The sequence below is a fragment of the Coenobita brevimanus genome, chromosome 91 (genome assembly GCF_032717465.1).
Source record: "Coenobita brevimanus isolate Jiangsu-jjx chromosome 91, ASM3271746v2, whole genome shotgun sequence".
Taxonomy (NCBI): domain Eukaryota; kingdom Metazoa; phylum Arthropoda; class Malacostraca; order Decapoda; family Coenobitidae; genus Coenobita; species Coenobita brevimanus.
In genome coordinates this window covers 16,155,952-16,228,040 of record NC_137044.1, presented here as the reverse complement: position 1 = coordinate 16,228,040, position 72,089 = coordinate 16,155,952, and the positions used below count along the sequence as shown (strand labels likewise).

Sequence of the window (72,089 nt, the reverse complement as noted above, 5' to 3'; positions counted from 1 at the left end):
TAACACCATACCCAGCCCCGCCTCACACAAACCCTGCCTTGCCTCAAACCACACCCTGCCCTGTCTCACACCACACCCTGCCCTGCCTCACACCACACCCTGCCCCACCTCACACCATACCCTGCTCCGCCTCACACTTCGCACCCTACCGCACCCTGCCCTGCCTCACTCCAGAACCTCGCCTGCCTCACACCTCACACCACACCACCCCCTACCCTGCCTCACACCTCACCACACCACACCCTGCACCATCTCATACCTCACACTACACCCTGCCCCGCCACACGCTTCACCCAGCCCCACTTCACATCACACCCTGCCCCTCCTCACACCTCACACCGCACCCTGCCACGCCTCACAACACACCCTGCCAAGCCTCACACTTCACACTGCCCTGCCCACACCACACCCTGCCCTACCTCCCCCTGCCTCACACCACACCCTTCCCCACCTCTCACCACACCCAGCCCTGGCTCACACAAAACCCTGCCCAGCCTCACACCTCACTTCGCATCCTGCCACGCCTCACACCACACCCTGTCCCACCTGACACCACGCCATGCCCCACCTCACACCACATGCTGCCCGGCTGCACACCTCACACCATACCACACCCTGCTCCGCCTCACACCATACCCCGCCCTGCCTCACACCACAGCCTGCCCCATCTCAAACAACACCTTGCTCTGCCTCACACGTCACACAACACCCTGTCCTACCTCACATCACACCTTGCCCCACCTCACACCACATCCTGCTCAGCCTCACACTACACCCTGCTCTGCCTCAAACCACACCCTGCCCCTCCTCACACCACACACTGCCCTGTCTCACACAACACAATGCCCCACCTCACATCTAACACCACACCCAGTCCCGCCTCACACCACACCCTGCCCCTACTCACACCACACCCTGCTTCATCTCGCTCCGCACTCTGCCCTGCCTCACACAACACTCTGCTACACCTCACACTTCACACCACACTCTGCACCGCCTCATACCTCACTCCACACCCTGCCTTGCCTCAAACCACACCCTGCCCTGCCTCACACCACACCCTGCCCCACCTCACACAACACCCTGCCCCACCTCACACCACACCCTGCCCCACTTCACACCACACCCAGCTACGCCTCACACCTCACACCACACCCAGCTACGCCTCACACCTCACACCACACCCAGCTACGCCTCACACCTCACACCACACCGCACCCTGCCCTGCCTCACACCTCACCTGGCCCTGCCTCACACCAAAACCTGGCCTGCCTCACACCTCACACCTCACCACACCCTGACCCGTCTCGCACCACAACATGCCCTGCCTCACACCACAACCTGCTCTGCCTTACAATTTCACAACATCACACCCTGCCCTGCCTCACACCTCACACCACACCACATCCTGCCCTGTCTCGCAACTCGCACCACACGACACCCTGCCCTGCTTCACACCATAACCTGCCCTACCTCACTTCTCACCCTACCCCGCATGACACTACACCCTGCTACACCTCAGACAACACCCTGCCCCGCCTAACACCTGACACTGCCCAGCATAACACCACGCCCTGCCCTGCCTCACACCACACCCTGCCTTGCCTCACACCTCACACCACACCCTGCCTTACCTCACACCTCACACCACACCCTGCCCTGCCTCACACAAAACCCTGCCCCACCTCACACCACTCCTACCACTCCTGACACCTCACCCTGCCCCGCCTCACACCACACCCTGCCACGCCTCACACCTCACACCACAACACACCCTGTCCCACGTCACACCAAACCCTGTGCCACCTCACACCACACCCTGTCCTGCATCACACAACACCCTGCCCTGCTCACACAACACCCTGCCCCACCTCACACCACACCCTGCACCACCTTACACCTCACACCACACCCTGCGCAGCCTCCCACCACTCCCTGCCCTGCCTCAACTCACACCCTGCCCCGCCTCACACCACACCCTGCCACGCCTCACACCTCATACCACAACACATCCTGTCCCACGTCACACCAAACCCTGTGCCACCTCACACCACACCCTGTCCTGCATCACACAACACCCTGCCCTGCTCACACAACACCCTGCCCCCACCTCACACCACACCCTGCACCACCTTACACCTCACACCACACCCTGCCCTGCCTCAACCCACACCCTACCCTGCCTCACACCACACCCTGCCCCACCTCATCCCACACCCTGCCCTGCCTCACACAACAACCTGGCCCGCCTCACACCTCACACTACACCACACCCTGCCCCGCCGCACACCTCACACCACAGCACACCCTGCCCTACCTGAAACCTCACAGCACTCCACACCCTGCCCTGCCTCACACCACACCCTGCCCTGCAATACATTTCACACCACACCACACCCTGCAATACACCTCACACCACACCACACCCTGCTCTGCCTCACACCTCACACCACACCACACCCTGCCCTGCCTCACACCTCACGCTGCCCTGCTTCACACCACACCCTGCCCCACCGCTCACTTCAGCCAGCCCCACTTCACATCACACCCTGTCCCACGTCACACCTCACACCACACCCTGCCATGCTCACACCACAGCCTGCCCAGCCTCACACCTCACACTGCCCTCCCTAACACCACACCCTGCCCTGCCTCACGCCACACCCTGTCTTGCCCCACACCACACCCTGCCCTGCCTCACACCTCACACCACACCCTGCCCCACCTCACACCACACCCAGTCCTACCTCACACAAAACCCTGCCCTGCCTCACACCTTACTCCACACCCTGCCACGCCTCACACCACACTCTGCCCTGCCTCACAGCTCACACCACACCACACCCTGTCCGACGTAACACCACACCCTGAGGCAGGGCAGGGTTTTGTGTGAGGTATGACTGGGTGTGGTTTGAGGTGCCCCACCTCACACCATACCCTGCCCCACCTCACACCACACGCTGCCCAGCTTGACACCTTACACCACACAACACCCTGCCCCGCCTCACAGCATCCCCTACCCTGCCTCACACCACACCCTGCCCCATCTCACTCGAACACCCTACTCTGCCTCACACCTCATACAACACCCTGTCCCACCTCACACCACACCCTGCCCCGCCGCACACCTCACACTACAGCACACCCTGCCCCGCCTGGAACCCCACACCACACCTCACCCTTCCCTGCCTCACACCTCATCCTGCCATGCCTCACACCACACGCTGCCCTGCAATCAACTTCACACCACACCACACCACACCCTACAATAGCCTCACAACACACCACACCCTGCTCTGCCTCACACCTTACACCATACCACACCCTGCCCTGCCTCACATCTCACCCTGTCCTGCATCACACCACACCCTGACCCACCGCTCACTTCACCCAGCCCCACTTCACATCACATCCTGCCCCCCGTCACACTTCACACCACACCCTGCCAACCCTCACACCACTCCCTATCCACCCTCACACCTCGCACTGCCCCGCCTAACATGACACCCTGCGCTGCCTTACACCACACCCTGCCTTGCCTCACACCACACACTGCCCTGCCTCACACCACACACTGCCCTGCCTCACACCACACCCTACCATCCCTCACACCTCACACCACACCTTGCCCCACCTCACACGACACCCAGCCCTGCCTTACACAAAACCCTGCCCAACCTCACATCTCACTCCACACCCTGCCACGCCTCACACCACACCCTTCCCTACCTCACAGCTCAAACCACACCACACCCTGTCCCACGTCACATCACACCCTGCCCCACCTCACACCACACGCTGCCCAGCTGCATACCTCACACCACATCACACGCTGCCCCACCTCACACCATGCCCTGTCATGCCTCACACCACACCCTGCCCCATCTCACACGAACACCCCACTCTGCCTCACACCTCATACACCACCCAGTCCCACCTCACACCACACTCTGCCCCACCTCACACCACATCCTGCCCAGCCTCACACCACACCCTTCCCTGCCTCACACCACACCCTGCCCTGCCTCACACCACACCCTGCCTCACTCACACAACATCCTATCCTGCCTCACACCACACCCTGTCCTGCCTCACACCTCACCCTGCCCTGCCTCCCACCTCACACCGCACCACACTCTGCCCTGCCTCACACCTCACCCTGCCCGACTTTACGCCACTGCCTGGCCCACCTAACACCTAACACACCACACCCTGCCCCGCTTCACACCTCACCCCATACCACACCCTGCCCTGCCTCACACCACACCCTGCCCTGCCTCACACCTCACCCTGCCCAGCTTCACACCACACCCTGCCCCGCCACACGCTTCACCCAGCCCCACTTCACATCACACACTGCCCCGCCTCATACCGCACCCTGCCACGCCTCATAACACACCCTGCCAAGCCTCACACTTCACACTGCCCTGCCTACACCACACCCTGCCCTACCTCACACCACACCCTCCCCTGCCTCACACCACACCCTTCCCCACCTCTCACCACACCCAGCCCTGGCTCACACAAAACCCTGCCCAGCCTCACACCTCACTCCGCATCCTGCCACGCCTCACACCACACCCTGTCCCACCTGACACCACGCCATGCCCCAACTCACACCACACCACACCCTGCTCCGCCTCACACCATACCCCGCCCTGCCTCACACCACAGCCTGCCCCATCTTAAACAACACCCTGCTCTGCCTCACACGTCACACAACACCCTGTCCTACCTCACATCACACCTTGCCCCACCTCACACCACATCCTGCTCAGCCTCACACTACACCCTGCCCTGCCTCAAACCACACCCTGCCCCTCCTCACACCACACACTGCCCTGCCTCACACCACACCCTGCCCCACCTCCCACCACACCCTGCCCCACCTCACACAGCACCCTACCCTGCCTCACACTCCACCCTGCCCTGCCTCACACCTCACCCTGCCCCACCTGGCCCTACTGACACCTCATACCACACCACACCCTGCTTTGCCTCACATCACACCCTGCCCTACCTCACACCTCAAACCACACCTCACCCTGGCCCACCTCACACCTCACACTACACCACACCCTGCCCCACCTCACACCATACCCTGCTCCACCTCACACAACACCCTGCCCCGCCTGACACCTCACACCACACCACACCCTGCTATGCCTCACACCTCACCCTCCCCTTCTTCACACCACACCCTGCAACACCTCACCCAACCCTGCTTCACACCACACCCTGCCCTGCCTCTCACCTCACACAACACCCTGCCCCGCCTCACGCCACACCCTGCACTGCCTCACACAAAACCTTGCCCCTCCTCACACCTCACACCACACTCAGCCACACATCACACAACACCACACCACACCCTGTCCCACATCACACCTCACAATGCCCTCTCTAACACCACACTCTTCCATGCCTCACATCACACCCTGCCCTGCCTCACATCACACCCTGCCCCGCCTCACACCACACCCTGCCCTGCCTCACACCTCACACCACACCTTGCCACGCCTCACACCACACGCTGCCCTGCCTGACACAAAACCCTCCCCCACCTCACATCAAATGCTGCCCGGCTGCACACCTCACACCACACCACACCCTGCTCCGCCTCACATCATACCCCGCCCTGCCTCACACCACAGCCTGCCCCATCTTAAACAACACCCTGCTCTGCCTCACACGTCACACAACACCCTGTCCTACCTCACATCACACCTTGCCCCACCTCACACCACATCCTGCTCAGCCTCACACTACACCCTGCCCTGCCTCAAACCACACCCTGCCCCTCCTCACACCACACACTGCCCTGCCTCACACCACACCCTGCCCCACCTCCCACCACACCCTGCCCCACCTCACACCTCACACAGCACCCTACCCTGCCTCACACTCCACCCTGCCCTGCCACACACCTCACCCTGCCCCACCTGGCCCTACTAACACCTCATACCACACCACACCCTGCTTTGCCTCACATCACACCCTGCCCTACCTCACACCTCAAACCACACCTCACCCTGGCCCACCTCACACTACACCACACCCTGCCCCACCTCACACCATACCCTGCTCCACCTCACACAACACCCTGCCCCGCCTGACACCTCACACCACACCACACCCTGCTATGCCTCACACCTCACCCTCTCCTGCTTCACACCTCACCCTCCCCTGCTTCACACCACACCCTGCAACACCTCACCCAACCCTGCTTCACACCACACCCTGCCCTGCCTCTCACCTCACACAACACCCTGCCCCGCCTCACGCCACACCCTGCACTGCCTCACACAAAACCTTGCCCCTCCTCATACCTCACACCACACTCAGCCACACCTCACACAATACCACACCACACCCTGTCCCACATCACACCTCACAATGCCCTCTCTAACACCACACTCTTCCATGCCTCACATCACACCCTGCCCCGCCTCACACCACACCCTGCCCTGCCTCACACCTCACACCACACCTTGCCACGCCTCACACCACACGCTGCCCTGCCTGACACAAAACCCTGCCCCACCTCACACCACACCCTGCCCTGCCTCACACCTCACACCACACCACACCCTGCCCTGATTCACACCATACCCTGCCCCGCCTCACACCACACCCTGCCCCGCCTCACACCACACCCTGCCCCACTTCACACCATTCTTTGTCCTGCCTCACACCACACCCTGCTCCACCTCACACAACACCCTGATCTGCCTTACACCTCATACCACACCCTACCACGCCTCACACCAAACCCTGTCCCACCTCACATTACATCTTGCCTTGCCTCACACCTCACACCACATCACACCCTGCCCCGCCTCACTCCACACCCTGCCTTGCCTCACACCTCACACCACACGCTGCCCTGCCTCACATCACACCTCTCCCTGTTTCATACCACACCTTGTCCCGCCTCACGGCTCACACCACACCCTGCATCACCTCACACCACACTCAGTCTCACCTCGTACCACACCCTGCCCTGCCTCACACCACACCCTGCCCCACCTCACACCTCACACCACACTCTGCCCCGTCTCACACCTCACACCACACCCTGCCCCTCCTCACAACTCACACCACACCCTGCCCCACCTTGCACCTCACACCACACCCTGCCCCTCCTCACACCTCACACCACACCCTGCCCCACCTTGCACCTCACACCACACCCTGCCCTACCTCACACCACACCCTGCCTCGTCTCACACCTCACACCACACCCTGCCCCGCCTCACACCTCACCCTGCCCCACCTCACACTTCACACCACACCCTGCCCCGTCTCACACCTCCCCCTCCCCCACCTCACACCATACACCACACCCTGCCCCGCCTCATACCTGACACCACACCCTGCCCCACCTCACGCCATACACCACACCATGGCCCGCCTCGCACTTCACACCACACCCTGCCCTGACTCACACCACACCATGCCCCTCCTCACACCTCACACCACACTCTGCCCCACCTCACACCTCACTTAGCCCCATCTCACACCTCACACCACACCCTGCCCCTCCTCACACCTCACCCTGCTCCACCTCACACTGCCCTACCTCACACCACACCTTGCACCACCTCACACCACACCCTGCCCTGCTTCACACCACACCCTACCCCACCGAACACCTCCTACCCCATCTCGTACCTCACCCTGCCCCAATTCACACCTCTTTCTACATAACCTCACACCTCACCCAGCCCCCACTTTAAGCCTCATACTAAACTAGCCTCACTTCACAGTTCACCCTGTCCCACCATACACCTCTCCTTGTTCCTTGTCACTCCTCACCTGGCCTTGTATCACCCCTTTCATCCCTCCCGACCACACGTTCACCCAACCTCACACCTAATATTCCCAACCCCACACACCTCACTCTCCTTACACATCACCGTTAGACATCCACATTACACCTCATCCACCACCCACCTTACACCCCATCTACCTCTAACATGAACCACCTCCACCACACATCTCACCCACCACACACCTCACTCCCACACACCGCACTCCCACACATTGCACTCCCACACTGCAGTCCCATACACTGCACTCCCACACACCGCACTCCCGTATACTGCACTCCCACATACTGCACTCCCACACACTGCACTCCCACACGCCGCACTCCCACACGTCGCACTCCCACACACAGCACTCCCACACACCACACTCCCGGACACCGCTCTCACACACCACTCTCCCACACACCGCACTGCCATATATCACACTCCCACATACTGCACTCCCACACACCACACACACACACACACACTGCACCCCCAACACACCACGCACCCATACACCCCCACCCCCCATACCCCCCACCAGCCAACCCCCACCCATCCCCCTCCACCCACCACCCCCAACCCCCTACCCCGACACACCGGACCCCCCACACACCACACCCCCACACACCACACAGGACACCCACCACGCACCACACACCGCACCCCTCGCACACCACACAGCACCCCCCCCACACACGGCACCCCCACAGACTATACACCACACACCACACAGCATACCCCTTACACCACACACCGCACAACCCACACACCACACACCGCACCACCCACACACTACACACAGCACCCCCTACACACCACACCTCACCCCTTACACACCACACACTTCACCCCCTACACACCACGCAGCACCCCCCCCCACACACCACACACCGCACCCCCACACACCACACACCTCACTCCCCACGCACCACATACCACACTTCCCACACACCATACACCGCACGCACGCTGCACACACTACACACTGCATTCCCCACACACCACAAACCGTACTCCACACACACCACACACTGCACGCCCCACACACCGCACGCCTCACCCACCACACACACCACACACCACACCCACCACACGTCTCACCTACCACACACCGCACTCCATACACACCACTTCCATCACACACCTCACTGCACTGCCTCCCCTCACTGCCCTCACTAACCACATCACAATCTCGCTAACTAAACACTTCATCTCTCACCTCGCCTCATTATCCCATTCTCAGTTGGCTATCCATGGCCAGGTATTCCCACACACTGCACCAAACTTAATGTCAGACACAGATTTTCCTTCTTGGCCAACACCGCTCAAGCATATGTAAGATTTCCTGTTCCGGTCATTATCTTGTACTTCCTCCCAAGACCCCTCTCTCTCTCTCTCTCTCTCTCTCTCTCTCTCTATCCATTTGTAACGAGATTATTAAAAAAAATTTGATAGTCACAAGGAAGTGGTATGGAATATTATGTATTCCCATAGTATTGTCTGAGTTTCAACAACAGATTAACACCGTGTTGGTAGGAAGAGGTGCAAAGGAGAGGATATAGAGCCACGGGAAATGGACAAAAAATCTGTATCGGTCAAGGTGAAAGGAAGGTGATTTTCTTACCACGAAGTCCTATGGAATGAATATAAAGGTGTAGTATTTGAGGCAACAATGAGTCTCCTTGGTTACTATTTTGAATGAGAATAATGAAGTAGTTATGAATCTCCTTGGTTTCTAATCATACATACATACATATATATATATATATATATATATATATATATATATATATGTGGTGTTTAATTATATATGGCCCTAACATTTCAAATGTCTAGAAAACCAGAGAGAATGGATCGAGAATGGAGGGTGAGAGAAGGGGCTGAAAGGGGAGGAGGATGTTGGAGGAGAGGCAGGAAGGAGGGGCGGATGGAGGGGGAGGGAGGAGGTAAAGGAGGAAGGGAGGGAAGAGGGGATGGGGGAAGCGTGCTTTTCATGGAGGAGGAAGAGGTTGAGGGAAGGAGGATGATAAGGTGGAAAGTCAAGGAAGGAAAGGAGGAAAAGGAAGAAAGGAGAGAGAGAGAGGAGGAGGAAAAGGGGTGTGAAGGGAGAGAGGAGGAGGAAAAGGGGTGTGAAGGGAGGGAGGAGGTAGCACCAGACAAATTGGTGGAGTGGGGAGGAGTCCTAGTGGGAAGTGGGAGGGAGGGAGGAGGAGGAAAGAATGTGGGAGCTGGTGAAATTGGCTGGCTTTTGGTTTTGGTCATTCTGGCATGAACTGTGGACTGGTGAAGGGCCTACGATTTTGGTAATTTATTTTTCCCTCATCATTCCATTAGTTGCTTTTATGATGATATTGGTTTTTGTTTGCATTGTGACCACCCCTGAGTATTTCTAAAGCTTACTCAGATAATTGAAATCGTAAGAAAGTAGGGTAAAAGCTATGTATGGACTTTGGTGCATGTGCGTGTGTGTGTGTGTGTGTAAATTAGGGTGTATGTCTGTGGAGCTTGTGGGTGTTGAATTTTGTTTTATATATATATATATATATATATATATATATATATATATATATATATATATATATATATATATATATATATATATATATATATATATATATATATATATATATATATATATATGGAGTTTTTAATGTCATGGCTTACATGTGGATTTTCTTTTTCAGGGGTGCGGGTTGGTGGAGGGCAGCCAGACAGTAAAGAAAATGTCATGGAGGTTAATTTGTGGGCACTCCTTCCAGCATCAAGGCATTTAGCTGTAGAGGGCTGCCACAGCTACCACAACCACAACCATCACTTTGGAGGGGACATTTAATTGGATACTAATTTAATTTCTATGCCAAAGCATTTTCATTTTTTTTTTTTTGTTACATCCACATGGCTTTTCTGGAGAGGAAAAAATCATGTATAACAGTTTCTCCTATGACAAGAATCCCTAGCCTCATTTCGGTTACTTTATGGCCAAATGCAGTTAGGATGGAAAGATAATTTTGACTAGTAACCAAGGAAGCTCAAGACCAAGGTCTTCTTATAGATCTGTAACCGCTTTTCAGTTAGTTTATGGCCAGGCCTGTCAGGTTGGAATGGTAATTTTTCCTTGAAACCAAGGAGACTCATTCTTTAATTAGGCTAAAATTCAATGCAAAAGCTATGTAAAGATCCCTGACTCTTTGTCAGCTATTTGATGGCCAAGCCTAGTTAGACTGGGAGGGTAATTTTGACTAGAAACCAAGGAGGCTCATTCATGACTCACAACCAGCTCTTCATAAGGATCCTTAGTCCCTTTTCAGTTGTTTCATGGTCAAGCATAATCAGACTGTGAGGATAACTTTGGCTAGAAACCAAGGAAACTCTTTGCATAACTAAAAAATGACATTACCATACCAGTGATTTACTCAAACCTGGCCTAAAATATCACTTTCCATTTTTATAGCTTAGCTGGAACAAGAGATTAACAGATACTAGTCGTGAAGAAGTGCTATGGATAGGATGTAGAGTTGTAGTATTGTCTTTGTCAATGAACTACATGAAGTAAGCTGCCAAAGAAAAATTAGGCCAGGTTAGGGTAAACGGACTCATTTGAAAAATGTCTTCCTTCAAACTAAGCAACCATAATCTTCTTGAACTTTGCCTAAACTGCCCACTGTCTTGAAGGGAGTTGTAAGATAAAGTTATTAAACTTTCATTTCAACCCCTTCATACACGATGACGCATTTGTCGTCATATGGGTGTGGCTGCGACTATATTCATTGATACTTTTGGTGTCATTAAAGCAAAGAAACTTTCATCAGTGGAAAAGTTTTTGGCTGATCGGCGTCATTTTTGGAAGCGTCATAGCTTCCCTGCTCCTTGTCAAAAGTAATGAGTTGGCAACTGTGGGCCCCGATACCAGCAAGAGAGCGGATAGGTTATTCAGTACCAAATGAGCTGTGATTGGGGAAGGTACTGCGTGGCTCTGTCCCTTTAAATTTCCACTCTTACTCCCATCCGGGCCATACAACACATTTCACTGTACCAGTAGTGCTTGTGTATAGTGTTTGGGCACTGTTGTGATTAGATTTGATGTTTGCAATAGGATATTTGGTGTTTGTGAAGCAATCCTGGTCGTAATCAACCATTGGCCCAAAGAAAATTATGCAACTGTTTCTAATCAACTACACTGCCTCTACCCTGCACCAAATGTGAGTATTCAGCTATAATAATAGTGACAGTGAATCATGTGAATATAGTGTGCATATCTAGTGTACAAAGAATTGGTGAAATACGTGCAGTAGCTTAGAGGAAGGCAGGAAACTGTCCTACAGTCACAACACGACATGGGTGCTCCGTAGTTTTTTGCATTTTTCTCGAAAACTATGAGGCCTAGGATCATTGCTGTGGACTCGAATGAAAGCTAATTAAATTCTGGATAGGGTGATAAAATAAAAACATGACAGAGGCGTGAAACGTTTTTCACTAGAGCTCCTTGAATAAAAAAAAAAAAAAAAAAAAAAAAAAGTCTGTTGGAAATGGGTTTTACTTTTTCACTTATTACTCGAACACCATACCTTGTATCAAACTGGGACCTCCGGCATTCGAAAGCTAATAAAATTCCCTTTCCAATGATGTATAACATGTAGAGATTGAGTAGTAAACATTCGACTTATGATGTTGGGAAGTGAAATGTATGCTCTTGAATGTTTATTCACACGACTGTAACATATGTATAGCGTGTTTTTTTTTTTTTTTTTTTTTTTTGGTTATCGTGTAGAACAAACATCGACGAATAGGAGTATGTGGGTTTTGTGGCAAAAGAAATATGTTTGGTTGGTGAAAACAAGCTGAGAATACACATCTTTGGAGCACACAGCAGGCGGGGGGGGGGGGGGAGAAAAGCAGGTGCGTCATGTCCCACAAAACTTATTAACTTATCTGCGCGTGAAGGGGTTAAGTTGATCTAAAAGTGGCAGCTCCCAATCTTTAAAACCTTAGTTGCAACAAAACCCCGGTGATGCTGTGCTCCTCACTCTGACTTGATCTAAAATTTGTCCCGGGATCTTGAGTTGTGTTTTAAACAATAGATGAATACTAGAATATGTTGCTGGTCATGAAGACGTGCTGTGGAAAGGATAACCATATTGCATTATCTTGTTTTGCTACTGAACTTTGTGAAATAGGCTGCATAAGGCAAAAATCTAAGGCATATAGAAGGCAGAAGCAGTAGTGTTATCTACTGTATAATTGTCTACTCTAAATGGAAATAATTTGTACTGTATTTCTACAATCATTGTAGTGGTGTTCCTGTAGTGGCCCTTGGATCGTGTGGTTGTGAACAGCATCGAGATAGCATGGTTCCAGAGAGAGGGCAGCCTAATTACGGTTGAAGAGGAGCGATGGGAGACTCCCTGGAGAACTCAAGTAGCAGAGGGGCTTGGCTGCCTGGAAGAGGTGTATAAATCTGTTCAGATGAGTATAGTACTGTCTGTCTGTGTCTGGTTAGGTAACTATGGAAGGTTGAACTGACCAAGGAGGCTCATTCCTACATTACAGTATAAACAAGGATGAAATGGAGGGATAGAGTTGTGAGAGATTTATAGAAGGAGGAAAGAGTTGTGAGTTGGAGAGATGGAGTGCAGAGAGAGAGATGGAACAGGGGGATGAGAGTTGGAGGAATGGAGTGGAGAGAGAAAGAGGGGTGAGGGGGAAGAGAGTTGGAGGGAGGGCAGCCAAATGGCAGAGGACAGGGCAAGGTGGGGGCAATCTGTGTGTAGCTGCTTTCTGTCTATTGGATTAAGGTGTCTGGTGATACAAAAGATAGATAGCTGGATTACTAAATTTCAAGCAATCACACGACATTGATTTGGGAGTGTTAGTTCTGTCCAGCGAAAACAAACTTACAGTTACCAAGAAGACTCATTCCTAACTCCATAACTATAACGTTAACGAAATTGTGTCAGTATAGTACTAAAGGAGTAGGAGTGGGCCAATTCCATCAGATGAAGAACAGACTACAGTACAGCTAAGTGGTGAGATCATTATTCTCACAGTTAAGAAATTGAATGAGATATTTTATCCTTAAACTGGTGTAGATTTATGTGCTTTTGTAGTTTAATATAGCTTAATGGCAGAATGACATTGGCTTCCCTGCACGCCTTTGCCATTTTGCTTCTTTCAGTAGCCTAATTGTTCATAAGTCATTTAGATACTGATTTTAAAATTAAACAGAATGTACAGTAGACTATGCAAAAAATATCAGAGAAGTCTTGTGACTGAAACCTTGAGCCATAACAGTTTTATCCAGTATGAGTGAAGGCAGAGGTAAAGTATGATATCTACCGTATGTGGGTGCAGTCATAGAATTTAATGCGGTCCATTTCACTGCGTATGTGGAGAGGATGGAGGATGACAACTGGGTGCAGAAGGTGAAAGGTGTGAACACCGAGGGTGGAGTTGAGAGGAAGGGGTAAGTTGAGCTGGTTTGGGAATGTAGAGAGGATGACAGCTGGGTGCAGAGGATGATAGATAAGAACATTAAGGATAGAGTTAAACGGAAGGGGTAGACTGAGATGGTTTGGAAGGATGGGATTTGGATGTATTAGTGTTGTGATTGAGAAGCGGTAGATTGAGATGGTTTGGGCATGTGAAGAGGATGGAGGATGACAACTGGGTGCACAGTGCGAGAGGTGTTACTATTGAGTGTAGAGTTGTGAGTGGGAAACTGAAAAAGACCGGGGATAAAGTCAGTGTGGCCTCAAGGACAAATAGAGAAACTGCTAGAGACCAAACAGCAAGGAGAGCTGCCAATAGTTGATCAAGACAGATGCATGCAAGCATTTGGGAGCCTTTATAAATGGACGAAGGAAGGAAGTATTGATTAGTTCCTTTTCTGAGCCCTTAGGTGGGTAAAGAGGTTGAGATGTAAATTTAAGTGCTTCCTCTATTGTGTTTTCCCTATCCGTGTTTTCTGCAACCTGCCTCACCCCATCATTAGGTGGAAAAGATCAAGATGAAAATGAAGATTGTTCCTAGACAGCTCGCTTTTTACATTAGCTGAACTTGAATAGGGAAGTATCATAATCGTGTAAAGGAATAGATGCATTGGTTATTAGGCAAATTTTGGTGTGCATATTTTATCAGTGAGAAAAACTTCTTTACTAGAGCCCTTAACTCAGTTGTGGGTTCATTTATCTGCACGTGAATCTGGAAGACTTCAGGCTGAAATTACCCTTCTATAGTCCACCATTTTCCTTTTCAGTAATACGTATAGAATATTAACTGATAATCCTTGAAATGGATGGATTAGATACAGCCTTCAGTTACGTCCTTCAGCATAAAATTTAGTGTTGAGGTTGCACTGTCATTGTAGTTAAAGGGTTAATGAGTTCTAAAATGTATTTGCATTTCAGGGCAGTTGGAGGGGAGGGGCAGCATCACAGCAGAGGAGGCCACTCCTGCTATAACCACCACCTTTGATGTGGGGGAGCAACACAGCTGGATACTAAACAGGTGAGGGCTCTTAAATTTGTTCTACCTACTGAATTATCTACATGCCAGTCTGTTGAAATAGTCACTGATGGCCGTAGTGATCAACTTGTATAGTTTTGAAATCTTAGTTTTGATACCAGCTTTTGCTAATTGCCAGTTGGCTGCAAAACTTTACCTCAATAGATGTTAGTCAAAATGCACAAAAACCTGTGCTTAAGTAGCTGAGGAAGCTAAGATTGCAAGAATCTTGCAGAATGTTAAAAACTCACAAGTGGAATTATCTGCAGTAGGTGTGTGGCGTGCAGCAATTAAATTGGTATGCTAACAACCATATCCCTGGAAATGACTGTCACCCCTTGTGCCTTATTTCGTCCTTAAATTTTCCAAATAGTTTTGATAAGCTTTGGAGACTTGGAACAGAAGTCAGATATAGCCATTATTGCCCCTTCACTAAGAAAATACCCCAAAGCTGGATAAAATTATTGGGTGTTGGCAGGAGTAAGTTCAAACAAGTGACAGGAAGCTCTCTAACCTCTTCTATAGTGATTTATTCTAGGGGTTAGACTAGTCAGCTTGAGACCCCTGCATTTAAGAGGAAGCTCCCTAACTACTATTCCTTATCTATTTGTTGTAGGGACAGCAGTGTTGATAGTAAAGACTTGTCTTTTATGCAAATTTGTGCTTTTCTAGTTTCCATTGGTACACTTTACATGTTTTCAGATTATATTCATTTTTTACCTTTTGAACTGGAAGATATTGCCATCATTAACCCTCAACACTTTTTCTTAAGTGATTTATTATGCCGATTATACCTTCACTGTCCTATTCTCTCAGACACCAGAGCCATCGGTCCTTCCAGAATTGTAAGTTGCCTGGTGGTGGCAAGAATAAGACCACAAATAAATCACTTAGAGGTGCTAGGGCAGCTGCCTCAGTAACACGAGCCCATCTGAGCCATAAGTCCTCCCTACGTTCTAATATTACCTGTTGATTGCAAGAATAAATCCAAAAATAAATCACTAGGGAAGAGATGCTAGGGGAGTTAAGAAATTGGAAGTAAAACTGTCTGAAATCATCCCTGTGGTTGTTTTTCCTTCTGCCTGTGACTTTTTCCTTCTTTCTGTTAATTTTTCTTCTCCATGGCTGTTTTCCTTTTGCTTGTGATTTTTTTTTTTCATCTTCCTGTGACTTTTTTTTTCCTGCTTGTTACCGTTTTACCTTCTGCCTGTGACTTTTTCTTTCTGAATGTGGCTCTTTTTCCTTCTGCCTGTGACTGTTTTTCTTTCTGCCTGTGACTGTTTTGCCCTCTACCTGTGGCTGTTTTTCCATTTGCCTGTGGCTGTTTTTCTCTCTGCCTGTGACTGTTTTTCTTTCTGCCTGTGACTGTTTTTCCCTCTACCCGTGGCTGTTTTTCCCTCTACCCGTGGCTGTTTTTCCCTCTACCCGTGGCTGTTTTTCCATCTACCTGTGGCTGTTTTTCCCTTATCCGTGTCTGTTTTTCCCTCTTCCTGTGGCTGTTTTTCCCTCTGCCTGTGGCTGTTTTTCCCTCTGCCTGTGGCTGTTTTTCCCTCTACCCGTGGCTATTTTACCATCTGCCAGTGTCTGTTTCCTTTTACCCGTGACTGTTTCCTCTTGCAAGTAACTGTAAAGAATGATTTCCTTGTGCCAGTAACTGTGAATAAGTTTCCTTTTGCCAGTAACTGTGAATAAGTTTCCTTTTGCCAGTAACTGTAAATAAGTTTCCTTTTGCCAGTAACTGTGAATAACTGTTTCCTTTTGTCAGTAACTGTGAATAAGTTTCCTTTTGCCAGTAACTGTGAATAACTGTTTCCTTTTGCCAGTAACTGTGAATAACTGTTTCCTTTTGCCAGTAACTGTGAATAACTTTCCTTTTGCCAGTAACTGTGAATAACTGTTTCCTTTTGCCAGTAACTGTGAATAACTTTCCTTTTGCCAGTAATTGTGAATAACTGTTTCCTTCCGCCAGTGACGTTCCCTGGGGAGGGGTATGAATATTTCCTCAGTATCTCTCCTTGTCCTAAGAGGCGACTAAAAGAGGCCTGAAATACTTATCCAACATCCCTCCTTGTCCTAATAGGAGACTAAAAAGGGCCTGTCTCTAATCTTTCTCACCTTACTGTGCTTTTCTCTTCTGTCCCATCTCTCTTCTTGATATTTCCATTTTTCTTCAGGCCTTCATTTTCCTGCTGCTACTATCAGGTTAGACATTTGGTTTTATGACATGGATAGTTTAAGGACCTCCCACTGACACACTCACCCGCCACTCCTCCCTGTGCATTGTTAAACCATTTCATCACTAAAACCAGTTCAAAGCCAGTCACAGTGCCAAGTAGCCCATTTATGACTTGGTTCTAGTTCATTATTCCTTCCTTCCTACTGCCCATGACAATCGTTAATGCAGCATCCAGGCATGTTTCAGTGAATGGATCTTGACTTTGTTAAATTTTGTTTGGAATGATTGTTCAAAACCGTTCCAACTTTATTTTTCATGTAATCCTAATATAAAAATATAGTACTCTGTTGGACTACTTCGACAGATGTTTAGAGAGAAAACACACTGGAAGTATGATTTATTATCTTTAGGTGTAATATTGTTTACAGTTTTTGCCTTAAAAATTATGCCATCATCATTATTATTGTTTAGTGAGTTAAGGTGGTCCCACTCGCAGATGTTACGAGTTTAAGTGGGTGTGTTTGCAGGGTTTCGTGTGAGGCAGGGCAGCGTGTGGTGTAAGGTGAGGTAGGGTGTGGTGTGAGGTGTGAGGCAGGGCGGGGTGTGATGTGAGGCAGGGAATAGTGTGCTGTTAGACAGGGCAGTGTGAGGTGGGACAGGGTGTGGTGTCGTGTGAGGTGTGAGCGTGGAAGAGTGTGGTGTCAGGTGTGAGGTGGGGCAAGGTGTCAGGCAGGGCAGGGTGTGGTGTGAGACGGAGCAGGGTTTTGTGTGAGGCAGGGCAGCGTGTGGTGTAAGGTGGGGTAGGGTGTGGTGTGAGGTGTGAGGCAAGGCAGGGTGTGATGTGAGGCAGGGAATAGTGTGCTGTTAGGCAGGGCAGTGTGAGGTGGGACAGGGTGTGGTGTGGTGTGAGGTGTGAGCGTGGATGGGTGTGGTGTCAGGTGCGAGGTGGGGCAAGGTTTTGTCAGGCAGGGCAGGGTGTGGTGTCAGGTGTGAGCCAGGGCAGGGTGTGGTGTGAGGCAGGGCAGGGTGTTGTGTGAGGTGGAGCAGGGTGTGGTGTGATGCAGGGTAGGGTATGGTGTGAGGCAGGGCAGGGTGTGGAGTGGTGGACGTGCGAGGCAGGGCAGGATGTGGTTTGAGGTGGAGCAGGGCTTTGTGTGAGGCAGGGCAGTGTGTGGTGTGAGGAGGGGCAGGATGTGGTGTGAGGTGTGATGCAGGGCAGGGTGTGGTGTCAGGCAGGGCAGGGTGTGGTGTGAGGAAGGGAAGAGTATGGTGTTAGGCAGGGCAGTGTGAGGTGTGGAGTGGGACAGGGTGTGGTGTTGTGTGAGGTGTGAGCCGTGGCAGGGTGTGGTGTGAGGTGTGAGGCAGGGCAGGGTGTGGTTTGAGGGGGGGCAGGGTGTGGTGTGAGGCAGGGCTGGGTGTGGTGTGAGATGTGAGGCAGGGCTTAGTGTGGCGTGAGGTGTGAGGTAGGGCAGGGTGTGTGTGAGGCAGGGCAGGGTGTGGTGTCAGGCGGGAGAGTGTAATGTGTGAGGTGGGGCAGGGTGTAGTGTGAGGGATGAGGCAGGGCAGGATGTAGCGTGAAGTAGGGCAGAGTGATATGTGAGGCATGGAAGGGTGTGGTGTGGTGTAAGGTGTGAGGGGGGGGCAGGGTGTTGTGTGGTTTGAGGTGTGAGGCTGGGCGGGCTGTGGTGTGAAGGGCGAAGCGGGGCTGGGTGTGGTCAGGTGTGAGGTGGGCCAGGCTGTGGCGTGAGGTGGGGCAGGGTGAGGCGTGAGGCAGGGTAGGGTGTGGTGTGAGGTGGGGCAGGGTGTGGTATGACTAGGGTAGAGTGTTGTGTGAGGTATGAAGTGAGGCCGGGCGTGGTGTGAGACAGGGCAGGGTGTGGTTTGAGGCTGGACAGGGTGTGGTGTGGGGCGGGACAGGGTGTTGTGTGAGGTGTGAGGCGGAGCAGGGTGTTGTGTGAGATGGGGCAGGGTGTGGTGTGAGGCGAGGCAGGGTATGATGTGAGATGTGGCAGTGTGATGTGGTGTGAGGTGTGCAGCTGGGCAGGGTGTGGTGTGAGGCGGGGCAGGGTGTGGTTTGACGTGGGATAGGGCGTGGTGTGGTGTGAGGTATGCCATTTTGACAAATAATACAGTATCGCGCAGTCGTTTAGTGATATGAGAGTAATTACTGAAACTGGCATATGTCAAGTGAGTTGGGTGCGCTTTCTATGTGCGAAAATATTTTGTACTGATCTTTATGATGCATTAATGCAAACCCAGGCTGCACGGTTGCACAGTGTTTAGCAGTGCATGTTAACAAAGCCCTCTTCATCCTTTGTTGTATGCCATGTTTACTTGTATGGCTCTGCATGGCTTTAACTGGGCAGAGCAATGCAAGACATGGTATATAGCAAAGTGATGAGCAGCATATGCTCTTGGAAGCATCCTCGGGAAGGGCATGGAACCTCCCTCCCTATCTCGATAAATGGGCCACGAAAATTCGGACTGAGAACCCTCACCGTTTGGGTTACCAGTCCGTATTTCTCTGGCCCATTTATCGAGATAGTTTATTTTTCAACTTCCGGACTCTTGTGTATATAGACTGTGGAAATAAAAGCAATGTCATGTTACAATGTCTTTACACTTTTTTTTTTTTTTTTTTACATGTTTTCTGTACATATCGTCACCCTCATAAAGAAACTGCCTAAGTCATTTTTCGGCGATTTCTAGATTTTTGCCTAAATAATTTCTTCATCACGTGGCACACCTACTGATATAGCTGCCTTTGCCAGGTCTAGGGTGTGAGTGGTCTAAAATGCGCCTCAAATTTCTGCCTAAGTCATTGAAAGTCAAGACAATGAGACAGTTTTTTTTTCGATTTCCCGAAAAAAAAAAAAAATGACTTAGGCAGTTGCTGTATGAGGGTGACGATATATATTCAAATGTGGACTTCGAAAAAAAATAAAAGAAAATAATGTCAAGACATATATGAATTGTGAGAAGGAGAGATCACTTCGTACTATTTATATATGTCTTGGTATTACGTTCTTTGATATTTTTTCAAAGTCCACATTTTGTACACGTAGTATGAGAGATCACGTCGTGTCCAATACAAGTCTGAAAAGCATGGTGATGGTGAGGAAATAAAAGAAAGTTTTGCGAAAGATTCTCCAGATATGGAGAAAAGAATAACAGTAATGTATAGTCTGTTACTCCTCACCAGAAGATACCAATTATAGTAGCAGTGACAACAAGCAGAAGGATAGAATGGAGACGGTAATTTTGCCAGAGGGGGTTGCTTCCTAGTTCCTTTGTCTCTGCCCTGTATTGCTCCAATGACCATAATATAATCCTGTCTTCCCGCACACCTCCTGGCACTACAAGACTTCCCACAATTAAGACCAGGGTAGTGAAACCTACGAGGACTGGTGGTATGTAGAGAAACTGGATATGGATAGAGTGGTAGATCTCATTTTCCAGGAAAAGAGCAGCCCCTGTCAGTGTTCCAAGAAGTAGAGCAAGTAAAGCAGCATGTGGCTTAGCACCAGGCCAGAGGAACCCAATAATATAGACAGCCAGAACTGGTGGTACCGTGTAAGAGAAAATTTTCTGGAAGTATTGAAAGAGTGAGGGAAAGCGTTGTATTTGAGGTGCCCATGCCACTGCCAGCACCATAACTACCACTGTGACTCCTTGACCCACCAACTTCAGTCATGCTGAACTGAGGTCTGGCCAAAATCGTCGAACCCAGTCCATGGTGACCACTGTGGCTGCTGCATTGAGAGAGGAGTCAAGTGCAGACGTGAGTGCTGCTAGGAACCCAGCCAATACTAGTCCAAGGAGACCAGGTGGCAGAAGGTCAAACATGAGTGTAGGATAGACCAGGTCAGGACGGGTCAGGTCAGGGTATAATAGCCATGCAGCCAGACCTGGGACCACCATGATAAACAAAACAAATAATTTTAGTGCTCCAGCAAACAGCGCACCTCACTGACCCTCCCTCACACTCCCTGCACTGAGCATACGCTGTGCTATGAACTGGTTAGTAGCAAAGAAGAAGAGGCCAAGTATGAAGACTCCCAGTAAACCAGGCCAGGGCATGATGGGATCACTGACGGGTCTGATGAGTGACATATAGCCTTGAGGTTGTGCAGCCACCATGACGTGCCATCCTCCTGCCCGGTTCACTGCAGCCACAGTCATAATGATGGATCCCCCCAGCAGCAGCACTGCCTGTATGGCATCGGTGACCATAACAGCAGCCAGGCCCCCCGTCACGGTGTAGAGTCCCGCCACAACTGCCAGTGCCACCGTGATGTGCCACAGCTCCCACCCTGGCACCAGTATCTGCAGCAGTAGTGCACCAGCATAGTGTGTGCCAGCATTTTCAACCACCACATTTAACAGCAACGTCAGCGCTGAGTAGTAGTACCGTGCACAGGGGCTGAAAACACACCCATCATACAAACATTAGTAATAGCTAAGCCGGATTGTGTTGTATGGCTTATTTCAGTCTGTATATCTGTATTATTTTTTATATGTTACATATTCTAGTATAATAATCTTACTTCAATCAGTTTTTGTTAGCTCAGGCCTGATTCTTGTTGTCTAAGGAAGCTTAGTAACACCTCTTTTTCATCAGTATATTTTTGCACATGGGATGTTACTGTTTACTTTTAAGGTATTTTTGCAGTCTGTGCTGATAAAAAAAGGGATAGAAATAACATATAAGAGAATAATGTGGTATATAAAAAAAAGAAATAGTTAAAGAAAGAGATTACAAAGCCTCTTAAGCTGATGAGAATATAACCCTCAGAATCACAAGCCAAACCATATTATACTATGAGCATCATAGCAAATTTTGACTTTACATCCACTGAAGATTTCAAACCTTCAGCTCACCAAATTATTTAGTAATTCAGACTGAGTGTTACTGTAATACAGGGCGATCTGTATATTGCACTTCCTAATTTTGTGTATTGTGGGGACAGCTAAGGCTTCTTGTGTGAAGAGCGAGTACATTTTGGTTGCTGCTTGAAATTGGTGATCAGCCGTTCAATCAAGGGATGTATAAAAGGAGACACTGTACACTCACAGAAGATTATATGAAATGATGCAGAGTGGACACTGGTAAAGCTGACTGAGCCATCCTTGCAATACTGTACGATGTCTGAGAACTGTGTTGCGTACTTAATTACACCCACTCTTGAAAAGTGTGTGTGTGTGTGTGTGTTCTTACCTAATTGTATCTTAACAGGACTAAGTCAAGCTCGTACTGTTCCGTGTATTAAATCACTTTTATCATTCATAGCCTTAAATTTATGAATTGTTTTGACAAATACTGTTTCATTCGGTAGTGCATTCCACGGATCAGTTGCCCTATTTGGGAACCTGAATTTCCTTACGTCTTTATCACCTCTCTTTTCATGCAGTTCTTTGCAGTGTCCTCTTCCTGATGCTTCCCCATTGGTTATATACTCATTTATGTCTATTTTCTCTTTCCTTGAGACACATTTATATGGCATAATCATGTCTCCTCTTTTCCTTCTCCCTTGTAGTGTCGGCAGATTCACTTTTTCTAGTCTTTCTTTCGTACCTTAGATCCCTTAAGCTTGGTAGCCATCTGGTAGCAGCTCTTTGAACTTTTTCAATCTTATCTATGTTTTTTGAGATGAGGATTCCAGACTAACGATGCATACTCCATGGTTGGTCTGATGAATGATGTTATTATCTTTCTCAACATGTCTTCATTTATGTATGTGAATGCTATTCTCATGTTTGCAAGCAGTGTATACATGTTCTGTACCTTCTCACTGATGTGGTCAGCCGGAGATAGACTGTTACTGATAATCACACCTAGGTCCTTCTCTCTTTCTGATATGTGTAGAGTTTTACTCCCTAACTTATAATCCCAATCAGGTCTTTTTCCACTTTTACCAAACTTGATTACATGACACTTGTCCACACTGAATTCCATTTGCCATGTATTACTCTATTCATGAGATTTAATTCTTTTTGTAGGTCCCTACAAGAGTATTCTTCTTTGTATTTTTGCATCATCAGCAAACGTATTTAGATAGCTTCCATTTCCACTGTTACTACTATGTCATTTATATTCGCTAAATACATAACTGGCGCCAGCACTGAGCCCTGTGGAACTCAGCTAGTCACTTCCCTCCATGATGAGTTCATTTCCCTTTTTCTGTGAAAATCTTGCATCCAACAGTACAGTTTGCCTCGGATTCCTCCTTGATGATAGAGTTTCCATAAAAATCTTTGGTGCGGTACTCTGTCAAATGCATTCTTGATATCTGGATAGATACTGTCCACCCATCCTTCTCTTTTCTGTAATGTTTCTTCAACTCTGTCATAGTAGTTTAACCCGCCCCATCCCGACGTTTTTGGACTTTTTTTTTTTTTTTTTTTTTTTTTTTTGCTCAAACATCTGCTTTTGGTGAGAAACATCGAAAATTCATAAAGAAATCGCTCACCTGAGGTTTAAAATACCCGATTTAAGTGCGAGTACTTCTTTACCTGACTGGGTTTTCTAACAGGCTGGCACCAAAGAAAACGAGTTCTATGGGAGGGTAACTATTTTATCCACTCATAAACAGTATTTATTTACTTGGTACGAATTTATATGTAGTACAAGAGTATATGGGTTTTCAAACAGTAATATAGGCATTATAAGCATTGTTTCACTCACTAACTCATCACCATTCATGACCTTTTTTTTCCCACATTACCTGATCATCATTTCTGACTTTTTCTTCCTCTAATGCTATGTAAACTATGTCCTCTACATTGTCATCGATTGGGGAATCACCCTGGCCCTGAATGTCTTTATTGGCAAGGGCACTGGTAACAGGTGAATTGCCGAGACAATGGCGTGCAGGGGGGGGGGGAAAGAGGTTATGCGGTGTAAGGCATTGTTCCTGCTTTTCATCTTGTAGAGGAATAGAGGAAGGTGTCCCGTGTGTACATGCCAAAAATCACTCGCGAAATCACTCGCGAAAATTGAAAATTGTGCAAATTAGGGACCTTGCAATGTTGCCGCGTTAATTCACGTCGCCGAGACGGCACGGGTTAATAGATTACTAACACATGATTTTCCCTTTCTATAACAAAACTGTCTTTCTGTTATCATATGGTGTTCTAGATGGTTTACCCAAACTTTTCTTATCAGCTTTTCCAAAACATTCCTTACAAACTGGTTGGTTAGTGATACTGGTCGGTAGTTGAGTAGATTTAGTCTATTCCTTTTCTTGAATAAGGGAACAATGTTTTCTTCCAAATATTTGGTAGTTTACCTTGACCCAAGGATTCCTTGAATATTAAAGATAATGGTCTACTTAACTCCTTTGCACATTCATGTAGCATCCAACATGCAACTTCGTCAGGACCAATTGCTTTTCCTTTGTCTAATTTACTTAACTCCTCCTGTATTTCTTTATCTGATATTTGTATACAGTAGAACCTCGGTCCTCGAACACAATCCGTTCTGGAAGGCTGTTCCAGGACCGAATTGGTCGAGGACCGAACTAATTTTCCCCATAAAAAATAATGTAAATCATTTTAATCCGTTCCAAGACCCCAGATGCTTACCTATTTAAGTACCAGTGCTTTCCTTTACGAGGTGACTGTATATTTCTCTTGCCTTTTCACAAATTATATACTCACTAACACTGTCTCCTGCTAACTGTTTCTCATTGATGAAGATAAGCAATAATTTTTCCACTTCTTCAATTATTTTCCGCACTACTTTCCTCTTTTCATTACCAGTAGCCATACTGGATGAACTTGCTTTCTTTGGAGCCATTATTAGGGGCTAATACTGCACTGAATCAAGAAAAATGTGAAGCACAGCAGGATAACCACGTTGACGAACAACAAAGGTGGACGTGTGACTGTCGGTCGCCCAGCTTCCCTTTGTTTGGCAATGTTCAGGTTGGTCGAGGTCCGATATTTTGGTCAACCTCTGGAGCAAAAATTTCTTGAATTTTTTGGTCGAGGTCCGATTTATTCGACATGTGAGACGTTCGAGGACTGAGGTTCCACTGTATCTGGTAATATGTGTGGGCATGCATGTTCCATATCATCCCTCTCAAAATTATTTTCTTCTGTAAAAACTGATTGGAAATTCTTGTTTAGTGCTTCACATATATCTTTTTCTTGTGTATAGATGATCCCTTCATCCGTAATGGATTGTATTTTATCATTTACTTTGGTTTTGCTTCGGATGTAGCTGTAAAATAGCTTCGGTTGATCAGTTTTGGCACCAACCCTGTTCCTGGTTCATATTAATGATCTCTTATCTGTCACCCACAATCCCATCCACTCATATACAGATGACTCAGCACTACATAGTTCAATGACACTCAGACACCCATTTACAAAGTCTAATATCTCTACCTAGAGCCATCTCCATAAATCAAGACCTATCGACGATCAGTGAATGGGGACAAAACAACCTTCTCATTTAATGCTTGTAAAGCTAAATATATACAATTTACTAACTGACAGATATTGCCAGATCCGTATATTACCTTCAGTGCTACTAACATTCCCATCTCCAAAAGTATTGAAATTCTCGGCATCTTACTTAACAATGCCCCCAGCTGGACCTCTCATGTTAGATCACTTGCTAAAACTGCCTCAAAGAAACTTGGATTATTGTACAGAGTCCGTAACTTCTTCACTGACGAGCAGTTAGCTATAATTTATAAGAGTTATGTGCACTCTCATCTTGAATATTGCTCATCCTTGTGGAATGGATGTGGAGAGGTTGCATTAAAACAACTAGAGAAAATTCAGAACAAAGCTGTTAGAACTATTAACAACCCTGCCATAACAAATGAACTACCTGCCCTACAAGTAAGAAGGAATGTTGCCTCCCTTGCATTATTTAAGATATTTTTATGGCAAATGCTCAGACGAAGTTGCGTCCATGGTGCCACCTCTCCATGCCTTCCCTCATGTTACACGGGCATCTGGGAGCGTTTATGACTGGAATGTCACCCAGCCATATTGCAGAACTTCTGCCTATCAGAATTCTTTCGTTCTCCAAACTGCATCTCTCTCTGGAACTCGCTTCCCCAGAGTTGTTTCCCTCCAAACTTCAGCCTACAGCTGTTAAGTCTAACTGTTACAGATATTTTATGAACAGAGGACACCATTAATCTTGTGTATGGATTTTTTTTTTTTCTCAATTGTTTTTCCTTCCTCTGTTCTGTTATTTAATAAAAAAATTACTTTTATGATGTCTTCCCCAAACTGTCTTAGGGCTTCTCTCTCTATTCTTGTATAAACGTTTCTTATCTGTTTATAGTTGTTGCATGCCCTCTCACTATTGTGTCTTCTGTATCTATTCCACAACGTCTCTTTTTTTCTTTTGATTTTTTACATTCTTTATCAAATCATTTATTTTCATTTCTGCTTCTTTGTGTTGAGGGATGTGATTCTGGAATCCTGTTTCATAAAGTTCACATAATTTTCTGTATATAACATTTAAATCTTGTCCTCCAAGCTCTTTTTCCCAATCTGTTTCAAAGAAGTATTTCTTTAGGTCATGATAGTTGCCCTTTTTGTAGTTTAGACTCTTTTTGTAACTTTCATTGCTGTTAACTATGTCATATGGAATCCTGAAATTGCAATTAAATACTGCATGGTCGCTTTTACTGAATGGAGGGTGATAAATTATATTGTCAATATTTTCTTTCCTAGTAAATATAAGATCTAGTACTGATGGTACATCAGGTCCTCTTTTTTTGGTGCTTTCCTTTCCGTGTTGTGTTAGGAAAAACTCCTGCACAAGATGCAGGAGCTTTAGGTCCCAACAACTTTCATGGCTTTTTATATCTAGAGTATTCAAATTTATATTTGTATTGAAATCTCCACTGAACATAATTCTTTCAGATTTTTCCTCCATTCTGTGTAGTAATGCTCTTAAACTCTGACTTGTACTCTCTGCCAGGTCTTCATATTCGTCTCTTTTCCAAGTGTTTGATCTGGGTGGCATGTATAAATTTGCCACAATCAATTTCCCTTCAGATGTAATCATCTCTACTGCAATTAGTTCTACTTGTGAGGGTATATCTAGTTCTATTTCTTTGACTTGTAGATTTTTTTTTTATATTATAATTCCTCCTCCTTTTTTTTGAGTTCCTATATCTTTTCAATATTTAGGTTTAGGGTATCGTTTGATATCCTTGATGTTAATTTTGTTTCAGTTAGGCAAACAATATGTGGTTCTTTTCCCTGATATAATCATTCATCTCTAATGATTTAGATACCATTCCATCTACATTTGAGTACATCAACCTAATCATCTTCGTTACATACTTGTCATGACTTGGGTCTACTACCTTCCCCTTTTTTATTCTCTCCTGGTTATGTACCACTTTCGTACCTGCAATCCAATTACTTTGTAGAAAAATGTATTCTTCTCCTCCTCTGATCTTCCCTCGTTCTTTGTTCTTCCTCCTCCCTCTTCTCTTTTAGTAATCCCAGTTCTCTTGAGTTAGGCATCTCTTTATCCATACATTTTTTAATTCTTCATTTTCCATAAGTTTATTTGCATTTTTTAGTATCTGCTCCACAGTGTTTACACTCTGGAAGGTTACTTGCAGTGGCCTTGGCTTATTTCTCTCATATTTCCCTGCCTTTTGTATTCCTTTATGGCTTTATTATAGATTTCTTCTGATATTTCCTTCAATGTGCTCATTACATTTGCCATCTCCTTTTTGTCTCTCGAGATCTTGTTTTTTATTTCTTCCTCGTCTATACCAGTGATTACTAAAGATTGTTGATATCTGCTGAGTCTTTGACCAATTTTGGATTGTCCTGGATTATTTTTTTCACTTCTTTTTATAATGCTCTTTTCTTTGACTATTGTTTCTAAGTCTTTCTTTACTTTCACCATTTCAGGATACGTAGTTTCCACATCATTTTTGTTGCTTTGCAACGCTTCATTTACCTGGGTTATCTTCTGAATATCACAGCTCTGATCTATCAGACTGCAGACTGCTTGCTTGCCTAATTTTCTCTGTATCATTTCCAGACTCTTCCTTAACACTCTCATGGTTGACAACTGTGCTTGCCATTTCACTAATCTTCCGTCTAAGTGAAACCACATCAACTGACAGCTCATCTATTGTCGTGTCTTTCTTGTTTACTTCCTTTACTAATTTGTCATTTACCTCCTTCTGCATGTGCAATTGCTTCTTAAACTCATCCATTTCACTCTGAAATGCCTTCTCCAATCTGTTTACCTGTTCTGCCTGTTTATTGATCATCTCCATTTCAACCAGTTCCTGGTAGAAATCATCATCCTGTATTCTACCTTTTTTCCTTTTCTTAACTCCTTCCAAATTTGCTTTACTAAAGATGGGTTTCATCTTGTGGTACTAAGAGAAAGATTCTACTTACAAGTATGCATTCCTTGGTGCACTCCCAGACAAACACTAATCAGCTGATAAGCTTGCTCGGCACAATCCTGCATTACTTTGCTTTATTTTGTTATCTGAACAACACTTTTACCTAAACTTCCTCTTTTACATTAGCACACCCTTTTGTTTACCCTAGTACAGAGCTTGACTCACATAAAGATACTATTTAGGCATGGCCAGTTGTGGCCCAGGTTGGTCAAGCGCGGAACGATGTGTCGTCCGTCTTCTCTCTTTGATGCCTCAAGTGTGTGTGTGTGTGTGTACCTAGTTGTGATATACAGGAAATGAGCTACACTCGTGGGGTCCCATCTCTGTTTCTCAGTAAGTCAAATTTTGCTTTGAACTTGTTTAAGTTTTTAGACTGGACTATCTCTCTGCCCAGGCCATTCCACAGGTCTATGCATCTATAAGAAAAACTATACTTCTTGATATCCTTCAAACAGCTTGGCGTTTTTAGTTTTCATTGTGTCCTCTTGTTACTTTCCCATCCCATACAAACAGATCTTCTCTGTCACTTTTTTTTACTCCCATCCTGGCCCTGAACGCTGCAATCATGTTACCCCTCTCTCTCCTTTCATCTAAGGAAGGCAGGTCTAGTTTTTCCAACCTTTACCTGTACGACAGACCTGCCAGGATAGTGTCCATCTTGGTTGCTGATCTTTGTATTCTTTCAATCTTTTTTATATCTTTCACGTGGGAACCACACTACTGCCGCATATTCCAACCTGGGGCGGATCACAGCCACTATCAATTTTTTCATCATCTCCTCATCCTGGTAATGATAGACTATTCTTAAGTTAGTCAAGGGATGATATGTCTCTCTGTCTTGTTAATGGGGTTGTGTTTTTCATGTGACATATTATCCTGGACCAGCACTACCAAGTCCTTCTCGTCTCGCTTTTGTGAATGTTCCATTACCCATCAAACAATTTAGTGATGGTCTCTTGGTACTTTTACCTATTTCCACTATTTTACTTTTTTTTTTAAATTTGAATTTCATTTCCTACATTCGGCTCCAATCATGAATCCTATCCAGGTCCTCCTGTAGCATTTTACAGTCTTCCTCAACTACTACTCTCCTCATGGTCTTCGCATCGTCAGCAAAGAGATTTGCGTAACTGTTCATTCCATCTACCATATTGTTTACCTAAATCAGGAACATCACAGGTGCTCACACAGAGCCCTGTGGGACTCGACTTGTTACTTCCCTCCATCCAGACATCCTGTCTTTTATTACTATCCTCATTTGTCTGTCTCTCAAGAAGTCTCTCATCCACTCAAGAGGTTCCCCTTCTGTCCTCCTGTGTGTTCCAATTTCCACATCAGTCGCTTCTGGGGTACCTTGTTAAAGGCTTTCTCTAAATCTAAATACACACAATCCACCCAACTATCTCTCTCCTGTTGCACGTCTATCGCCCTTGAGTAGAAGCTCAACAAGTTGGAAACACACCACCTTCCACTTCTGAATCCAAACCGACTTTCTGCCAAAACGTCCATCTCCTCCAGATATTTTATTCATCTATCTTTCAGGATTTTCTCGCACAGTTTTGCAACCACGCTGGTCAGGGACACTGGCCTTTAATTCAGGGGTACTGCCTTGTTCCCTCCCTTATAAATTAGTACCAAATTGGCCCTCTTCCATTCCCGAGTCACTTTGCCTTCTTCCAGAGAACACACAATTAAACTGTGAATCTAATCCATCATTTGTTCTCTGCATTCTTTTAGTATCCAATTAGAGATCCCGTCTGGTCCTGGGGCCTTCCTCACATCTCTAGTTTCCAGTAATTTGTATAATTCTTGCACTTCGGTCTTTACATATTTTAACACTGCATTTCTAGTCACTCCCTCCTCCTCCACAAAATCACTTTCTCTAGTGAAGACAGATTGGAAGCATTTATTCATTATTTCAGCTTGCATAACCGCATCTTTATAGACATTTCCTTCTACTTTCAGCTTAATGATTTCTTCCTTTTGTTTCAATTTGTCATCAACAACCAGTAAAACATTTTAGGTTCTTCCTTACCTTTTTCGAAGTTTCCTTCTTCCTCTTTAATTATCCTTGAATAATCATTTCTAGTTCTTTTATATTCTTCCTTAGTTCTACCATTACTTCTCTTTCTCCACTTGTTCCATGCCTTATCCCTTTCTTTTTTTTGCTATCATACACCTTTTGTTGAACTAGTCATTTCTCCAGTTCTCTTTCTCACTAACTTTTGGCACATACTTTTCCACACCCATATTATAAATCAACAAAAATCTCCCACATCTTCTGTATCTCTCGTGTTTCCCAGAATTCTCCCCAATCCGCTTCTTTGAAAAATTTTCTCAGTCCTGCAAAGTTTGCTTTCTCAAAGTTGTATTTTCCATGCCTGTATAGTTCATCTCTTGTCTCCCCAATTCCTTATATCGTCTGGAGCTCTATCACTACATGATCACTTTTTCCTATAGGATACGGTACATATTTCAGAGATTCAGTTGCATCAGGTTCTTTGATTGCCAGAAACATGTCAAAGGATTATCATCAGTAATGTAGAAATTATCACAGCAAAAAACTTTTTCTTTTCAGGACATAAACAATCATTGTAAATAGTACCCCCTGGGGGTAGGGGGGTTTTCAAGAATACTCCCCCAGTATCCCTGCTTGTCGTAAAAGGTGACTAAAAGGGTTGGCGGAGGGTTAGTGCCCCTCCCCGGAAAACAACTAACTAAAAAAACAAACAAGAAGCCTCGGACAAGGACTGACCAAACGGTGACGACCCAGGACCGGACAAAGGACTTGGTAATGAGTACATGGAATGTAAGAGGAGCGAATGATGAGGTGAAAGAGAGAGAGATTGTCCAGGTGCTTGAGGATGCGAAAGTGGATGTATGTGGAATAACTGAAACAAAATGGAGAGGAGAAAGTGTGAGAGAATGGGAGTATGGATGGGGTATATGTGCAGGAGTAGATGAGAATGAGAGGGCAAAGGAAGGAGTGTGTATAGTTGTGAGTAAAAGATGGAAGAAGAGCATAAGACAGTATGGATCAGTTGGGTCAAGGATTGTGTGGGTAAAGTTGAAAGTTGGAATACAATTGTGGGCGATTATGTGTGTGTATGCGCCAACGCAAGATCATGCTAGAAGAGTGAGAGAAGAGTTCTGGACAAATGTGGAAGTGTGCATGGAAAAGTTTGGAAGGAATGAGAGAGTGTTTTTGATTGGTGATATGAATGGTAAAGTTGGTAATGTGAAGGTGGATGGAACAGTTGGTGAGTGGGGTGTGCCTGCTGAGATAGATGAGAATGGGAGTGCGTTAGTGGACATTTGTGCTGGGAGGGGGTTGGTGATAGCCAATACCCTCTTCAGGCATAAAATGATCCACAGGTATACATGGCGAGTGATGAGAAGGGTGGGTGGTGAACTGAATGAAAGGAAGGCAATGATTGATTATGTGTGTGTGGATGAAAGGATGCGAAGATGTGTAAAGGATGCAAGAGTATATAGAGGTTGGGGGAGTGGACTTTCTGACCACTACTTGGTGGTGGGCAGAATTAGGATGCAAGTAAGATGGAGGAATAGAAGAAGGGAAAGACGAGAGGAAGGAGTAGTTGCAAGGAGAGTGGAAAGGTTACAAGAGGATGAGAAAAAGGCAGAGTATAAGAGAGAAGTGGAGGAATGATTGGGCAAATATGAATTGGAGCAGATGGGAGACGTGGAAGTTATGTGTAAGATATTTACAGAAGAAATATGAGCAGCATGTGATGTGGTGTGTGGAAAGAAGAGAAGACGGAGGGGGGTGCAAGGAACAGCGTGGTGGACTGAAGAGGTGAAACAGGCTGTGGCACAAAAGAAGAAAGCATACAATGAATGGATGAGAAATAGGGGCGTGGAAGAAGTTGAGAGGCGGAAGAGAGAGTTATATGTGGAAAGGAAGAGAGAGGTGAAAAGATTAGTAAGAGAGAGTAAGAAGAGAGTGGATGAGGAATTTGGAAGGAATTTGAGTGTAAAGTGGAGGGACTGTAAGAAAATGTTCTGGAGAGAAGTGAAAAGAGTAAGACAGGGTGGAAGTGAAGTTAGCAGGGGAGTGAAAGATAAAAATGGTAGATTACTAGTGGAGAAGGGAGAAAAAGTGAGCAGATGGAGAGAACACTTTAAGGAATTGTTGAATGTAGAGGATGGAAGTAATGCGAGTATAAGTGGCTGGGGAATGGCTGGGAGAAGGAGGGAGGTGAGAAGACAGGAAGAAATCAGTAGGATAGAAGTTGTGGAAGCAATGAAGAAAGTTAAATCGGGGAAAGCCCCAGGAATTGATGGAGTGTGTGGTGAAATGCTGAAGCATGGGGGAGAGATAGTAGTAGAATGGATGTGGAAGATGTGCAGATTGGCCTGGGAGGAAGGTAGAGTCCCGGAGGATTGGAAGTCAGGTATAATTATTCCCTTGTACAAAGGAAAAGGGGAAAAAGAAGTGTGTGGTAATCATAGGGGCATTTGTCTTCTTAGTATAATAGGAAAAGTGTATGGTAGGATACTTATAGACAGAGTTAGAGAAAGAACAGAGAAATTAGTTGGAGAAGAACAGGGAGGCTTTAGGAAGGGAAGAGGTTGTGTAGATCAGATATTCATTCTTAGATCTCTAGTGGAAAAGTTTCTAGAGAAGGGAAAGAAGTTGTATGCGGCTTTCATGGATTTGGAGAAAGCATATGACAGGGTGGATAGACAAGGATTTTGGGAAGTGTTAAGAATATATGGAGTAGATGGGAAGTTGTTGAATGCTGTGAAGAGTATGTACGATGGTGCGAAGGCTGCAGTGCGTGTGGATGGTGAACTGAGTGAATTTTTCTCTTTGAAAGTTGGTTTGAAACAGGGATGTGTCATGTCTCCATGGTTGTTCAATCTGTACATGGATGGGGTAATAAAAGAGGTACAAGGTAGGGTAGTGGATGTTGGAGTGGCCCTGGTGAGAGAGGATAGTGTTTGGAAACTCCCTGTACTGTTGTTTGCAGATGATACTGTGTTGTTGAGTGAAGACGAAGGGGAGCTGCAAGGCTTGGTGGATGAGTTTGAGAGAGTGTGTATGAAACGGAACCTAAAGGTGAATGTAGGGAAGAGTAAAGTGATGGTCTTTGAGAGAGGTGAAGTTAGTGAATGTACAGCGAGGTTGGATGGTGAGGAATTGGAAAATGTGAGTACGTTTAAGTATTTGGGTAGTGTGATGAGTAAGGATGGAGGTTTGGAGGGTGAAGTGCTTGAAAGGGTACAGCAGGGAAGAAAGGTTGCTGGTTCCTTGAAAGCAGTGATAAGAAACAGGGAAGTGAGCATGGAAGTGAAAAAGTTACTACATGACAGTATTGTGTTACCAACTCTAACGTATGGAAGTGAAGCTTGGACATTGTTGGAAGGACACAAGTCAAGAGTGAGAGCAGTGGAAATGAGTTATTTAAGAGGAGCCTGTGGAGTCACGTGGAGAGACAGGCTGACGAATGAGGATATAAAGGAGCGTTGTGGTGTGGATGTGGATGTGATAGGAAGCGTTATGAGGAACACACTGAGGTGGTTTGGCCATGTGGAGAGGATGGAGGGTGAAAGACTGACGAAGAGAGTGTATGTGAGTGAGGTGGAGGGGGGAAGAGGGAGGGGGAGGCCGAGGATGAGATGGGGGGATGGGGTGGAGAGGTATATGAGAGAGGGGGGTGTGAGTTGGGAGCAGGGCAGTGAAATGGCGGGGGACAGGGCGACTTGGAGGCGATTTGTTTGTGGCCACCCCAAACGGGATTGAGGCATCTGGCAATAGATAGATAGATAGATAATTTTTTTAAAATCGAGCGCACCATATTAGCTTATTAACTTTATGTGAGTATTTTGTTTAATCGAGCGCTTCATATCAGCATAAAAACTCCTTCATATGAGTACTTGTTTTTTAATCGAGCACTTCATGGCAGCATAAAAGCTCTAGCGTATGAGTATTTTTAATAGAGGGCATCATATCAACATAAACGCTATCTGTGAGTATTTTTTTTTAATCGAGCACTTCATATCAGCATAAAAACTCCTGTATATACGTATAGGTATTTCTTTTAATTGAGCGCTTTATATCAGCATAAAAACTGCGCATGAGTACTGTATTTTTTTTTTTTTCCTATTGAGTGCCTTGTATGAGCAGGAAGACTAGTACTAATGGGTACTTTTTCATATCAAGCACCACATTTGCACAGGAAAACTCTGAACATATGTATACTGTATTTCTTTGTACTGGGGACTTTGTGTAAGTGGAATAGCTTATGTATGGGTATTTTTTTCATACTGGGTATGTCATGTGAACAGGAAAATAATTAGAAATCGGTATTTTTTCACATCGAACATCTTGCATGCACAGGAAAGCTTTTGCATGTGGATATTTGTTTGTATGGAGCACTTCGTATAAGTGGGAAAGCACCTGTGCATGGGCATTTTTTCATATTGAGCACCTCATATTAGCAGAAAGACTTTTACATATGGGTATTTTTTCATATTAAGACCTTGTATAAATAGAAAGACTTTTACGTATGGGTAGTTTTTCATATCAAGCACCTCGTATAAGTAGAACAACTCTTACGTATGGGTATTATTTCACATCGAGGTCTTGTATTGCCGGAAGACTCTTATGTATGGGTACTTTTTCATATCCAGTGCCTCATATCAACAGGAAAACCATTACATACAGGTATTTCTTTGTATTGAGCACTGCCGATAAGAGGGAAAGCTTACATACAGACATATTTCATATCGACCACATTGTATAAGCAGGAAGACTCGTCCACGTGGGTATTTTTTTTTCTTTGAGTGCTGATACAAGGCACTCAGTGGAAAAAAAAAAAAACATATGTAAGAGTCATCCTGCTTAAATGAAGTGGCCACTCCTTATGGGATTAGGGTGTCTGACGATAGATAGATAGATAGATAGATAGCCTCGTGTCAACAGGAAGGCTACAGGCAGACCCTGAGATACGATATGCCTAGATGCGATTCACCCGCATAGCGATGGGGGTAGAAATACCATCCTACCCCACTGAACGATGGCCAAACCCCGGTATGACAATTTTTTTTTTTTTTTTTTTTTTTTTTTTTTTTTTTTTTTAGATTGATTTATAAACTGCTTTTAGACGTAGAATAATGTGTTTTAGTCACAGGTGGAGTGAACAGTGTCATTTTGGGGTACAGTTTACTAAGTTTGATTTTTTGCAGACATATTTAATGAATTTCAGATTTTCTTTTTGGGTTTAGGTGAGGTCTATCTACCTATCTATCTATTACCAGACGCCTCAATCCCATTCGGGGTGGCCACAAACAAATCGCCTCCACGTTGCCCTGTCCCCTGCCATTTCACTGCCCTGCTCCCAACTCACACCCCATGTTTTTAGGCTTAGTTAGCTTGTTTTAAAGCTATTTAGGGTTAAGGTTAGCTAGAAACTTGTTTTTGGACTCATTTGAGTGGGTTTAGGACTTGGTTGGGTGGAAACCCAAGGCACCAAAATGCATCCCTGTACTGTACTTTACATGTTAAATCTACCCTAAGTTGCAATATGCCACCTAGTGATGGGTTTTTACTTAAACAATTACATCATTAAACCGGGGTTTGCCTGTACTACATATGGATAATTTTTAAACAGGGCACATCTTATAAGTGGGCAGCTCTTATGTATGGGTGAAGCCAACAGGTCTGTACGTTGGCAGCTCTTATGTGTGGGTGAAGCCAACAGGTCTGTAAGTGGGCAGCTCTTATGTATGGGTATTTTTACCTGTGGTGAAGCTGACAGGTCTGTATATCTGGGGATCTTTTTCATATTTCGTCTTCTGGAATATCTGCTTTTGGAGAGCTCAGAGCAAAATTCTTATGAAATACAAAGTTGTTCAGGTTGAAATTTTGAATTGATTTTATCATGTCAGCTGTTCCGTTGGCTTACATATCAACTGACTGTTATGTGACTTTCTGTCTGGATTATAAAGAGTCATTTTAGTGACTTATGAAATGCAGAGTTCCTTGGCTTGAAATTTTGAGTTGAATTGGCATGTTAGCTGTTGCATCTGATTATTTAGCAGTTTTCAGTTTTGTCCATAAGAAGGCCTTTTAATAAAACAGTTTCACATTCTACGAGTTTCAAAGAAACTTTTTAAATTGGCTGCAGTAGTTTTGCTGCAGGTCTATGAAGATAGTTTCTTCTTATTTCATATTGAGCACCTCGCATAGAGAGGAGGAGTTGCATATGGGTAGTTTTTCATATCCACTACCTCATCAGCAGGAAAAACTCTCTCTCTCTCTCTCTGAATCTATCTATAGCAAATCTAACAACAGTATAACCAATGGGTAAGTTTTCATATCCACTACCTCATCAGCAGGAAAACCTCTCTCTCTCTCTGAATCTATCTATAGCATATCTAACAACAGTATAACCAGACGCCATAATCCCATAAGGGGTGGCCATTTGTCTTTTGAGTTAGTTGTTTTTCCATATGTATATTTTTGTGAATGGAAGGCCTTGTGTAAGAAGGCAAACCAGCCTATAGATATTTTTCCACAAAGCAGATTATATAACCTGGATAATATATCTAACTATCTATTGCCATACTCCATAATCCCATACGGGATGGCCACAAACAAATCGTCTCCACGTCACCCTGTCCCCCGCCATTTCCCTGCCCTGCTCCAAATTCACACCCCCCTCTCTCATAATACCTCTCCACTCCATGCCTTCATCTCATCTTTGGCCTCCCCCTCCCTGATGTATGAAAATATCTTAGCAGGGGGAAGTCCACATATCATTTTTTTCAGAATGGCTTGGGCTCCAGATACTCTGTTCTAGTGAAGTTTTATTGTATGTAGAATTGTTTTAAAAAAAGGAAATATTGGGTAGGGAAATGTGGTGGTGGTGGTGGTGATGATGATGGTAGGGGGTGGTGGTGGTGGTGGTGGTGATGGTAGGGGGTGGTGGTGGTGGCGATGATGGTAGGGGGTGGTGGTGGTGGTGATGATGGTAGGGGGTGGTGGTGATGGTAGGGGGTGGTGGTGGTGATGATGGTAGGGGGTGGTGGTGGTGGTGGTGGTGGTGTTGATACATGGTGGTTGTGATGATGGTAGGTGGTGGTGGTGAGGTGGTGATGATAGTTGGTGGTTGTGATGATGGTAGTGGTGGTTTGTGGTAGTAATTATGGTGGTGGTTATCCTGTGTGAAATCAATCATTATCATTGGTATAACTCTCATCATCATCATCATCCTATAGATAATGTGTGTGTGTGTGTGTGTGTGTGTGTGTGTGTGTTCTTACCTAATTGTATCTTTCCAGGAATGAGTCAAGCTCGTACTGTCCCGTGTTTTAAACCATATTTATCGTACATATCCTTAAATTTGTGAATTGTTTTGGCACAGTATTTCATTTGGCAGTGCATTCTGCTGATCAATTGCTGTATTTGGGAAACTAAATTTCCTTACGTCTTTATCACTTCACTATGGAGTTTTTTTTGCAGTGTCCTCTTGCTGATGCATCCCCATAGGTTAAGTAATCCTTTATGTCTGTTTTCTCCTTCCCTGATACGCATTTATATAGCATAATCATGTCACCTCTTTTGCTTCTCTCATGTAGTGTTGGTAGATTCAGTTTTTTTAGTCTTACTTTGTAGCTTAGATCCCTTCAGCTTGGTACCCATCTTGTAGCAGCCCTTTGAACTTTTTCGATCTTGTCTATGTGTTTTTTGAGATGAGGACTCCAGACTACTGATGCATATTCCAGGGTTGGTCTGATGAATGATGTTATTATCTTTCTTTGCATGTCTTGATTTATGTATGTGAATGCTGTTCTCATATTTGCAAGCAGTGTATACATGTTCCTTACCTTCTCACTGATGTGGTCAGCCAGAGATAGTCTGTTATTGATAATCACACCTAGGTCCTTCTCTCTTTCTGATGTGTGTAGGGTTTTATTTCCTAACTTATAATCCCAATCAGGTCTTTTTCCACTTTTACCAAACTTGATTACATGACACTTGTCCACATTGAATTCCTTTTGCCATGTATTACTCCATTTATGAAGTTTATTTAATTCTTCTTATAGCTCTTTATAAGAGTCTGTGTAAGTAATTCTCCTTTGTATTTTTGCATCATCTGCAACATATTTAGATAGCTTTAATTTCCAGTGTTACTCTCTGTATCATTTATATACACTAAAAACATGATTGGTGCCAGCCCTGAGCCCTGTGGAACTCCACTAGTCACTTCTCTTCCATGATGAGTAATTTCCCCTTAGTACTGTTCTCATTTCTCTTTTTATGAGAAAATCTTGCATCCAAAAATACAGTTTGCCTCGAATTCCTCCTTGATGGTACAGTGTCCATAAAAGTCTTTGGTGTGGTACTGTGTCAAATGCTTTCATGAAATCTAAATAGATACTGTCCACTCATCCTTCTCTTTCCTGTAATGTGTCTGTTACTCTGTCATAGTAGCTCAACAGATTAGTAACACATGATTTTCCTTTTCTGAAACCAAACTGTCTTTCTGTTATGATATTGTGTTCTTGTAGATGATTTACCCAGGCTTTTCTAATACCTTGCTTACAACACTGGTTAGTGTTACTGGTCAGTGGTTGAGTGGATTTTGTCTATTCCCTTTCATGAATAAGGGAACAATGTTTGCTTTCTTCCAAATATCAGGTAGTTTACCTTGTCTCAAGGATTTCTTGAAAATTAAAGATAATGGTTTACTTAACTCCTTTGCACATTCATGTATCACCCAACATGAAATTTCATCAGGACCATTTGCTTTTCCTTTGTCTAATTTACTTAACTCCTCCTGTATTACTTTTTCTGATATTTGTATATCTGGTAGTGTGTGTGGGCATGCATGTTCCACATAGTCCCTGTAAAAATTTTTTTTTCTTTAAAAACTGATTGGAAATTCTTTAGTGCTTCACAAATATTCTTCTCTTGTGTATAGGTGATTTCCTTGTCCGTAATGGATTGTATTTTATTTTTTACTTTGTGTGTGTGTGTGTGTCTAATGAGAGAGGAGGGGGAGGAAAGGGGGGGGATGGAGGGGAGAGAGGAGGTAAGGAGGGATGGAGGGGAGAGAGGAGGTAAGGGGGGATGGAGGAAAAGTGTTTTTCAAGGAGGAGGAAGAGGGAATGAAGACTGATGACAAGAGATGGAGAGAGAAGGAGGAGAGAGGAAGGAAAGAAAAAAAGAAAAAGGAAGGAGAGAGAGAGGTAGAGGAAAGATGGGTCGGGAACTAGTGGGGGTGGAGGGATTGGGGGGATGTAAGGAGGGAGAGGGACAGGAGGAAGAGTGCTTTTCAGGGAGGAGGAAGAGGTGGAAGGAAGAAGGAGGACAAAGGAGAGAGAGAGAGAGAGTGTTGGAGGAAAGAGGGGGGGAGAACTAGTGGGGGTGGAGGGAAGGGAGGATGTCAGGAGGGAGGAGAATTGGAGGTAGAGTGCTTTTCAGGGAGGAGGAAGAGGTGGAAGGAAAAAGGAAGACAAGGAGAAGGAAGGAAGGAGAGAGAGAGAGAGAGGTGGAGGAAAGAGAGGCTGTGAAGGAAGGGAGGAGGTGGTGGAGGGAAGGAGGAGGTGGCAGAGGGGGGGAGGAAACTAGTGGGGGAGAGGGAGGGAGGGAAGGAATGTGGGGGTAGGTGGAATGTGCCGGCTTTTGGTCAGTCAGGCTCCAGCAATTACAGGGGAAGGGTCTGCAATTTTGGTAAGATATTTTTCCTTTCTCTTTCCAATAAGTATTTTTTCCCTCCAGTAATTACCTTTCTCTCTCTATTAATTGCTTCTGTGGTGATATTGATTTTAATTTGTATTGTAAACAGGCCTGAGTGTTTCTAAAGCCTACTCAGATGACTGAAAGGGTAAGAAAGTAACATAACAGAGCTGGGTGTGAACTCTGGGTTGGGGTGTATGTATGTGGAGCTTGGGTTGTGTGTGTGTATTTTTTTTTTGTGTGTGTGTGTGTAGATTTTGGGTGTGTATGTATGTGTGTAGATTGGGGTGTTTGTGTGGAGTTTGGATTGTGTATGTGTGTGGATTTGGGTGTGTGTGTGTAGGGTTTGGGTGTGTGTGTAGATTGAGGGTGTATGTGGAGATTTTGTGTGTGTGTGTGTGGATTTGGGGGTGACTGTGTGGAGTTTGGGGTGTCTGCGTATGTGGAATTGTGGTTTAGTTTGTGTATGGATATTTTGATTTTTTATTGAGATTTTCTTGTGATGGCTTATAAGGAAATTCTTTTTCAGGGGTGTGAGTTGGGGAGAAGGCAGCCTAATAGTGAAGAAGAAGAAAAAAGACCTGGATGTTCAGTAATTGGCCATGTAGCTGTAGAGAGACTGCTACCACAACCACAACTACTGCAACCACAACTATCCCTACCACAACTACCACAACCTTCTTTGGGGGACATTTAATTGGATACTTACTAGGTGAATATGCCAGAACCTTCTGTTTTATCTATCTATCGCCAGATGCCTCAATCCCGTTTGGGGTGGCCACAAACAAATCACCTCCACGTCACCCTGTCCCCCACCATTTCACTGCCCTGATCCCAACTCACACCCCCCTCTCTCATATACCTCTCATCCTCGGCCTCCCCCCCTGCACCGCACTCACATACAGTACACTCTCTTCGTCAGTCTCTCACCCTCCATCCTCTCCACATGGCCAAACCACCTCAGTGTATTCCTCATAACGCTTCCTATCACATCCACATCCACACCACAACGTTCCTTTATATCCTCATTCGTCAGCCTGTCTCTCCATGTGACTCCAAAGGCTCCTCTTAAATAACTCATTTCCACTGCTCTCACTCTTGACTTGTGTCCTTCCAACAACGTCCAAGCTTCACTTCCATACGTTAGAGTTGGTATCACAATACTGTCATGTAGTAACTTTTTCACTTGCATGCTCACTTCCCTGTTTCTTCACTGCTTTCAAAGAACCAGCAACCTTTCTTCCCTGCTGTACCCTTTCAAGCACTTCACCCTCCAAACCTCCATCCTTACTTATCACACTACCCATGTACTTAAATGTACTCACATTTTCCAGTTCCTCACCATCCAACCTAGCTGTACATTCACTGACTTCACCTCTCTCAAAGACCATCATTTACTCTTCCCTACATTCACCTTTAGATTCCGTTTCTTACACACACTCCCAAACTCATCCACCAAGCCTTACAGCTCCCCTTCGTCTTCACTTAACAACACAGTATCATCTGCAAACAACAGTACAGGGAGTTTCCAAACACTATCCTCTCTCACCAGGGCCACTCCAACATCCACTACCCTACCTTGTATCTCTTTTATTACCCCATCCATGTACAGATTGAACAACCATGGAGACATGACACATCCCTGTTTCAACCCAGCCTTCAAAGAGAAAAATTCACTTAGTTCACCTTCCACACGCACTGCAGCCTTAGCACCATCATACATACTCTTCACAGCATTCAACAACTTCCCATCTACTCCATATATTCTTAATACTTTCCACAATCCTTGTCTATCCACCGTCATAAGCTTTCTCCAAATCCATGAAAGCTGCATACAACTTCTTTCCCTTCTCTAGAAACTTTTCCACTAAAGATCTAAGAATGAATATCTGATCTACACAACTTCTTCCCTTCCTAAAGCCTCCCTGTTTTTCTCCAACTAATTCCTCTGTTCTTTCTCTAACTCTGTCAATAAGTATCCTACCATACACTTTTCCTATTATACTGTACTAAGAAGACAAATGCCCGTATGATTACCATACACTTCTTTTTTCCCTTTTCCTTTGTACAAGGGAATAATTATACCTGACTTCCAATCCTCCGAGACTCTACCTTCCTCCCAGGCCAATCTGCACATCTTCCACATCCATTCTACCACTATCTCTCCCCCATGCTTCAGCATTTCACCACACACTCCATCAATTCCTGGGGCTTTCCCCAATTTAACTTTCTTCATTGCTTCCACAACTTCTATCCTACTGATTTCTTCCTGTCTTCTCACCCTCCTTCTCCCAGCCATTCCCCAGCCACTTACTGTCATTACTTCCATCCTCTATGTTCATCAGTTCCTTAAAGTGTTCTCTCTATCTGCTCACTTTTTCTCCCTTCTCCACTAGTAATCTACCATGTTCATCTTTCACTCCCCTGCTAACTTCACTTCCACCCTGTCTTCCTCTCTTCACCTCTTTCCAGAACATTTTCTTACTGTCCCTCCACTTTACACTCAAATTCCTTCCAAATTCCTCATCCACTCTCTTCTTACTCTCTTACTACTTTTCACCTCTCTCTTTCTATATATAACTCTCTCTTCCGCCTCTCAACTTCTTCCACACCCCTATTTCTCATCCATTCATTGTATGCTTTCTTCTTTTGTGCCACAGCCTGTCTCACCTCTTCAGTCCACCACGGTGTTCCTTGTACCCCCCCCCTCAGTCTTCTCTTATTATTATTATTGTTATTTTAAGCATACTACTTCCACGTGGCTTTTGTGGAGGGGTTAGGTATATCTTTCCCAGCTAATTTCTAAAAATAATTTGAGTTTTTAGTGACAGATTCCCAGCCTTCACAGTTTATGGCCAAGTTTAGCCTGATTGGGAGGGTAATTTTGACTAGTAACCAAGGAGACATTCCATACTCATGACCAGGGCTCTCTGTAAGATCTCTAACCCCTTTTCTGTTAATGACCAGGTGTAGTCAGATTGGAAAAGTAATTTTGACAAGTAACCAAGGAGACTCTTGACCAAGGCTCTTAATAGATCTCTGACCCTTTATTCAGTTACTTCTTGGCCAAGTGTAGTCAGATTGGAAAGGTAATTTTGACTAGTAACCAAGGAGACTCATTCCCTAAGACTCAAATTTCATGCAACAACTTTTCAAAGATCCCAAACTCCATTTTAGTTAATGCCAGGTGTAGTCAGACTGATGCTTTTGATGTGTATTTTGACTAGTAACCAAGGAGACTCATTCCCTAACCAAGGCTCTGATTCCATGCAGCAACTATTCAGAGATCTCTAAGTCCTTTTCAGTCAGTGGTTGGCCAGGTGTAGCTAGATTGGAAAGATAATTTTGACTAGTAACCAAGGAGACTCATGACCAAAGCCCTATGTAATGATCCCTAGCCTGATTTCAGTTACTTTATGGACAAGTGTAGTCAGATTGGGAAGGTAATTTTGACTAGTAACCAAGGAGACTCACAACCAAAGCCCTACGTAGTGATCCTTAGCCTAACTTCAGTTACTTTTTGGCCAAGTGTAGGCAGATAGGAATGGTAATTTTGACTAACCAGGGAGACTCATTCCCTGACTAAGGCTAGTATTCCATACAGGAACTATGTAAAGATCTCTCACCCCTTTTCAATAACCTGATGGCAAGTAGTAGTCAGATTGATGGTAATTTTGACTAGTAACCAAGGAGACTCATTCCTTACTCATGACCAAGGAGGCTCTTCATAATTTTCAGTTTATGGCAAAGCAGTCAGATGGGGGGGGGGGTAATTCTGGCTATTAACCAAGGAGACTTATTCTTTACTCATGACCAAGGCTTTGTAAAGATCCCTAGCCCCTTTTCAGTTAATTGATGGGCAGGTGTAGTCAGATTAGGAGGGCAGTTTTGACTAATAACCAAGGAGACTCACAATAGCTTTGCCCAGGTGTTCATTCCTTTGTAAATTATTTCACATAGCGTATTGGCAGGAAAAAAGCAATGGTATGGCTGTACAGTCATCCCATAGCACTTCTTTGTGACCAGCATCATGTTCTAGTGTTTATCTGATTACAATTCAGCATTCAGAATGGAGAGATGGCAATTTTAGGCCAAGGTAAAGTAAAAGCAAGCTAGTAACGAAGGAGACTCATAGCACTTGTTCATGACTAACATCAAATTTTAGTTGTAAATTGGAATAGTAACCAAGGAGACTTATTCTTGACTCAAAACCACAGCTCGTCAGATGCAACCACATCTTCGTATTTTTTGTGGGAGTGACCAGTCAGATTTTAGTAGTTGTGAATTGGAATAGTAACCAAGGAGACTCATTCCTAACTCATAACTACAGCTCGTCAGATGCATACACATCTTCGTATTTTTTTGCAGGAGTGACTGATCCAGAAGTGGCTATAGGTATAAAAACAGCTGTCCACTTTGAATACTTGGCTGTAACAAAATTTTATTAGAATATGATGCTATGCCCTTCTTTTTTTGGTTTAAAATATCATAGCATCATGAATTTTGAATTGTAACTGTAGATGAGTAGAATGTTGCTAGTCATAAAGAAGTGCTGTGGAAAGGGTACTCTATAGCATTACCTTGTTCTGCCACTGAACTGTGTAAGATTGACTGTATAAGGCAAAATATAGGCCAAGTAGAAGGTAGAAGAAGTAGTGCTATTTACTATATAATTGTCTACTCTAAATGTGAATAATTTGTATTATGTTCCTACAATCATTGCAGTGGTGTTCCTGTGGTGGCCTTGGGTTTGTGTGGGTGTAAGTGAAGTACAAGAAAACAGGGTTCCAGAGAGATGGCAGTGTGATGGCAGTTCAAGAGGAGTGAAGGGAGACTGCCTGGAGAACTCAGAGTAGCAGAGGGGCCACGACTGCTTGGAGAAATTGAAATCTGTTGTGATGGGTATAGTACTGTCTCCTGTCTCTCCTGTCTGTTTTTCCTGTCTCTTCTCTGTCCCTCTTGTCTTTGTCTCTCTTGTCTTTTTCTCTCTCTCATGTCACTGTCTCATGTCTGTCTCTCTTGTCTGTCTGTCTCTTATCTGTCTCTTTTATGTCTTTCTCTTGTCTGCCTCTCCTGTCACTCCTGTTTGTCTGTTAGTGGTTACATGATAGGGGTCCAGTTGAAATAAGAACTGAGTATATTGAAAGCAAGAAGCACATAAAGAGACTAGTGAAGAGGAAAAAGAAGGAGGTAAATGAAGATCTGGGAAGAAAAATGAATGCGAACTACTCTGAAAATAGGAAGTTATTCTGGAAAAAGGTGCGGAAATGTAGAAGTGAAAGCGGAAAGAAATGTGATGGTGTGAAGGATGCAGTTGGTAGGTTACTAACCCACAGAGTTGATGTAAGGACCAGATGGAAAGAATATTTTGAAAGCCTGATGAACGGGAATAGAGAGAGCAGAGCGGCTGTAAACATGATTGGTTTTGGGGGTGCGCAGAGAAGGAATGCAGAGCCAGGAGGCGTGACACTCGCATAGGTGAAAAGTGCTGTGAAACGGCTGAAAAATGGGAAAGCAGCTGGGGTTGATGAGGTGTATGCAGAGATGATTAAGTGTAGTGGAGACAGTGGAATGAAGTGCTTGTTGGAGATATGTAAGAAGGCATGGATGAGTGAAACTGTGCCTGCAGAGTGAAAAAAGGCAGTGATTGTACCCCTGTACAAAAATATAGGTGAGCAAAGTGAGTGCAAGAATTATCGTGGCATAAATTTATTGAGTGTGGTAGGGAAGGTATATGGAAGAATTATTATAGAAAAAGTAAGAGAGATATCAGAAGTCCTAGTGAGTGATGAACAGGGTGGTTTTAGGAGTGGCAGGGGATGTGTGGATCAAGTGTTTGCAGTGAAACATGTAGCAGAGAAGACTTGTGAGAAGGACCATAAGGTGTTTATGGCATTCATGGATCTGGAAAAAGCATATGACGAAGTAGACAGAGAGGGATTGTGGAAAGTTTTGCACATGTATGGTGTAGATGGTAAGCTGTTAGGTGCTGTCAAGAGTTTTTGTGATGGTAGCGAAGCATGTGTAAGGGTTAATGGGCATCTAAGTGAGTGGTTCATGATTGGTGTGGGAGTGCGACAAGGTTGTGTGACGTCCCCATGGTTGTTCAATATATATATATGGATGGGGTGATGAGAGAAGTAAAAACACATGTAATGGAGAGCAGGATGGCGTTGGTAATGAATGGTGATAGGTAGAATATCTCAAATTTGTTGTATGCTGATGACGCAGTACTGCTTACAAGTACCAGACAAGAACTAGGTAGGCTAGTGCAGAGTTTTGCTGATGTCTGTGAGCGTCGTGCCTTGAGAGTAAATGTAGAGAACAGTAAAGTGATGGTTTTTGAGAGAGAAGGTGACTCCCAGTGTGATGTCACAGAGAATGGAGAGAGACTGGAATTGGTGAGAGAGTTCAAATACTTGGGTACAATGATAGAAAAAAGAGGAAAATGTGCAAAAGAAGTTGAAAGTAGAGTGACACAAGGAAGAAAAGTGGCTGGTGTAATGAAGGCCTTGATAAGAAACAGAGGCTTGAGTGTTGCAGCTGGACGAGGCTTACATGAGGGACTGTTAGTGCCAACTCTAACATATGGATGTGAGACTGGTGTGGCATGAAAATGACAAGTCAAGAGTAAAAGCAGTGGAGATGGGACTGTTGAGGAATGTATGGTATGTGGAGTACAAAGGGTCGATAGGATACAAAATAATGTGATTCATGAAAGGTGTGGAGTGAGGAAGTCGGTGGACACCAGAATCGAAGAGAGTGTTCTGAGATGGTATGGTCAAGTGGAAAGAATGGATAACAACAGAGTGGTGGAAAAAGTATACCTGAGCGAATTTGAAGGAGGGAAGAGGCGCGATAGGCCAAGGAGAAGGTGGAGAGATATGGTGGATGAGTGTGTGAGGAAGAGAGGTTTGGAAGTCGGTGGGGCTAGGGAACTGACAAGAGATCAAGCTGGCTGGATGAATTTTGTGAGGAGAAGTGCATGATCAGGGATTTTGGCACCCCTTGTGAGCATGGCAGCGTCCAGATTGACTCAGTCGGATACGTTTGTGTGAAGCTGCAGAATGTGGTGAATTTTTTTGGCTATCTGGCGGAGCCAGGATTCCGGGGGCTTGAATGGGGAGTGAATGGAAGTGTGGCCTATTTGGATTGGGCAAGTTTGTGCTGTCTGGACATTGCTACTCCTCACCCTGCCCTTGGGTGGGAAAGGAGGTCCAGATGATGATGATGATGATGTAAAATCTGCTTCCAAGGAAGAAGGAACCAAAGGCCAGGAGCCCACAAACCATTCCCTCCAAGAAAAAAAAAAAAAAAAGAAGAAGAAAAAAAAAAAACATGACAACAGAGAGGCAAATTCAAGATCCATTCACTTCAAGATGCCTGGACACACTGAGTTTGAAAGACCAGAAATTTTAGGCAGCACGAAATACCAGGAATCTAAAGGTGAATGTAGGGAGGAGTAAAGTTATGGGCATTGAGAGAGGTAAAGTCAATGAATGTACAGTGAGGTTGGATGAGGAGGAAATGGAAAATGTGAGTACGTTTAAGTACTTGGGTAGTGTGATGAGTAAGGATGGAAGTTTGGAGGGTGAAGTGCTTGAAAGGGTACAACAAGGAAGAAGGGTCGCTGGTTCCTTGAATGCAGTGATAAGAAACAGGGAAGTGAGCATGGAAGTGAAAAAGTTATTACATGACAGTATTGTGATGCCAACTTTAATGTATGGAAGTGAAGCTTGGACGCTGTTAGAGGGACAGAAGTCAAAAGTGAGAGCAGTGGAAATGAGGTATTTGAGAGGAGCCTGTGGAGTCACAAATGAGGATGTGAAGAAGCGTTGTGGTGTAGATGTGGATGTGATAGGAAGCATTAGGAGAAACACACTGAGGTGGTTTGGCCATGTGGAGAGGATGGAGAGTGAGAGACTGACAAGGAGAGTGTATGTGAGTGAGGTGGAGGGGGAGAGAGGGAGGGAAAGGCCAAGGATGAGATGGAGGGATGGAGTGGAGAGGTGTATGAGAGAGGGGTGTGTGAACTGGGAGCAGGGCAGTGAAATGGCGGGGGACAGGGTGATGTGGAGGCAATTTGTTTGTGGCCACCCCATATGGGATTAAGGCGTCTGACAATAGATGGATAGGTAGGAAATACCAACAAAGGAAGACAGTTCTACAGTTGACCTGTTGCATACATAAAGGATTGGGAGTAAAGGTTAACTCTTGCGTTAGAGAGCTGCACAGAAGAGGGATGATGTGCTGCTAGATGGGTCCTAAGTGCCCCCTGTAGTGGCGGAGGGATGAACGCAGACAGTTCAGAGGAGCAGTGGCCATTGAAGTAGTATTAGAAAAGAGACATGGATGCATCAGTGGGGTGCAGACACAGAGGTTGAAGGGAGCCAGTAAGAAGAGGAGGGTTAATGAGACAAAAAGCATCTGACTCCACCTTGATGAGAAATACTGAATGTGGGGAGCCTCCCCACACGAGAGATGTACTCTACACAGGTGAATAAAACCTGTGTATAAAGCCAACAACTGTGCAGGGGTAAAGAAGGAATGGAGTTGGCTTAGCACACCTAATCTCTTGGAAGCAGATTTTACAAGAAAGGTAATATGATCTTTCCAAGATAAATCCTGAGAGAATGAAACCCAGGTATGTTTAAAGATGATGCAGGATTGAGCTGGATACTATTAAAAATCAGAGGATACTCCTTCAAAACATTTTGTTGGGCTCAAAGATATAAGAACTGAGTTTTTGATGCATTAAAAACAACAAAAATGTTTTTTACCCAATCACAGATAGAGGCAAGGTCAGACATTAGGTGTCCCATAGCCTCATCCCTTGTTTGTTGAAGTAACTGCCGAGGTGGACGCTGCCGTTTCATTTGTCGTTTCATTTTTAAAGGCTCCAACATGCTTGCATGTGTCGGCCTTTGGTCACCTAATGGTGGCTTTCCACACTGCACGGTCCATGTGCAGCCTCCCTGTTCAGTCTCTTAACCCTGAGGTCACACTTAATGACCTCGTCCCATGTCTTTCTCGGTCTACCCTTCATAACCCCACCCCCAATATTAACACTTCTCACCTTCCTCACCAAATTATTATCCCCCATCCTCTCCACATGTCCAAACCATCTCAATCTACCTCTCCTCATCACAACACCAATACACACCAGCCCCATCCTACCTCTCAACACTTCCATCGTAAACCCAGCCCCCCTGGACCTTGCACGCAGAAACGCACTACTATTCTATCTATCTATTACCAGAAGCCGTTCGGGGTGGCCACAAACAAATCGCCTCCATGTCACCCTGTCCCCCGCCATTTCACTACCCCGCTCCCAACTCACCCCCCGCCCTCTCTCTTATACCTCTCCACCCCATTCCTCCATCTCATCCTTGGCCTCCCCCTCCCTCTTCCCCCATCCACCTCACTCACATACAATCTCTTCGTCAGTCTTTCACCCTCCATCCTCTCCACATGACCAAACTACCTCAGTGTATTCCTCCTAACGCTTCCTATCACATTCACATCCACCCCACAACGTTCCTTTATATTCTCATTTCTCAGCCTGTCTCTCCATGTGACTCCACAGGCTCCTCTTAAATAACTCATTTCCACTGCTCTCACTCCAGACTTGTGTCCTTCCAGCAACATCCAAGCTTCACTTCCATATGTTAGAGATGGTATCACAATACTGTCATGTAGTAACTTTTTCACTTCCATGCTCACTTCCCTGCATCTTATCGCTGCTTTCAAGGAACCAGCAGCCTTTCTTCCCTGCTGTACCCTTTCAAGCACTTCACCCTCCAAACCTCCATCCTTACTCATTACACTACTCAGGTACTTAAACGTACTGTACTCACATTTTCCAATTCCTCACCATCCAACCTCGCTGTACATTCACTGACTTCACCTCTCTCAAAGACCATCACTTTACTCTTCCCTACATTCACCTTTAGATTCCGTTTCTTTACACACTCTCCCAAACTCATCCACCAAGCCTTGCAACTCTCCTTCGTCTTCACTCAACAACACAGTATCATCTGCAAACAGGAGTACAGGGAGTTTCCAAACACTACCCTCTCTCACCAGGGCCATTCCAACATCCACTACCCTACCTTGTATCTCTTTTATTACCCCATCCATGTACAGATTGAACAACCATGGAGACATGACACATCCCTGTTTCAACCCAACCTTCAAAGAGAAAAATTCACTTAGTTCATCATCCACACGCACTGCAGCCTTAGCACCATCATACATACTCTTCACAGCATTCAACAACTTCCCATCAACTCCATATATTCTTAATACTTTCCACAATCCTTATCTATCCACCCTGCCATATGCTTTCTCCAAATCCATGAAAGCTGCATACAACTTCTTTCCTTTCTCTAAAAACTTTTCCACTAAAGATCTAAGAATGAATATCTGATCTACACAACCTCTTCCCTTCCTAAAGCCTCCCTGTTTTTCTCCAACTAATTCCTCTGTTCTTTCTCTAACTCTGTCAATAAGTAGCCTACCATACACTTTTCCTATTATACTAAGAGGACAGATGCCCCTATGACTACCACACACTTCTTTTTCCCCTTTTCCTTTGTACAAGGGAATAATTATACCTGACTTCCAATCCTCCGGGACTCTACCTTCCTCCCAGGCCAATCTGCACATTTTCCACATCCATTCTACTACTATATCTCCCCCATACTTCAGCATTTCACCACACCACACCACACCACTACACATCCACCTAATCATTGTCATTTCTGTACGTCTGAGCCGGCGAATATCCTCCTCTTTTACTGCCCAGGTTTCACTACCATACAACATTACACTCCTAACACATGCTGCATACAAAGACCCCTTAGCTGGTAAGGAGAGCCCTCTCAATGTCAGAAGAGGCAAGAGCTCCCTGAACTTCTTCCAACCACTTCTCACCCTAGCCACAGAGCTAGCTCCAGCCCCACTCCAGCACACAACATGTCTCCCAAATAACAAAACTCTTCCACACACTCAAGAGATTCACCAGCAAGTTCAATCCTTTCACGCCTGACAATCTCCACCTGCTCTCCCCGACACACTGTACACATAAAATCGGCATTATCTCGCAGTCTACCTCTGATACCACTACAACTCTTATGCGCCCATTTATCACAACAGCACATGGCCAATCTCCCTCGTCTTTGACAGTACCGCCACCAACTCTAGATATCATCACTTTTGTTTAATCTGCATTTACCCTTAAGCCCTTGTGCCCCAAACCATCTCTCCACTTCCTAAACCTTTCTTCCGCCTCCCTTTTGTTCTCTGCAATCAACACCAAATCATCAGCATACAACATCTCCCACGGAAGTCCGTTTCTAATGTCACATGAGAGGGCTTCAAGTACTGTACCATGATAAACAACATGGGACTCAAAACTGTGGGAAGCGAATGGAAAGGTGACGAGTGGAGTCATCAGCATATGAGTGGATAGGGTTAGTTTTAGAGCTTAGAAGGTCACTGATGAATAGAAGGAAGAGAGTTGGAACACCACTACTGATAACTCTAGAAGAACAGTGACTGTCTACAACAGCAGCTATACAACGACTAGAAAGGAAGCAGGAGATGAAGGTACAGACAGGAAAGAAACATTAAGAGGACAGTTTGGAAATAAAAGATTTATGCCAGACACAACTGAAAGCCTTTGAGATGTCAAGTGCAATTGCAAAGCTTTCACAAAAAGTCCTGAAAGAAGGATGACCAGGATTCTGAAATGTATGTGAGAAGATCAGCAGTGAAGCATCAGTGGTGGAACCCAAACTGACGATCCGAAAGAAGGTTGTGATTGGAAGGGTGCTTTTAAATTACTTTGTTAAGAATAGACTCAAAAACTTTTGAAATGCAGGTCATCAAAGCAACTGGGTTCCATAATACATGGACACTGTACAGGTAAGTAATTATCATACGTTTAGATTAAAAGACACTGTACAAACTGTATGGTATACCCATTTGATTCAGTAACTGAGGGATGAGTAAATGCAATCCATACCTAAGTTATCAGTCTCCTTTCATATAATATACAGAGTACTGCACTGCATTAGGGCAGGCTCTACCAGATTTTCACCACAACTGGGGCTCAATAAATATCAGAGACACTGAAAACTACTTATCGTCATATATGTCTGGGAAATATTAGTTTGTGCCAAAAGTAGGTCAGCAGATTTATTACCATCCACAATGAAGTCAAGCTAATGTTCACCACTTTCAACTTCAATTGTAAGTTAACCCTCCTCAGGTAGACCTACAGTTTTGCTTACAACTTAGGCACCTGGGTCTGTCAGACCCTGCTTTCAAAAAATGCTGTAGTGTCACACATGTTTTATATAATGAATTCCAGAATATCCTACAATGTATTACCACAGGTTTTATCAGTTACAAAACTATGTTAATAAGTTTTGATTCACTGAACTCCACATATTCTTTAAAAAATTATGAAAAAAAAAAAATGCCAAACTAATTTTTTTTTTTCCCAGTCACCATACGCAAAATCAAAGAACACCATGGGCCTTGCACTTGTGTCACAACTTGAGGGATGGAGGAACTTCATTATGGGCATTGTGGATCCCACACAACATAAAATCAACTTGCAAACTCATAGTAAAAAATTCTCCCCCCTCCTCAGGTACAATTGGGTCTCACAGACCCGACATGCAATTTGCTGTTTCGTCGTTTCATTTTTGAAGGCTTCAACATGCTTGCATGCATCAGCCTTGGTCACCTAATGGTGGCTCTCCATGCTGCACAAGCCATGGTATATTGGAAAAACAGAGAGAGAGACAAAAGTAACCCCCTACACCCTGCATGGGCACAAAAAGTTAGGAAGCTGCTGAGAAGGGCAGGGATCCCAGACATTTATAAGTTACTGAACTATACCATCGAAAAAACTGCCCGGCTCTGTCAGACCCAGGTGTAGCTGAGGAGGGTTAAATAGGAGTGTGATAGAATGATGCAATGCAATGGATACATGACATGCAATCCTTAGAGAGAGAGAGAGAGAGAGAGGATATACAGTGTTCATATTTTGGGGGGAGGTGGCAACGTTGGGTCTGGTTAGTACTTGGATGGGTGACTGCCTGGGAACACCAGATGCTGTTGGCTCGTTCTCCCTACGTGTGAGGTGGGGTTGGTGGAGGATTAGTGCCCCTCCCTGTAAAACAATTAACTCTAAGCCCTTGGCCACCCCGTTTGGGATACATGGCGTCTGGCAATGAATGAATGAATGATTCAAATCCGTATATGATTTGATTTCAACATCCTCCTTAACTCCAAGATATGCTGCTACATCCTTCACAGTTTGAACACCCTTTCTGTAAATGCTAGTTACCTCAGCTGACTCCTTAACTCGGTGCAATATATGATTTGGTCTTCTAAAGATGATATCTTTCTCATCCTGTTAATACTCATTAAGCTGTTTCCACACTGCTGCTTTAAATCCCTCACTTTCATTGCAATCTGTTTTTTCCTCCAGCTCTTCTACCCTGAACTTCCTTGCTGCCATTTCCTGTTCTACTTGTTTCATTTTTCCCCCTAGTTCCTTTAGGAAATTCTTCGCCTTGAATAGATCTGGGATATCTCCTGAACATGTGTTGCAACTGTATGTCCTACTTGAACTTGCAAAATATTTCAACACTTCTGGAGTCATAGCTATCTTGACACATTTCATGGGGCCATCAGGAACAAGCATCACACATGATCCAGTTAAAAATGTCATTCCCTGGCTTTATTAAACACTAAGTTATTTTTCCCAACTGCAAAGTTCTGGTCCTCTTCAATGATATTCCTATAACACTGCAGTAGCTACCAGTACTTGTTATTTGGCTGAACCCTGAGTTTGATCTTTTGGTGTCTTTGGTGTACAGTACATACTGGCAGTTTTGCTAGCCCTCCATCCTGGGAGACTGACCACTTTCATTATACATATTTGTCTTAGGCGGCTTAACTGACTGTGGTAACTACCTGCTCTGTCATTTATGACCCAGCTCCTCTGTCATTTTATAACTGGTAAGCTAAACTGTTGTGGAAGTGCTGATATGACAGAAGTTTCAAAACACCTTTGTGAGTTTAAATTTTCAAATGGAATATTTACTATAAATACCGTACTTAATATTTATAATATTTGTGAGTGTTACCAGGCATTCATTCAGGAAAGATAGTATGTGAGATATACTGTATACACTTGGTTCTTGGTGCTGTGTTCCAAACTGTGCACATAACAGAGTAGCAATAGGTGGACTTCCTTGTGACTAGAATAGGGCAAAAATTACACAACTTATTAAAAAAGGAATAAAAAATTACCCTCTTATTTACCTGCCAGAGTCACTGATCACTGTGGTTTCCAAAATAATGGAAAGTGTAATACACCAAGAGCTCATAAAGTACCTAGATAAAAATAACCTCTTAAAAGACTCACAACATGGACTAATGAACGATGGAAGTTGTCTCAAAAACATGTAATGTTATTTAGTTGATGTGTTAAATGCTGTAGACAGTCAAGGCTGTGTTAATGTGAATTACTTGGACTGCAACATGGCATTGAACATGGTTCCTCACCACAAGCTGATACTTGATTGGTAACTTAGAGGCCTAGGGAATAGGGTAAAGTCTTGGAGTTGAGCAAGCATTTCTTGTTTGACAAGTTCCACAGGAAAGTGTGAGATGTAAAGTTTAAGACTGACTGTCAGTCCACAGTGGTGTGCGTCAGGGGTCGGTACTGGGTCCAGACTCTTTGCAGATGATGCAAAGATCTATCGAGTCACCAACACCCAGGTGGATATCGAAGTGCTGCATAAGAGACATGAAGAGACTGGAAGAGTGGAACTGGAAATTGCTGCTTAACTTTAATAAAGTGCAGGGGAATGCACTTCAAGAGCAAAAACTTGGAGGCATAGTAGTTACCAGCTGAGGGGACATTACAAAAACCTAGTCTGGAGAAAGACCTTGGCATAATGGCATCTTCTGACTTAAAATCTTCGACATATGTTGTAAAAGTTGCAACCCAAAAGTCAACATGGGGTAATCAAACAATTATTCTTTTTCCAGAACAAAGTAGTTGTATTGCTTCTTTCTTTGTTCCCCATTTACCCAATTCTGGACTACGGAGTGCAGTGCTGGTCTCCAGATCTGATTCACGACATTTACTTAATGGAAATGATGCATTGGAGGGCTACAATTTTAATCACAGATTGATCACAACTATCACATGAGGAGTGATGCAAGAAACTAGGACTGCAAACTTTGAATGACAAAAGGAAGAGGTGGGGGATATGACAGAAACTTACAGGTATAAACTACTCCAAGGATATGAAGGCATTCCCTACTCCCTACTACTCCAAAGTGCAGCAACCAGTTAACAATACATGTATCCATGCTGTCTAAACCAGCTCACTGGAGGACAACAGTGAAAGGAAACTGGTTTCCAAATCAGGCAATAAATGACTGGAATGGACTCCTAGAGAGTGTAGGAACAGCACCCATAACTGGCACTTTCAACTTTTCAAGTTCAGAGTACAGTATACAGTATAGGCAAATAAGTGTTTGATACTTGCTGGTGGGACATTACAAGAAGAGTTACCATATTTTCTTATTCCCCAATACAGTAAATATTACTAGGTACCATAAACATTATAAACTGCCAACTGCCCAAAGGAAATTTCAGTATACCACCGACATTCAAAAGTATAGTACAAATTGACCAAACTGTCATGACAATATTGATTTCTGTCTCTGTCGGTTTCTGCAATTCAGAAATATTACCGCTATCAGCATCAAGTCCATACGAATGATTCTTCTGCAGTCCCCACCCTAGTATCAATTATTAGGTTAATCAATAAATATTTGGTAACTAATTTGTCAAGGGTAGCAAACCTGGCACACAAAAATAATGAGCCACCATAGACAATTCAGCAGCTACAGTAGTGGACAAAACTCAGTAATCTATCAGAAGACAGGGGACCTATCCAACTATCTACTTTCAGACACCTTAATCCCATAAGGGGTGGCCACAAACAAATCACCTCCATGTTGCCCTATCCAATGCCATTTCACTGTCATGTTCCCGGCTCACCCCCCCCTCCCATATACCTCTCCACTCCATCCCTCCATCTCATCCTTGACCTCCCCCTCCCTCTACCTCACTCACATTCTCCTATTCAGTCTCTCACTCTCCATCCTCTCCACATGGCCAAACCAACTCAATGTGCTTCTCCTAAAGCTTCTTATCGCATCCAAATCCACACCACAAAACTCCTTCACTTCCTCATTTGTCAATCTGTCTCTCCGTGTGGCTCCATATCCTCCTCTCAAATGACTCATTTCCACTCATTTCACTCTTGACTTCTGTCCCTCGACGATTTCCAAGCTTTCCTTCCATACGTTAGAGTTGGTATCACAATACAGTCATGCAGCGACTTTTATACTTCCATGCTCATTACCCTGTTCCTTATCACTGCTTTCAAAGAACCAGCAACCTTGCTTCCTTGTTGTACCCTTTCAAGCACTTCAACCTCTAAACTTCCATCCTTACTCATCACACTACCCATGTACCGTAATTAAATGCACTCACATTTTCCACTTCCTCCTCATCCAACCTCATTGTGCATTCAGTGATTTCATTTCTCTTGAAGACCATAACTTTACTCTTCCCTACATTCACCTTTCAATTCAGTTTCCTACATACTCTACCGAACTCATTCACCAAGCCCTGCAACTTCCTTTTGTCTTCACTTAGCAACTCAGTATCATCTGCAAACAACAATACAGGAAGTTTCCACATACCGGTACTGCCCTCTCTCATTTGGGCAGGGGACCACTTCTTAAAAAAAAAAAAAAAAAAAAAAAACTACCTCTGAACTGATTCAATGACAATGTAAAGTGCATATTCAAATATGAAGAGAATTCACCAATAAGCAAGAAAAAAGTAATTATACCAGTACAAAGGATTGGCTAGGTTAGGATACACCGAGTTATGGTAGGTTAGCATAAACTGGTTTAGGTTAGGATAAATAAGGTTGGGATGTTACCAAAATTTAGTTAGGTCTGGATAAACATGGACTGATAAGAGTAACTTTATTTAAAAGTGGTATTCTAAGATGTATGTCTGCCTTAGTGCAACACACAATGGTGTCTGTCTGTCCTCTAGGTTGTTACAGATTGTATACAAATACTGCTTTTAATATGTGTTTTTCCACTTTCAAAAGAAAAAAAAAAAAAAATTACAAACGCACTCAGAAAATAATAAAAGAATACCATGAAGAGCTAAGGTAAAAAAATAAAAAAAAAAAGCAAACTAAAGTGGTTTGCCTTCTTATACAGAGAGAGAGAGGAGTAACTGAAGTTACTGTAGCCAGTTTATTTCATCTGAAGAGACTGGACTATCCTCAAAACATGGAAACTGTCCTGCTGCAGGGGTAAACACACGCTTTATTTTAAGCAGCGGAAGCATCTTATCACATCAGTTTTTCTTCCTGATACTCTTATATTTTTCTGATCATTCTTGGGGTGGTAAATAAACACTTGTTAAATTTGTTTCCCCTGCTGTTTTTAGCTATGTTTGCTGACAACTCTTGTTTGATTTATCAGTGCAGTGACAGAAGGGACTGTCCTGACCTGTGTTTGACCAAACCTAACCCAACCAAGCTTACCTGTAACTAATATTTTTAGCTCAGCTGGTATAACTTTAGAAGTAACCAACGTTACCAATTTTCATTATATTATGTCCTTGAACTATTCTAACTAAGACTTACCTTTTAAGCCTAGTCTGAGTTGGGGGAGCAAAGTTTGTAGGGGTAGTCATATAGTGGCTTAGGTTAGGCTATCGCTCAGTAGTGCATGAATGTCGCGCCATATTGGCTGGTGCAGGCTGTGCACTTGGGTCTATGTCAGGCCCTAGGTTAGGTTAGGTTAGTTTAATGCAAAATACTGTGTTTTTAATTAATTTTGATCTCGATTTTGGGGGATAAACTCTATCTATCTATCTATAGCCCGACGCCCTAATCCTGCAAAGGGTGGCCGCAGACAAAACGCCTCCAAGTCACTCTGTCACCCACCATTTGCCTCCCCTCCCCCCAACTCACCCCCCCCTCCTTCATATACCTCTCAACTCCATCCCTCCACCTCATCCTCGGTCTACCCCTCCTTCTCCCTCCCTCCACCTCACCTACATACACCCTCTTAGTCAGTCTTTCATTCTCCATCCTCTCCACATGTCCAAACCACCTCAGTGTATTTCTCCTAATCTTTTCAACCACATCCACATCTACCCCACAACGTTCCTTCACTTCTTCATTCGTCAACCTGTCCCTCCACGTCACTCCACATGCTCCTCTCAAGTAACTCATTTCCACTGCTCTCACTCTTGACTTGTTCCCCTCTTGCAAGGTCCACGCCTCGCTTCCATACGTCAGGGTAGGGATCACAATACCATCATGCAGTGTCTTCTTAACTTCCATACTCACCTCCCTATTTCTCATCACTGCTTTCAGTGTACCAACAACCTTTCTTCCCTGCTGTACCCTTTCACGTACTTCATCCCCCAAAGTTCCATCCTTACTCATCACACTACCCAAGTACTTGAATGCACTCACATTCTCCATATCCTCACCATCCAACCTCACTGCACACTCTGTGACTTCATTCCTCTCAAACACCATAACTTTACTTTTGTTTACATTAACTTTCAGCTTCCTCCTCCTACACACTGTCCCAAATTCATTCACCAAACCTTGCAACTCCCATTCATCTTCACTCAACAATACTGTATCATCAGCAAACAGCAACACCGGAAGCTTCCAAATCTCACCCTCATTCATTAGGGCCACCCCCACATCCACTGCCCTACCTTGTACCTCCTTTACAACCCCATCCATTTATATATTAAACAGCCATGGAGACATTACACACCCCTGTTTCAGTCCCACATTGAGATCAAAGAACTCACTCAGCTCACCATCCACTCGCACCGTAGCCCTAGCTCCCTCGTACATACTCTTCACAGCACTCAACAATTTCCCCTCCACTCCATATATTCTTAATACCTTCCACATACCTTTCCTATCTATTCTGTCATAAGCTTTCTCCAAGTCCATGAAGGCAGCGTACACTTTCCTTCCCTTCTCTAGATACTTCTCCACTAAACATCTTAGAACAAATATCTGATCTACACACCCTTTTCCCTTCCTAAATCCCCCTTGTTCTTCTCCAACTAGCTCCTCTGTCATATGCCTAACCCTATCAATGAGTATTCTACCATATATTTTACCAGTCACACTAAGAAGGCAAATACCCCTATGGTTACCACATACTTCTCTCTCCCTTTTTCCTTTGTACAGAGGAACAATTATACCTGATTTCCAGTCCTCTGGAACCCTTCCCTCTTCCCAAGCCAATCTACACAACTTCCATATCCACTCCACAACAATCTCACCCCCATACCTAAGCATTTCACCACACACTCCATCAATTCCTGGGGCCTTTCCCAGCTTAATCTTCTTCATCGCTTCCACTACTTCCGACCTACTGATCTCTTCCTCCCTCCTCTCATCTCTTCTTCTCCCAGCCATTCCCCAACCACTTATACTCACACTGCTCTCACTCTCTACATTCAACAAATCCTCAAAGTGCTCCTTCCATCTCCTCAATTTCTCTCTCTTCTCCACCAACAATCTATTATTCCTATCTTTCACTCCCCTACTATTTCCCCTTTCACACTGCCTTACTTTCTTTACCTCCTTCCAAAACAATTTCTTACTCTCCCTCCATTTCACACTCAGATTCCTCCCAAACTCTTCATCCACTTTCTTCTTACTCTCCTTCACCAGTCTCTTAACCTCCCTTCTCCTGCTTACATATACCTCTCTCTTCTCTCTCTCATCTTCTCCCCTACCTCTACTCGCCAACCATTCACCATATGCCTTCTTCTTTTGTTCCACAGCTCGTTTCACCTCATCATTCCACCATGCTGTCCCTTGCACACCCTTGCATCTCCTCCTCACTCCACAAACCGCCTCACACGCTGCGCTTATCTCTTCCGTGAATATCTTACATACGTCTTCCACCCCTTCCATCTGCTCTAGCTCATACCTTCCCAATCATTCTTCCACTATGCTCTTATACTCTGTCCTCTTCTCACTATCTTGCAATTTCTCCACTCTTCTCACAGGAGCTGCTTCCTCCTGTCTTCCCCTTCGCCTCCTCAACCACTTTCTTTGCAGCTCTACCTTGGCCATCACTAAGTGATGGTCCGAGACTCCATTCCCCCACCCTCTCCACACCCTTGCATCCAACACTTGTCTTCTCATTCGCTCATCCACACACACGTAGTCTATCATTGCCTTTCGTTCAACAAGTTCACCATCCATCCTCCTCATTACTCTCCATGTATACCGGTGGATCATCTTATGACGAAAGTAGGTGTTGGCTATTGCCAACCCCTTACCAGCACAGATGTCCACTTCCGGAAATCTTACTCAAAATTCCAAAAGGGGGATTTTCCCCCTAAAATGAAGGTCAAAACTCATTAAAACAGTATTTTGCATTGGAAAACATAAAAATAGTAATAATAGAAAACGTTGGTTACTTCTAAAAATTTACCGCTCAGCTAAACTAAGTTATGCTAACCTAACCTAACCTAACCTCCAGCTGGGAAATGGGAAACAATCTATCTTTGAGCACATTTAAGTCTTCCATTATGCCAGAAACAATCAATCATAGACAAGGCTTAAGTAATGTGATGATAATAGGAAGAGGTAAAGTTTTAGGCAGGAAAAGGTCATTTACCACCATGAAAATATTCAGAAAAATACAAAAACAAAGTGGAGGAATATGAACTGAATCGGTATGGCCTTTCTGCTGCTTAAAGTAAAACGTACATTTGCCACTGCATGAAATTCAATGAACTTTAAGTCAGCTGTGTGGTAAAAGAGTTTCCTTGGTTATTCGTAGAGTTTATCCAGCAACCTGACCACAACTGGGTATCGACTCAGCTGAAAAGAGGTACCGTAATGGATCTTGCCATGTGAAAAACCGAGTAAAGTACTGCCGAAAGAGGAACTTTATATACTGAAAAGGGCTTAGCTCACCTGCTTCTTGAAGTCATTCATTTCCATCCGTGTTACCTCACGGCAACATTCATATCAAATCTTACTGGTTTGTCTGCACTCTACTGCAGCTGCGGAAGCCGTCAAAACAAACCCCAATTCACCGTCAGGACAATTCGCCGCTTGGATGTTTCCCCGTCTTTACATATACTCAGTGTGTGTGTGTGTGTGTGTGTGTGTGTGTACTTAGCAAATATATTGGTAAAGGTCCTTTTTATTTGTAGCAGTAGAAGGACCCTGCCAATTCAGTCCATATTCCTCCAGTTTGTTTTCTGTATTTATCTATTTTTACAGTGGTAAATTACTTTTTCCTGCTGAAAATTTTTCATTTTTTTTTATCATCACGTTCCTAAAGGCGAATTATTGAGCTTTGTGAGGCGTACCTACGACTGTCTCAACGTACTCAAAGTTTTTTTTTTGTTTCCGAGGTGGATGCTAGGTAGATTATGCTTTTGTTAACACAGACCCGTGAACCTGAATCTACGTGGCCTGGGAGGCTTTTTAGACCTCTTCCTACTTCCTTCATTACAAAGTTTGCACAATAATTATTATTTGAACAGCTGATAATATATTCAAGAGCTTCTGTGCATAAAATTTGCCATTGAAAAGTATATAATTTTACGGGTGGAGGGTGACGTCACAGGATCATTGTGGGAGATGAGAGTGAGACGGAGGTGATAGAGGTTAGCAATGACTGTATTTATTATTATTTATGGTGTTTCTTCTCTTATTTTTACGATAATTATGGTCTGTATATTTATTAGTATCTGGTGCCTTTATGGAGAATTGGAGTTGGTTGATAGTGTATTATTATTAGCTATGAGATCGATATAGGGCGGTGTGCTCCCCAGGCATCCAAGACGTCCCTTTAAAACCGAGTTAGCAGATGGTGCTATGTAAATCTCATGTTGATTTCAAGCATCCATATTTATTTTTTGGATTTGAATATCGTCAGTTCATGAGTACGCGTTGGAGATTAATATCAACGAAAATCAAGTAGATGTGTGGTGTAATATTTGGTAAAATAATTTACATTTGATTGAAAGGCCCCGATGGCGGCCATGTAACTAGACAGGCTGAGTGTCAAATTAAATCACCGAGTATTGCCTCCATCCATTAAGGGGATGAAAAAGACCTGTAGATTATTATATACTTTTCATGTTAATTAATTGTAGTAGGATTATTATTATTATTTTTTTTTGTGGAATTAAAATGGCGTTGATACGTGAACGGCTACAGGTGCTCCCGAGCAGGAGAATGGAAGCAGTTTTACATCGCCAAAAATGTCAGCCATCTTAGTGTATAGCAAGATGGGTAGGCTTTAGAAATTAAAATGGCAAAGGAACCTATTGGATTTGGGTAGGTTTTTGGTGATATTTGAAAATTTTAATGGTGTATATATATATATATATATATATATAGAAAATAAGGCGGTTTCATTTTAAGATACGGTCCTATGGTGTATGGTCTGGGATGTGCCTCTGAACCGACACTGCAGCTCACCATCCACTTCCTGGGGCAGGGGGGATGGGGAGAGTCTAGAGCTGTTGGCAGGCCCAGGTGGAGTCTTCATTCCGGCTCCGATGATTGTTTGGGCTCCGATGATTCTTCGTTTGGGCTCGGATGACTCTTCGTCCAGGCCCTGATGATTCCTTGTCCAGGCAGGTCCTACAGCCAGGCTCGTCGATTCCTCCGAAGGGAAGATGCGTACTCCAGTGTCGATTGCTATGGCAGGTAAATATAAAGATAATAATTTGAATTGTTGTTACAGGAAAACCCCCGTTATCTGTAGGGGTTAGGTTGTCCACCCAGGAATTTTTTTTAATCGATGGCATCATATCTGCATTAAAACTCCCAGTGTATGAGATTTTTTTTTTTTAATCAGGCGCATCATATCTGCATAAAAGCTCCTTATGAGTATTATTTTTAAATGGAGCGCATCATATCAGCTTATTAACCACGTATTTTGTTTAATCGAGCGCTTCATATCGGCATAAAAACTCCTTCATATGAGTATTTGTTTTTTTAATCAACATGGCAGCACAAAAGCTCTAGTGTATGAGTATTTTTAATAGAGGGCATCATATCAACATAAAAGCTATCTATGAGTATTTTTTTTTTTTAATCGAGCACTTCATATCAGCATAAAAACTCCTGTACAGTAATCACTCCAATATCCGACGTAATAGAGCCATAGGCAGGTCCGGATAGTGGTCCTGTCCGGATATTGGGCCCCAGCTTATGGACTTGTACTTATGGACCCTAACTCAGAGAAACACCTATACAACTCCCTCTGGACATGCATAGCACCTATTTAAGACCCAAATCACACCAATAAGGCACATAAATGACTTAAATAAATGCAAAAGAATCCTAAAATGAGGGTTTAGAAGTAGGTTCATACAATATTAAACATCCTGGTGACTGGCTCCTGGACTTGTACTTATGGACCCTAACATAGCCTAACTCAGAAAAACACCTTCCTTCTGCACATGCATAGCTCCTAACACCCTATTCACACCAATAAAGGGCATTAAAGAGTGAAATGAGGTAAGTATAGTATGGAAAAAAGTACAGTATGAAACATTCTGCCTACTTACAGCAAGTCCATGGCCACCTCGATGAATAACCATCTCCTCTCGGACTCTGACAGTAAGAAGGATTTCCTGAAGCACTTCCAGTACACTGTTCCTGAAGTCTTGCACTGAACTTAGTCAATCGCACACAGAAGTCCGTTCTCTTCACAGTGCGCACTCTTGTCTAACTAATGCTCCATTGTAACTTACAAAGTGTTGCACTCTGCACTTTAACTTTTCCCATTCTTCTAATAATTTTCCAAAGCAAAAACAAACAAGTCTATTTACATTAAATTTAGTCCAAAAATTGTTTGTCTTTTCACTCACAACTGTAAATCCTTAACACAACACACTGTTTTTTTCACTGCACAACACTGTAAATTCCCATGTGGTCTAGTGAAGTTCTTGTGTTTATTCACTGTCAGAGTCCGAGAGTATCACTGGCAGGTGACCTAGGGGTGCGTCGCTGGGTCGTGGTGATGGCGTACCCACTGCATACGACTCTGAAGACAGCCGCAAACTCACGTCGAGCGGTGACTCCACCGTGGCTGATGTGCTGGGCTGTGGCTGGGAGCATGAGGGCCTGTCTTGGGGAGGCAATGGAGTGGAGCCAGGGCTGGGCACAGCGGGGGTCACGGGCCTCAAAAAACTGTCAGTGGTTGATTGACGCAATGACCGACGATTCTGACGATTGATGATGCGCTGCCTGAAAGCACGCACTTCCTTCACAAGTCCCAAGGGCCCCATCTCCCTGTCGCAGTCCGGGTGTTCCAGGTAGTCTAGGACGAACTCTAGATGTTCCCGGAGTGCGCTCAGCTTGGGGATGACTGGAGTAGTGTCCTGCTGAGAGGAGTCCGCATCATCGTCGCCTTCCTCATCGGAATCGTCAAGCTGGGTACTGACACCTGCAACTGAAGACGCGATCTCGATATCAGACAATGTCTGATACCCAGGATCGCCCTCGTTGTCATCCAACCACTCACGAACATCGTCGCCGTGCGTACGTAGCCGTGCATGGAAGTCATCTACGTCAAACCCTAGAAAATCGTACTCCACATCTGTTCCGAGAAGCAGACGAGACCAACCATTTTCCAGAGTCTTCACAGGGACTTCCTTCCATGCACTAGCCCAGTTGTACAGTGCAGACTTGATGTTGTAGCGGCGAAGATTTTCCAAAGTCCGCTGACCTCGTGTGTCCCGTCCCTCCCTGCACTCATCCTCGTCCTCGAGAACAGCCATCACCTCGTCCAGGAACTTCCTTCGGTATAGGCGCTTTGTTGCCATGATCACTCCTTGGTCCATTGGTTGGATGAGAGCAGTCGTATTAGGTGGCAGAAACATGCACCTAATGCGGCCATTCTCAGCAACCAAGTCCTTGTCGCATGGGTGGGCAGGTGCATTGTCGAGGAGAAGGAGGGCCTTTACCTGGTCGCGCAGGATTCCCAGTGTCTTCGTCTGGTAATTGATGACCTCCTTGACGAAGTGGCGGTGGAACCAGTCTTTGAAGATCACGGCTGTAAACCATGCCTTCAAAGAATGGTACCAGACGAAAGGAAGGACATCCATCGCCCCACAAAGACACTGAGGCTGCTTTGCGCGGCCAACAACAACGGGCTTAAGCCGGTGCATACCGTTAGCATTGGCACAACACAAAGCAGATATCCGTTCCTTGGAGAGCTTGTGGCCAGGTACACGCTTCTCCGTCTCCTTGGCTAGAGCGTTCGTTGGCAGCGAGCGATAGAATAGACCAGTTTCGTCTGTGTTGTAGACTTGACCGAGAGTGAGGCCCTCCCTGTCGATCCAGCCCTTCACCTTGTGGCGAAACTCGTCAACTCCATCCTCGTTTAGCGTCCAAAGGTTCACCATGAGCTTTATGGTTGGTAAGGCCATGCTGTAACTTAAACGCAAAGAGCCAACCCTCGGATGCCTTGAAGTCTAGGGCGTCGTGAAGCCTGACGAAATTCTCAGCAGCAGCCTTCAGCTCCGTTCCACGTACTATCACACCTGCAGCACGTTGCTGTCGATACCAAATCAATGTGGAGCGGTCGATTTCTGCAAACTTGGGGGTAAACATCACCTTCCTCTCCACGTTGCGTTTGCTTCTCGACGAGAAGTCAGCCGTGTACTGCATGAGTTTGTCTCGTGATCTCTTAATATCGAACAAAGTAGATCGGGCCAGGTTAAACTCGCGGAGGATGCGGGAAGAAGACCACCCCGCATCTACATTTTCCAATATCTCCCGTTTCTTCTCCAGAGTCAACACCACTCTCTTCCTTTTCTCAAGTGGCGGGGCCATAATCACATACACTAAGAGGAGGCCCGAGAGCAGCAGGAGTGCCAGCAGCAGGTAAGGCACCACCACAAAAGCGATCACGTGGGCAGCCATAATGACGAGCGTGCACTAGCGGTGAGAAACAGGCAGAAAGTGGGGAGGATGCAGCGGCGCTCTAGCAGACGTCGGAGGAATGACGTGCCACAACAATGCTCTCCCGAGCTGCGCGCAAGAAGTTCAAATTATGGGTGGGAAAAATTCGTTTTTTTAATTTTTTGTGGTTTTCGGACCATTTTGGGAATATTGGATCCCGGGACGATTAAGTCTGGTTAGTGGGGATGTTCGGATATTGGGCGTCCGGATATTAGAGTGATTACTGTTTATGAGTACAGGTATTTCTTTTAATCGAGTGCTTTATATCAGCATAAAAACTGCGTATGAGTACCTGTACTGTACAGTAACCCCTCCAATATCCGGATCACTAGAGCCATCGGTAGGTTCAGATATTGGTTTCGTCCGGATATTGGGCCCCAGCTTATGGACTTGTACTTATGGACCCTAACTCAGAGAAACACCTATACAACTCCCTCCGGACATGCATAGCACCTATTTAACACCCAAATCACACCAATAAGGCACATAAATGACTCAAATAAATGCAAAAGAAACATAAAATGAGGGTTTAGAAGTATGTTCATACATTAATAAACATTCTGGTACTTATGGACTCTAACCGAACCTAACTCTGAAAAACACATTCCTACTGCACATGCGTGAGGTAAGTATAGTATGGAAAAAAGTACAGTATGACACATTCTGGTAAGTATAGTATGGAAAAAAGTACAATATGAAACATTCTGGCTACTTACAGCAAGTCCCTGGCCACCTCGATGAATAACCGCCTCCTCTCGGACTCTGACAGTAAGAACGATTTCCTGAAGCACTTGCAGTACACTCTTCCTGAAGTCTTGCACTGAACTTAGTCAATAACACACAGAAGTCCGTTCTCTTCACAGTGTTCACTTTAGTCCAAATAATGTTCCATTAAAATTTAGTGTTGCACATTAGTTAACTTTTCCCAGGTTTTTTTTATTTTCCAAAGCCAAAACAAAGAAGGTTAGTTATGTTAAATTTCTTTTCTACTGAGTCTTTTCTCTCATTTCGAAAACCTTAACACAACACACCGTTTTTTTCACTGCACAACACTCAAAATTCCCGTGTGGTCTAGTGGAGAAGTTCTTGCTGTTTATTCACTGTCAGAGTCCGAGAGTATCACTGGCAGGCGACCAAGGGGTGCATCGGTGGGTTGTGGTGATGGCGTACCGACTACAGAAGACTCTGAAGATAGCCGCAAACTCACATCGAGCGGTGACTCCACTGTAGCTGATGTGCTGGGCTGTGCCTCGGAGCATGAGGGCCTGTCTTGGGGAGGCAACGGAGTGGAACCAGGGCTTGGCACAGCGGGGGTCACGGGCCTGAAAAAACTGTCAATCGTTGACTGACGCAAGGACCGACGATTCTGGCGATTGATGATGCGCTGCCAGAAAGCACGCACTTCCTCCACGAGTCCCAAGGGCCCCATCTCCCTGTCGCAGTCCGGGTGTTCCAGGTAGTCTAGGATGAACTCTAGATGTTCCCGGAGTGCGCTCAGCTTGGGGATGGCTGGAGTAGTGTCCTGCTGAGAGGAGTCCGCATCATCATCGCCTTCGTCGTCGGAATCTTCAAGTTCGGGACTGACACCTGCAACCGAAGACGCGATCTCGATATCAGACAACGTCTGATACCCAGGATCGCCCTCGTCGTCGTCCAACCACTCACGAACATCGTCCACATCAACATCGTCGCCGTGCGTACGTAGCCGTGCATGGAAGTCATCCACGTCAAACCCTAGGAAATCGTACTCCACATCTGTTCCGAGAAGCATACGAGACCAACCATTTTCAAGAGTTTTCACAGGGACTTCCTTCCATGCACTAGCCCAGTTGTACAGCGCAGACTTGATGTTGTAGCGGCGAAGGTTTTCCAAAGTCCGCTTGCCTCGAGTGTCACGTCCTTCCCTGCGCTCGTCCTCGTCCTCGAGAACAACCATCACCTCGTCCAGGAACTTCCGACGGTACAGGCGCTTTGTTGCCACGATCACTCCTTGGTCCATGGGTTGAATGAGAGCAGTCGTATTAGGTGGCAGAAACATGCACCTAATGCGGCCATTCTCAGCAACCAAGTCCTTGTCGCACGGGTGGGCAGGTGCATTGTCGAGGAGAAGGAGAGCCTTTACCTGGTCGCGAGGAATTCCCAATGTCTTCGTCTGGTACTGGATGACCTCCTTGACGAAGTGACGGTGAAACCAGTCTTTGAAATTCACAGCTGTGAACCATGCTTTCAAAGAATGGTACCATACGACAGGAAGGACATCCATCACCCCACGAAGGCACCGAGGCTGCTTTGCACGGCCAACAATAACGGGCTTAAGCCAGTGCATGCCGTTAGCATTGGCACAACACAAAGCAGATATCCGTTCCTTAGAAAGCTTGCGGCCAGGTACACGCTTCTCCGTCTCATTGGCTAGAGTGTTCGTTGGCACCGAGCGATAGAATAGGCCAGTTCGTCAGCGTTATAGACATGACCGAGAGTGAGGCCCTCCCTGTCGATCAAGCCTTTCACCTTGTGCCGAAACTCGTCAACTCCATCCTGGTTAGCGTCCAGTGCTTCGCCATGTGCTTTACGGTTAGTAAGGCCATGTCGCAACTTCAACGCGAAGAGCCAACCCTCGGATGCCTTGAAGTCTAGGGCGTCGTGAAGCCTTGCAAACTTCTCAGCAGCAGCCTTCAGCTCCGTTCCACGTACCATCACACCAGCTGCACGTTGCTGTCGATACCAAATCAACGTGGAGCGGTCGATTTCTGCATACTTGGGGGTAAACATAACCTTCCTTTCCACGTTGCGTTTGCTTCTCGACGAGAAGTCAGCCGTGTACTGCATGAGCTTGTCTCGGGAACGCTTGATATCGAACAAAGTCGACCGGGCCAGGTTGAACTCGCGGAGAATGCGTGAAGAAGACCAACCCGCATCAACTTTCTCCAATATCTCCCGTTTCTTCTCCAGAGTCAACACCACTCTCTTCCTTTTCTTAGGAGGCGGGGCCATCATCACACACACTAAGAAGAGGGCAGAGAGCAGCAGGAGGCCTTGCAGCAAGTACGGCACTACCACAAAAGCGAGCACGTGGGCAGCCATGGCGAAGAGCGTAGGTCCAGTCGCGGTGAGAGACAGGCGGGAAGTGGGGAGGATGCAGCGGCGTTCTATCGGACGTCGGAGGAATGACGAACCAAAACAATGCTCTCACGCGGCGCACGCGGCAAGTTCAAATTACGGACGGCAAAAAATCAATTTATTTTTTTATTTTTTTGGATTTTCGGACCATTTTGGGAATGTTTGATCCCAGGACGATAAGGTTCGGTTAGTGGGGATGTTGGTTATTGGGCGTCCGGATATTAGAGTGATTACTTTTTTTTTTTTTTTTTTCCTATTGAGTGCCTTGTATGAGCAGGAAGACTAGTACTAATGGGTACTTTTTCATATCAAGCACCACATTTGCACAGGAAAACTCTGAACATATGTATACTGTATTTCTTTGTACTGGGGACTTTGTGTAAGTGGAATAGCTTACGTATGGGTATTTTTTTCATACTGGGTACGTCATGTGAACAGGAAAATAATTAGAAATCGGTATTTTTTCACACCAAACATCTTGCATGCACAGGAAAGCATTTGCATGTGGATATTTGTTTGTAGTGAGCACTTCGTTTAAGTGGGAAAGCACCTATGTATGGGCATTTTTTCATATTGAGCACCTTATATTAGCAGAAAGACTTTTACATATGGGTAGTTTTTCATATTAAGACCTTGTACAAATAGAAAAACTCGTATGGGTAGTTTTTCATATCAAGCACCTCGTATAAGCAGAACAACTCTTACGTATGGGTATTATTTCACATCGAGGTCTTGTATTGCAGGAAGACTCTTACGTATGGGTATTTTTTCATATCCAGTGCCTCATATCAACAGGAAAACCATTGCATACAGGTATTTCTTTGTATTGAGCACTGCCTATAAGAGGGAAAGCTTACATACAGACATATTTCATATCAACCACCTTGTATAAGCAGGAAGAGTCGTTTCGTTTCATTTCGTTTCGTTTTTAAAGGCTCCAACATGCTTGCATGTGTCGGCCTTGGTCACCTAATGGCGGCTCTCCACACTGCACGATCCATTGCAGACTCCCTGTTCAGTCCCTTAACTCTAAGGTCACACTTAATGACCTCGTCCCATGTCTTTCTCAGTCTACCCCTCATAACCCCACCGCCAATATTAACACTTCTCACCTTCCTCACCCAATTATCATCCCCCATCCTCTCCACATGTCCAAACCACCCCAATCTACCTCTCCTCATCACAACACTAATACACTCCAGTCCCATCCTACCTCTCAACTCTTCCATTGTAAACCCAGCCCCTCCAGGCCTTGGACGCAGGGATGCACTGCACATCCACCTAATCCTTGTCATTTCTGTACGTCTGAGCCGGCGAATGTCTTCCTCCTTCACTGCCCAGGTCTCACTGCCATACAGCATTACACTCCTAACACATGTTGCATACAAAGACCCCTTAGCACGTATGGAGAGCCCTCTCAATGTCAGGAAAGGCTAGAGCTCCCTGAACTTCTTCCAACCACTTCTCACCCTAGCCACAGAGCTAGCTCCAGCCCCACCTCCAGCACACAACATGTCTCCCAAATAACAAAACTCTTCCACACACTCAAGAGATTCACCAGCAAGTTCAATCTTTTCACGTCTGACAATCTCCACCAGCTCACCCTGGCACGCCGTACACTTAAAATCAGCATTATCTCGCAGTCTACCTCTGATACCACTACATCTCTTATGCACCCATTTATCACGCACACCGCACAAGATGGAATTACTTCCCACACCCTTGTGGCAAACTGCACATGGCCACTCTCCCTCGTCTTTGACAGTACCGCCACCAACCCTAGAGATCATCACTTTTGTTTTATCTGCAGTTACCCTTAAACCCTTTTGCCCCATACCATCTCTCCACTTCCTAAACCTTTCCTCCGCCTCCCTTTCATTCTCTGCAATCAACACCAAATCATCAGCATACAACAACTCCCACAGGAGTCCGTTTCTAAAGTCACATGAAAGGGCTTCAAGTACCATGATAAACACCATGGGACTCAAGACTGACCCCTGATGCACACCAACATTCACGGAAAACTCGTCACTCAAATCTCCATTCACTCTCACCTGGGTGTGAGCACCCACATACATGGCCATAACCACCCTAACCAGCCACTCCTCCAAGCCAAGCTTTCTCATTGCCCACTTCACCACCTCTCTAGGGACTCTGTCAAAGGCCTTTTCCAAATCAACAAAAACAAAATAAAGATCCCTTCTCCTACCAATATATTTTTCC

At 45.0% G+C, this 72,089-nt stretch overlaps 1 protein-coding gene across 1 annotated transcript; it reads right to left on the bottom strand.

Moving 5' to 3' along the window:
- Positions 1 to 21,183: 21,183 nt before the first annotated feature.
- On the bottom strand, positions 21,184 to 55,196 carry LOC145411866 (sodium/mannose cotransporter SLC5A10-like). Its single transcript, XM_080281825.1, has 3 exons — positions 55,171 to 55,196; positions 21,468 to 21,916; positions 21,184 to 21,401 (listed from the first exon to the last, which is right to left on the bottom strand). Exons 1-3 carry the CDS (start codon positions 55,194 to 55,196, stop codon positions 21,184 to 21,186), a joined length of 693 nt encoding a protein of 230 aa, XP_080137951.1.
- Between the last annotated feature and the right edge of the window lie 16,893 nt (positions 55,197 to 72,089).

Excerpts from the sequence above, each read along its gene's own strand:
- LOC145411866 (XM_080281825.1), bottom strand. The coding sequence starts at position 55,196 with ATGTTCAATGCCATGTTGCAGTCCAA. Across the intron at positions 21,917-55,170 it reads AATGCCATGTTGCAGTCCAA|CCCCTGTGCACGGTACTACT; the intron begins GTAATTCACATT and ends GTGTGTTTTCAG. Across the intron at positions 21,402-21,467 it reads TGCAGGGAGTGTGAGGGAGG|GTCTGGCTGCATGGCTATTA; the intron begins GTCAGTGAGGTG and ends TGGTGGTCCCAG.